The sequence below is a fragment of the Glandiceps talaboti genome, chromosome 17, assembly GCF_964340395.1.
Source record: "Glandiceps talaboti chromosome 17, keGlaTala1.1, whole genome shotgun sequence".
In the NCBI taxonomy this organism is placed as follows: domain Eukaryota; kingdom Metazoa; phylum Hemichordata; class Enteropneusta; family Spengelidae; genus Glandiceps; species Glandiceps talaboti.
The window spans coordinates 14,216,414-14,288,502 of record NC_135565.1 but is presented as its reverse complement, the minus strand read 5'-3'; the positions used below and the strand labels follow the sequence as shown (position 1 = coordinate 14,288,502).

Sequence of the window (72,089 nt, the reverse complement as noted above, 5' to 3'; positions counted from 1 at the left end):
ACATCGTATAGGCTTCATTTGTGGTCGATGTTGTTGTTGTTGTTGTTGTTGTTGTTGTTGTTCTTGTTGTTGTTGTATTTGTTGTTGTTGCTGCTGCTGTTGTTGTTGTTGTTGTTGTTGTTGTTGTTTGTTGTTTGCTGTTTTGTGTGGAGGCTACTCGAGTCGACAACGAAAGGATAATTGAGTTTATATCGTGATCAATAAATTTCCAAGGAAATCGGGTATTATGAGTAAAAACCGAGAAATATTTTAAACAAGTCATTGAAACCATGATTGTTGAGTGGTTAAACTGACTGGCTGGTAATCTGCGTGCCCTTGTAGAGGCGTTACTGCTGGCATTTGTTTCTGAATGGCTAAAATTGCTTTGGAAAGATTTCAACCATCATAGTGCCCCTAGTCAACCAAGCTGTGTAATTGAGGATCTGTTAGGATACAGGTTGCTATGTGAAAGATTTGAACCTATGCGATTACAGAAGTTACAGGAAGTTTAGCACACGTTAGGGGTCGTTGTGCCGAAATAGGTACATTGATAAGTCTTCGTTTGTTTAAGATGTCGTTTTAGATGTATAGCTATAAACAGCGCAATGACACTTATTTGATTTGGGAACTTCACAGACAACGTAGTACATGGTTACTGTTTCAATTTGAACGAGTACGTAAAGTGTACCATATGTTGTCTGATTTTGATAAACGATAGGCATAAATAAAGTAATGTTCTCAACAGAGATGGCGCTGGTACCACTTTTCGCATCCAAACAGATTTCCTGTGAATCGTATGAAAACAAAAGTTGTAGGTGTAAACATTTTTAATTAAACAACTTGAATGATACCCTAACCTTTTAAAAACTATTAATATTCATGTGATTTCACTGAAGGTACTAAACTGAGAAGTCATGAATATTCACTATTCAACAATTATACATCATTTCTGCTGACTCCCATGATGCAATGTGATTCTTGCAAAAATCCCAAAACGAGGCATAAGTTGACATCGTGTTTCTCTGAAATCGCGGGTAATGTGACATGGCGTAAAATTATGAACTGACTCTCCAGAACCAATGTAGTCTATGAAAATGCCCTTATTTCCTGGAGTTGTGCTGCCCTTTATCATCCGAATTATTGTTTGAATTAAATTGCCCTAGTCCACGTACTAGAGTTGATTTGCTATAAGCTTGTAATGTTTTGTACTAGATAATAATTCAGTGGCATTTATTTTAATTATTCATTAACCATCCAACTGGTATTATGTAAGCTAATTAATATTCAGAGCCTGGAGACATACAAAACTGATTAAAATCTGATGTGGTCAATGTGGCACATTTTCTCTATATCATCTGTGTATCATTCGTTAGTCTGGATGCCAACGTGAGGTGTAAATGGTAACGATACTGTATAGGAACTAGACTATGTGAGTGGAGGTGTAAATGGTAACAATACTGTATAGGAACTATACTATGTGAGTGGAGGTGTAAATGGTAACAATACTGTATAGGAACTAGACTATGTGAGTGGAGGTGTAAATGGTAACGATACTGTATAGGAACTAGACTATGTGAGTGAAGGTGTAAATGGTAACAATACTGTATAGGACCTAAACTATGTGAGTGGAAGTGTAAATGGTAATGATACTGTATAGGAACTAGACTATGTGAGTGGAGGTGTAAATGGTAACAATACTGTATAGGAACTATACTATGTGAGTGGAGGTGTAAATGGTAACAATACTGTATAGGAACTATACTATGTGAGTGGAGGTGTAAATGGTAACAATACTGTATAGGAACTATACTATGTGAGTGGAGGTGTAAATGGTAACAATACTGTATAGGAACTATACTATGTGAGTGGAGGTGTAAATGGTAACAATACTGTATAGGAACTATACTATGTGAGTGGAGGTGTAAATGGTAACAATACTGTATAGGAACTATACTATGTGAGTGGAGGTGTAAATGGTAACAATACTGTATAGGAACTATACTATGTGAGTGGAGGTGTAAATGGTAACAATACTGTATAGGAACTAGACTATGTGAGTGGAGGTGTAAATGGTAATGATACTGTATAGGAACTAGACTATGTGAGTGGAGGTGTAAATGGTAACAATATACTATATAGGAACTAGACTAGTGAGTGGAGGTGTAAATGGTAACAATATAGTGTATAGGAACTAGACTATGTGAGTGGAGGTGTAAATGGCAACAATATATTATATAGGGACTAGAGTACTCATTCGTTTATTGTCGTTTATTTTCGATTTTGTTGTTCCGGGAGTGATCATGCATCGTACTCTACAAAGCTTGCTAATCCCCCCCCCCCCCACTGTCTATGGTTAATTACACCGCAGTAACTGTTAATGAACCCAAGAGTGGGCTTGTGCCACGACCAGAGTGGGACGAAGTAAGGGATTTAACAACTCGGCGACTGACATGACTACGATCGTGATATTTTCATATACGGTTGTCAGAATGGTATTACAGCTATTCATTACAATAGCATTAATGACAGCTGTTCACACTTTTAGATAAATATATAAAGAATTCTCTTAAATCTTTCCATTCAATCATATTAATCACAGCTCGCCATGTCACATCATGTCACAAAACACCAAACTCTAGACTTTTAGACTTGAATCACACTAGACTATATAGTAATATGTGGCTTTGTATTTCATCAATAAAATGCAAGATCAGATCTAGGCAAATGGACAGACGGATAATATTTAATTTTAGCATATCTGCCTTTTTGGTGCTCTTAAACCCGTACTAACTCCCCCTGGAATAATTACATGCTCTGATAAAATATAAGCCTGGGAAATCAAAAATATATATATAAGCCGGCATACACATAAACAACCAGACAGACAGACAGACAGACAGACAGACAGACAGACAGACAGACAGACAGACAGACAGACAGACAGACAGACAGACAGACAGACAGACAGACAGACAGACAGACAGACAGACAGACAGACAGACAGACAGGCAGGCAGGCAGGCAGACAATATCTTTGTGCTGTGCTCATTTAAATACGTACTTTACATTACATGCCACATTCCTTTACCCAGGAAAAGTTTCTGTGAAACATTTGTATCAATGCACGATCGTAAGGTCTGTAAAAGTCGCACAACAGTTTGACAACTGTACTATTTACTGTCGGATGTACACGTCCTTTGTTAAGTGGTAGACACTGCTCTACGTGTGGAAAAGACAGACAATTTAAATCCCGTGTTTCATTCACATAGAAATGTTCCTGGCGAAAATAATGTCGAAGTCCAAGGAAACTTTCGATCTTCCTAAGTTCAGGGACCGGATCTCGCGAGAATAGATCGCCGTCCACGAGATGAATACGATCAAGAGAATATACATCGGTCCACCTCAGTAAATGTTTGATATATATTCCTAGATCAATTATTTCATTCAAAATGTCCAAAGTACCGCCTTTCGTTGTAACTGATTTTTCAAAAGTTTCAGCGATGTATTTGTGAAGTCCAAACAATTCTCTCGGACTTTTTTTCTTGCGGTTGTATTCGAGGTAATCGGATACAGCTCGTCTGACCGGGTCACACAGAGAAATGATAAATTTTGTATCATTTCGCATGTCTTCAGCTATGCGTTTGGGAAGATCGTGTGGTCGGAATAAATATGCAGGTGTTTTCTCCATTACGATTTGGTGAGGTGTTGAATAAGGCATTTGTTGTCTGTACCAATCATATCCTTTCTTACGCTGTTTCGAATCAAAGAAATGAACTTCCAAAATAGGTCCCGTAACATCCGGGTGTGTGGTCATAAAATATTGCAAAGCTCCTGTGCCACATTTACGAACTCCTAACATAATTACGTTTGGTAGATGACGTGCACATTTTCGTTTACGGAGAACATCTTGTGCGAGTAATATTTTCGGTATATTGTATGGCACCTGTGGCTCATAACAGGAATCGCTAAATTTTGCCTCAAGATAGGCGTCTTTATCGTAGCTTGCAGACCAGGTAACACTAACAGTGTCATCAGCTTTGGTAGGTTGGTCGTAGATGAATGAATGTGGTAACGGGTAGCGGTCGCTCCATTCAGTATCCTCTTCGTCTGTTAGCGGAAAACTGTCTGCTTCCACGTCCTTACATACGTATTGTGTTTTAAACGAATACTCCGAAATGATGTGGCAGAACAGCAGGCCTGTACAGGCCAAAAGAATCAAGATGAATGATTTCCTTAACAGATGACGGACAGTCTTCAGTAACGTCGTCATCTTTCTGAAGGTAGGAAAGTATATATGAACACGAATATCGATAGCAGAGAATCAAACTGTCCAGTGTGATGAAAGCATCCCTGTAATGAAAATATGGGAGCTGACGGCCAACGCATAAAGAGTGTCAAGCGATGTGACAGTATTTAAAGATGGAATAACAGATGAAAGGCCGGATTAGTGTAACATTTGGTGTAAAAATGTACCCTTGTGTCAATACATAAGGGAGAACCATTTGATTTCGGGGGGGGGGATTTGCGAAAAAAAAATTGTCGGCAGGTGAAAGCGAGAAAAAATAATTTGCCCGTAATGGCTTGAGACAATAAACTGTTACAACAGATAAAAGTAAAAAAAAAATATTGTTGCGATGTGCTACAAAATTGGTAACCGAGAAAAAAAATTTGCATTGCTTCTGCATACGGAAAAAACAATGTGATGCAGGACTGACAATAGAAAAAAATTTGCTGTCACAGTGATGGGTAAAATTGCTGCCATACCCACTTCCTTCCCCCTTCCCCAGAAATCAAATGGTCATCCCCTTAAAGAGGCTGGCTATTGAAGTACATGATACATTCATGACATTTTCAGTTTATAAAATAAATTGAATGACAAGTGTAGCAGCTAATTGGAAATAGATTCTACACTATTTCAAGGAGAGTAATACTCTGCAGTCTGTATAGTATTCCTACAGAAAAGAGTGAAATTAATAAATTAATAAAAATGACACTTATGAGAACTTGCATTCTCCTGCTTCCTTTGCTATGAAGCTTACTGGCCATTTGAAATGGTGACAGTATTTAAAGATGGAATAACAGATGAAAGGCAGGATTAGAGTAACATTTGGTGTAAAAATGTAACCATTGTGTCAATACATAAGGGGGGGGGATTTTGCGAAAAAAATATTGTTGGCAGGTGGAGAGAAAAAAATTATTCGATCCCGTAATGGGTTGAGAAAAAAAATTGTTGCGATGTGCTACAAAATTGGTAACCAAGAAAAAAAATTTGCATTGCTTCTGCATACGGAAAAAATTTACAAAATAAATTGAATGACAAGTGTAGCAGCTAATTGGAAATCAATTCTACACTATTTCAAGGAGAGTAATACTCTGCAGTCTGTAAAGTACAGTATTCCTACAGAAAAGAGTGAAATTAATAAAAATGACTTATGAGAACTTGCATTCTCCTGCTTCCTTTGGTTTGAAGCTTACTGGCCATTTGAAATGAAGACATACATACATACATACATACATATATACATACATACATACATACATACATACAGGTAGGCACACACAAATATATATACATGATACACACACTGACAAACTTGAAATTGAAGAAAACAGGAATAGTTTGCAATTCCAATTTGTATTTTATTGGTGAGAATCAATCTTGGAATATTGATGATACAAATGTTTTAGTAAAATGCATTTGCTTAAAATATACATTTGTTTGATATAATATATCATATTCAAATGAATCTAGGAAATTTACACTGGTAGTTTATTGAATTTTAAATGAACTAACTGAATAACACAGTAGCAGGTAGATATTCAAATCATTTTAGAATCATTTACTGTGAATGAAATTATATAATATAGCTCAAACAAATGGTAGTGTTATATAATATGATATCATCATCATATTTTATGTATGTTGTGGACTCTCTCAAAGTCCGGCCTCGGAGGGAGCATTACATCACTAAAAGGCTGTTTTGTATGTACCGATACCCACTGCATAATTGTACTAGAATAACCTTGTACTGTGGGCCCTCATCAACTACATGGGGGCTAAGCATTTGTTGACATGTTACTGGGATGCTTCATGTCAACAAATTATTAGCCCTATGTAGACAATGAGGGCCCACAGTACAAGGGTATTCTTCTACCATTAAACTGTAAGCAAGATATTGGTATATGCAAAACAGCTAATAGTGATACTCGGAGGACTGGTGAGATAGTCTAACGCATGGTTGTAGGTTACAAACCTATTCATAATAATAATACAATACTGTTACATTAGATAATATTATAAATTAAAAATATTATATAATATTACATATAATACTGACAACCAGAAATATTTGTAATCCAATGGCAACATTTCAATATATGCTGGATATGATGTATTGATTATTTTTGCTTCCCTATTCATTCACAAATTAGTTCCTATAAACACATTCCGTTTTCTTACAATTATTCTGCTACAAACACAGACTCCATCTATATTTTTCCACATGTTTCTTTTCCAAAGTAAGAACATATCAAAAAGTTGTTTTCTAAATTAAAAACTAAAATCATATACCCACGTCTCATCAGCATGGCCATTTTAACCTTGAAATCGTGAATATATCAATATCTTGGGTGATTATGTTATAAAATATATATCACAACATTGCACCATTTGTATTTTCTCAAAACCAAAATAGAATTTTGTAATATTCCATTACTTTTTAAGAACGATAGTTATTTACATGCTAATATCATATCCTTTATCAACTCTTGATATTTTCAACAACAAGTCGAACACAAAAAATCACTGATAATACAACGAGTAACACTGAAGTAAAGCACTTTCTCAGTGCGCTATACTCGTTTATAGCATTCATATCAAGTGTAAAAGTGTATTGTGTTTCAATTGGTTTATTAGCAAGACTAGCACTTTCTAATGTGGTCAATTAGGAAATGAAACAGTATAAGTTTACACTTGACATGGATGCTATAAATGATCCTGGTACATACAGAAAACGATTTACTTTGATGTGTTGTAAATTCATGTCAATTTTTTCAACGAATTCAATATAAAATCTTAATTCCATAAAACCTCAAAGTCATTACACTATCAAATTGCTTTAGGGACACACTGGAAAGGAAGTAATGCTGAAATCTCAAATTTGTCATCTATATGGTTGACTGCATGTACTTATCATATCAGGTCTTCATCAAAGATAGGTGACAAAAGTTTACACCTATCTTGTCATAAGCTGAATTGTTAATAAGATATCATGTGGTCAACGTTACAATGCTGAAACTGATAAATTTTGTTTGTTCCCCTCTATGTCAAAGTACACAAATATCATGTGATCAACCTTACAAATAAACTGATAAATTTTGGGTCCCCCCCCCCCCCCTGTCAAAGTACACAAATATCATGTGATCTTGTACTGAACTCTATGTTTCTCACCATATCACCTTAAAATGATGTGTCAGTGGGTCGGTTAAAAAAAAATGTATAAAATATTGAAGTGTATCTTGGTGATGCTTTAAATTTCTTATAATATTTAACAGGCTGAATGACTTATAAATGACAATCAAACTCGGAAAGACACTTTAAACCATTGGTTCCCACATTTCAGCAATAAGCAATAGTTTTCATTCAGATAAGGTCTAGTAGGGTCATCATCCAATCTGATTAAAATCTGATGTGGTGAAAGCGACTAGATGCCTTCAATTACCTCTATTTCCATTGTTTTGTATCATGTGTCTTGTTCTGGGTGATCGCCCTTTTCGTCAATCACCCACAACAAAACAAACGACACAAAACAATGGAAATAGAGGTAAATAAAGGCATCTACCTGCTTTCACCACATCAGATTTTAATCAGATTGGGTCATCATCAGACAATCGGTGATGTTTTAATTTTTTCCTAATTCTGCTGTAGGGGGCATCAATATTTTTATTTTAATATTTCACCAGATATAGGGTCAGTTGTGTCATGCGAAACATGAGAATTAAGTACAGCCACCCTTATGTAAATTGAAGTGATATCGGATATTGAAGCATGTAGCATGTTATTTATTAAAAATGGTATAGTGTACAACATGGAACATGAACACACATTATTTGACAAATACTAATAGTGCATGGTACGGTTTGTATGCTTTTTTTGTTAGCTTAGTACAGCAGTCATCAATCATACCTGACATGAACTTGTGGGCTGTCACAATATCAAAGTAATCTATTTAACCCCAACATGGTAATTTGAAATGAAGGGAGTAGTCAGTAAATGTCTGACAGCTGGCAATGATACAAACATAAGACATACAGTGGAGGAGAAACTATTGTTTATGGTACAACTGTGCAATTACTGTGCAGTAACCGCATCACAACCATAGACAGTGGAGGGGAATTATGCATGATATACCAGTTGCAATGCACAATTACTGTAAAGTATATATTATAACCCTGTGTCGCAACCAGAGACAGTGGAGGGGAAACCATTATCTGTGGTACTACTGTGCAATTACTGGAAAGTAACCCTGTGTCACAATAATAAAGTGGAGGAGAAACCATACGGTACGACAGCTGCACTGCCCAATTACTGTATAGTAACCCCCTGTGTCATAACCACAGACAGTGGAGGGGAATCCATTGTCTGATGCTACAACTGCAGTCAATTACTGTGTAGTAACCCTGTCTCACAACCACAGACAGTGGAGGGAAATCCATTGTCTATGGTACAACTGCACAGTCAATTACTGTGCAGTAACCCCTTGTCAGCTACTACCCATACCAGCTGTGCACCCAAAGCAATGGTTGTCAATGGCAACTCTTGTATCTAATAGATCATCAGCTGACTCTATATCCCAAACTGACAAGAATGGTGACTTTGAAGCCTTGTGATTGGTTGCTCGTGCTGTAAATACAATAACATTAAGAATCATTGTAAAGAGGCATGCCACAGGTCATGATAATGTTTATTTCTAAGAGACATGAAATTTGACCACCACACCAACTCTTTGGTGGTCTGAGGTTGATAACAGACTAATAAGTATAGCAGTACCATCTAAAAATACTATTTGTTTTAATCGTTATATAAATGCTGTTCAGGTTTTTAGGTTTTTTAATACATTCTTGATGATTTTTATATTTTTATCTTAAAAAATATATCAAAGTAATCTTTTTACAAAAGGAGGGGCTTGACGCCTCATTAGCTCTGTTAGAGATATTTGTCGTGCCCTTAACTATGGAACATCTAGCTTCTGTACAGTCAGACTGTAACATTGGACCCCCATAGTATGACATATCTATTTTGATTTTCTGCTTGGCTTTCTTGTACTTCAGTTTGAAAGTAATAGTAGAATGTAGATATTTGTATTATACTATCCATGCGCCAGGATTAACAAAAAATATAGAATATATACTCTGGTTGTTCTATGTCATGACAATACGTTTCTATGAAAATGCGTGTCTACATCACTGGTTCCACTTTTTTCGAAATATGACTTATGAGTCAAAACATTCAAAATTGCTATTACTTTCCTCGACTTTTCTTTGATATTTCTGGCGCTGGTATAATTATGTTGTTCTCCAATATTTCATTCAGCTGGAAAATGCTCATGAACTAATGGTTGCCACTACTCATCTAGCGACTCATAGTGACAAGGGTCCCTAAGGTCACTCGTATTTTCCTTGGTTGAAGAAGAAGATTGGGTAAAAACATCTAATTAGTTCGAACTGAGGATCGCCTCAGGTAAAGGTATTTGTCAATACCATTACAGTTTACATTCAATTAAATTATTCTTGTCACCCCATAGAAAAGGCCATGTGAATCGTGATATGCTTACCTGGTAATTTCTTAGCACTAATTCCGATATCCATTTGTTGATTAAAATCACAGTCATATATCTGACCTTGCCAACTGACATTAAGTGTGTTATAACACATCAATCCTGGTACAGTACACGGATTAAAATTCCTTACCAATAAATCCATGTAATCCTGTAATTCATTCCTGGTTAAAAATGAAATAACATTCATTATACTGTGCACAAGCCAAGGTATTGTGTTTGAGCAGAAAATATGGATTACATAGTATTATCCTGGTCGTTCTACATCACAACAACCCATGTCTACATCACTGGTTCTGTACTGAGTACTCCAAAAAATATGAGTCAAACGTTCCAAATTGCCATTATTTCCCCTGATTTTTCACAATTATGCTTGAGGAGGTAGGATTATAGTATTCCTCAATATTTTTCTTTGTTCAGCCAATGAAAATACTCATGATGACCTATGGGTTTGTCACTACTCGTCTAGCAACTCGTAGTGACTAGGCCCCTTAGGTCACAAGTATTTTTCTTGGCTGAACGAAGAAATATTTTGGAAACTAATACCTCACCCACAAGCCAGGTTAAACAAGTTTAAACAAAAAACATGGGTACTAAACTCTGGTCATACTAAGTTCCAACAATTTGCATCTGTGACATTGATTTTGTCATGTTTGAAATACAAGTCAAAATGTTCAATCCCAAATCACCATTATTTTTTCCAATGTTCTCATACATTATGGTTCAGGAGGTATAACATTTTTGACTCTTTGTGTATTCATTTATATTCTTTTACAATTTATCTAACACATGAAATACCAATGTAAAACTGAGGCTATACATCCAATTAAAAATAAATAAAAATGCTTCCTTGTACTACAAAAAATGACTGAGAACAATAGCATTAACATATTTTACAGCAGATGGAATAAAGGACTTCTTAAAAACATTCTTTTGAGCTCTAGGCATCATTAGACGGCGACCTGATGGTAAATATTGGAAGTGATCATGTAGTGGGTGCCTCTTATAATGGTTGATCCTTTCCTATGGAGTGCTGAATTATAACAGAACCCATGCAGTGTTAGTGCTAGTGTGGACACTCTGCGATATATGCTTACAGCGTTTTCTGCTGCACTTTCACACCCTATGCTTGTAAACATACAGCCACAGAGACCACTGCAAGCCCTTGTGTAAATACCCCAAGTACACCAAACTTGCACTAGTGTGTCATTGTGTTCTGTCAAATTGTAAACTAACCTTCTGTATAGGAAGTCAGCAAATCTTTTGATAGGCATGTTTGTAATTGTATATAACTTGTTAAACTGAATACCAAATATATCCATCAGTTCTTCTCTGTATTTCTCTTCCAGAGATTCCTGCGGTGGTGGTAAGAAGGCACCTGAAATGAATGGGTGCAATAAGAATAGAGAAGCAAACATATTACAATGCCCAGCATAAACAAGTTCTTTTTGTTTGTTTATATTTAGCATTATACCATGCACGTACCATTTAGAACCAAAAATATGGAATATATACTCTGGTAATTCTACGTCATGACAACGCTCATCTATGTCACAACAACTCGTGTCTATGTCACTGGTTCTGCTGTGTTCAAAATATGAGTCACAGCGTTCAAAATTACCGTTATTTCCCCCAATTTTTCTCACTACTCATCTAGAGACTCATAGTGACAAAGGCCCCTTAGGTCACTCATATTTTCCTTGGCTGAACAAAGAAAAATATTGGGAATAACATCTAATTATCAGGTATATGAACATCTCTTAATTAATTATACAACATCAATATCTGCAGTTTTCTAAAAGAAATTTCACCTACCTAGGGGGTTATAGACAAGGTCAATTTCAAGTCCTGTACCAGGAATTCCATAACCCAGTGAATTCAGGGTAAGTAAAGCTTGTATACTTTTATCAAATACACCTCGGCCTCTTTGTAAATTCACATTCTTAGCACTGCAACAATAAAAGTTAAACAAATTAATCCATGTACTAAATGTATATTTGAGCCTCTTGGCCAAATAATGCACATCCTGTAACTTAGGGGCTCTACACAGTATTAAGTTCCCAAGTCTGCTTCAAAGCAATCTGATACATCAGCACACATCTCAAGCCATCGAAACAAATAATAAAAGAGGGGCATTCAGATTTTATGAAAATATTTCATTCATGCAAACACAACAAAAAGGCTCTAAACAATTTATGTGTTGACAGATTAATAAGGAAATATGGAAGTGGAAAAGAAGGCATCATAAAATTAAATATTGGTTATGGTTTACTGTTTTTTCATATGCGACTAGTCTCGGTTACCCAGACTTTCAATGCTGGGGGTTCTACTAGGAGACCACCCAGACAATAGTCTGGAGAAATGTAATCCCAAATCCCCTGCACCAAATCTCTCTCCCAGAGCATTGCATTCTGGGGAATACTTTGTTCCTAACATTGCAGCTGCAGGCTGAACGATTCAGGTTCCTTCATGATAGACTAGATGTCTCAAACAACTGATACATCCTGATTACAAAAAATGGGCCTTATAAGCCAATTCTTCATGACTTGGAAGAAATTTACAGTGTGACCTCTGGTGCAGACATTTTGGGATAACGTTTCCCAGACTCTCGTCTGAAAGATCTCGTAGTAGAGCCCAAGCGGTGAAAGTCTGAGTAACCAAGACTCATGAGCGATGAATTTTGCATCCCCCCCCCCCCCCACACACACACACACACTATTCCTATAAATTTACCTGTAGCATGGTAATGATGCAATAACTTTGATTTGATTCTCGGCTAGGAATTCAGCTGTGTCTTCTTGTCCTGGTTCCAGTAAGGCAGTCAGATTACAACGATCCAACACTTGTCTTCCCAAGTCTCTCCCAGACTTAGCAAGATATCGGAACTCCTGGCATAGTTCTGGAGCACCTCCTGTATGATATAATTATTATTATTAATTTATTCGTTCTCAAAGGATACATAGTTTACAGCTCATAACAGAATAAATTTTTAAAAATATACACACAAAAGAAAGTTACAGAAAAATTTACAGAAATAATTATAAAGTGATATGTAACTTGCAACACCATTTTTTTAATCTGAATAAATATATAAACTCCTCCATTGAAGTGTGTTGTGTTGTATACATGTTGACTTGTCCTTTCGAAGAGTTGAAACTCGTATACCATTGTTTTATTGATATCAAGTCCATTTTCTATGAGCCTAAAGTCAATTTCAATTTCTAGCTGCAACAAAAGATTGTGTTATCAAGTTTTCATTTTGTTTACTCTAAAATGCTGTTAGATCTACCAGTTGCTAGTGGTGAGTAATTTTGTTTCGATCAATATACCTAGATGCACTTTTATACACTTATTGCCTGGTTATGTAGCCATCTATTACCCTAGCAAGGGCTGTTAGACAGCAACTATTTCCCCGAGGCTAAAGAGTTGTAACAACAGCATGAGGGTTATTATGGCATCTACTGGTTCCCAAATAAGGCCAAGCGGTAAGTTTTTTTTATAACACATCACATTCCCAGGCAAGTACTCTTTCCAGAGTCAAAGCATATCATTGGTAGCACTCCCACACTACTGTAATAGGGAAAACAGAACTTGAATATTGTCCTCTGTATGTAAATTAAGATCACTATAGGTCACTCGTCCATACCACATGCCAGGTCTGAGCCAATCACTGAAGGCTGTATGAAAACATTGTTCCAAAATAATATGTCAGACTTACCAGTCAGATCAAGTGTATGAATCTCTGGACTATTTACCAGCAGTTCAATGCACTTTTCAGCTGTTTGTCTGTTCATCATTTCCTTCCTCTTGGGAGATGATTCCACATGGCAATGGTTGCATGCTTGGTTACAATATAGACCCACATTTAGTTGCAATACATCAGTCTTTTTACGTTTCAGTAAACCCTCAACTGCAACAGAAAATAAAGTTAATATAATTGATGAACAATGAGGTTAAATATAACTAAACTAAATACACAAGTTTTCTCATATATGAAATTGTTCTAGTGAAATGTATTCATGTGACTTAGTGACAGTCCCCCATGAATTAACTATGCTCCCTAGCCTTAAAAAACCTGATAGACCCACATTTAATTGTAACACATCCGTCATTTTATCTTGTAGTATTTTAATCTGGCTTTTTATTTACTTAATTTTACACTCCGTACTCTGTGATTTTGTTCTTATAAAGTTCCCGGAAGAAGGCCATCAGTGTATCCCCGAAATTTATGAAATAAAAGCATATTTTGTCTTTTTGCGAAAGGCTAATGGACTTGTTTACTTTTCAAACATAAACTGAGTCTAACAAGTAACTAATCTATATAGATCTAAGATGACATCAAAGTTACCATGGTTCCCAATCAAAAACCTTACCAAAAACACTAAATTTAGACCAGATTGCTGAGAAGAGATGTATATCACTATTAAAAATATACTCTACCTGATATGTTATCCTCTTTCAACTTTGTTTTCACAAAATCCCTGAAGTTAGGGACTCCTAAGTTATGTAAGGCCCTCTGTCTTTTCTTTCTTTCTTCTCTGGTTAGTTTAGCTTGGCCTAGTTTCTTTAAATTTTCAGCCGTGATCTTAAAATCTTCATTCTCTTCCATATGCTGCAAGGTTTCTGGAATCAATGAGCCCTACAGAGAAAAAAATGTTTTAAAAATAGGAAAAGAACAAATAGACTAAATAAAATATCGGGACTCGGATGGTGATTCTGCATGACATTGTCCTGTTCACAACCAAGTTTCAACTTACATGTAGTTCATCCAACGACCCATTGTTACTAACCAAGTGATTTATGTCAAGGCGATGAATAGTAATGAAGGTTTCTCTATACAAAAATGTTTCACTTGAATAGCAATACACATGCATTTCCCATTCAAGAATGTTTAAGTTAATACAGATTGAAGTTTTACAAACATATATTTCCCTTGTATATTTCTTTCATTTGAGTGATAATCACTATGTACACGAAAAGTCCAATTTTCCCACCTTTACCCTACCTGTGACCCACCTAACTACCATCTGTCAAGGGGTAGTGATGAAGTGACACTTTTGACTGCCTACAACCCCAAGGGGAGAGATTACCGGATGTAAATTAAGTCAAATGTGTCACTTCATCTCATACTCGCCACATTTACACATTCTCTGCTAACGATTTACCCCGGTGGAAAGACAGTCAAATATGACTTTTCATATAGTGAATATGTTTGTGTACCCCACACAAATGAAGCTCTTGTGCCGTGTACAGCACAAATAGGACGTTAGCATGTGAACATAAGATTAACAGCAAGTAAATAATAACATCTAATGTTAAAATAAAATGATGAATATAAATATGAATCATCAATAACACTATTGAAAATCACAAATACAAATTTATTTTTGACATAACATAAAAATACATGTAAGCACATGAATAGACCTTGGTGAATAGTAATATGAAATTTACGAATACAATCATTGATTTTTAGCATAAAATAATTGTTGTTGTTTACCATACTTTATTCACTGATAATACAGTTGTGTAATTTAGTTAAAATGGAATTAGGAAGGCGTTTATTTATTTATTTATTTATTTTTTATTTATTTTTTTATTTATTTATTTTTTTTTTATTTTTTTTTTTGAATTATTTCATTCAAATGGAATTAGGAAGGCCTTGTACTCCTAAGATTCCTGCGGATGAAAGATTCTGTTAATTTTGTCAAAATATGGTAGAAGATGAATTTCATCATTTAATTATTTGTTCTCATTACATAAATGAGAGAAAGAAACTTTTTTCTTCTTTTTCATTAAGTAATTACAATTTTCATTCCTTAGATAACAAAAGTAAATTTTTACATATTTTGTCTGCAGATGATAAACTTTCTCTTGGAAACTTTCTTGTTAATTTAAAAAATATAGCAGTTGGCTAAATGATTGTATTTTATTTACTTATTTTTGTATGCTTTACCATGCTCGCTAAAGCATGATGTTACGCAATAAAGATTGATTGATTGATTGATTGTTATAATCAGATTGGATAATGGTCACGTGATTCAAACCTGTTCTGTAGATACAGTCTCAGACAACTGGACTTTACAGTGGTCTGAGATACTGAAACGTCATTTCCGCCCATTATTAGGTAACTGTTCTGTCCATGGAAAGTACCGTTCTGGTTACCCACTCTTCCATGACGTGCTTGCTTCGACCTCCCACATAAATTTGACACGTTTTGCTAATTTTACAGTCTCACCTTCAGCCTCCCTTTGAGATTTTTGAGTCCCTGCCATGTAGGTGGTGGTTTCTCGGGACGTCTCAACTTATGTTCATGAATATTGACATCGGTGTTGAAGTCCGGAAGATCAACGTTGGATTTCGAGTCAGGAAGTCCGGGACCACTAGACGACAGCCAAGCGGGCGAAAACACATTTGACGAACGGCCTTTATGATGCGATAGAGAACGAGTAACTGAGTTCAACGGTGAACGCAAAACATACATGTCGTATCAACAATTAGGCCGTCCGTTATTATGCATACCTAAATCTCAAAAAAATTAGTCTACTACAGCCTATTGTTTGCTTTGCCTGCTATAGCCCTCAACGGCGAGTCTTCTAAGATGGTCCTAGTCTCAGTCTCGTTATCAACCTCTTGCCGTTGAGGGCTTCACCCTGGGTAAAAAGAAGGTACACAGTACATGCACAAATTTGATCGATAGAGGGCCATGCATGTCGTAAGAAAGCATGCACTTTTCTTTAAATTTGAAGTCGTTTGTTTATTTTCATTCATTCATACGCACATATTTCATGTGTTTATTTAGCCTGATTTTTACAGATTTACAATTGTCGGAAAAAATTAATGACACACGTCTATATTTTATATTGTCGTTATTCACATTTCGCGATATCCAGAGGACAATTTCTATAACTTGAAGGAATGTCATGAAACAGATACCGGCTATCGGCTCGAATGTGTGTTAGTCCGCGAAAAATACTTGGCATGACGTCAAACTAACATTGATTTCGTGGGATTATATATAAATATTTGTCTTTATTACATTTGAAATAAAACATATCCATCAGGAAATGATGTAAATGATGGTAAGACATATTGACCTCTTTAACTATGGGTGATTTTATAGAACAAAAACTGAACGCCATCGATGACAGAGTGGGATTTTACGGGTAAACACAGGGTACCGTCATGTGACAACCACCCCCCTGAGTGAGTAGCGCGTACAAACCCCTCCGCATACAGAGTTATACATGGCATTGTATGGAGAGACGCGCAATGCATCTTGGAACCGGCAACAGGTCTATATCAAAAATTTACAGGCTCCTGTCAATACACCACTGTTTGTTTGTTTTGTATACAGACCGTCACGTATTCAGACTTTGAGATAACGCCAAGGACAAACACAGCTGACGTGAAATACGATATTAGAATATGAAAACCTGCTTCCACACTGAATACATACGTCGATCTTGACTTCATCTTGATCTTGACTGTGGAAAAGAACAACTTTGTAATACTCTGTATATGATATGTATGTATTATTTTTGCATGTGTCGAGTCTTCTAAGTTGATCTACGTATACTCGCTCCATTGTTTATAACGGATGGTGGTCACGTGATTTAACCTGTTCTGTAAAAAATATTATCTCCGCCTCAGCGTTTCACATGATATAACTTCTGTCCATGGTCATGGACAGAAGTATTAAATACCGTACCCCCATGGCCCAGGACCGTACCGCTAAATAGCTTTCCCTACCCGCGCCCCTCCGGCCTCCATCATTCCAAATTACACGTGCTTCGCCCTCTCATATAAATTTGACTCGTTGTGGTAATTTTTACAGTCTCACCTTCACCCTCCCTTTGAGATCTTTTAGTCCCAGCCATGTAGGAACAGTGGGTGGTGGTTTCTCTGGACGTTTCAACTTATGTTCATGAATTCTGACATCGGTGTTGTAGTCCGGCAGGTCAACGTTGGATTTCGAGTCAGGAAGTCCGGAACCACTAGACGACAGCCAAACGGACGATAACACATTTGATGAACGGCCTTGATGATGTAATAGAAAACGAGTAACTGAGTTCAACGGTGAACGCAAAACATACATGTTGTATCAACAATTACGGATCAACAATCTGCTAGTCATACCCATATCTCAAAACTTTGGTCGCAATATATATGACATAGCCCTCAACGGCGACTCTGATGAGAAGGTACAAGTAACCCAGCCTCTTGCCGTTGAGGACTTCACCCTCCTGCGTAATAACAAGGTACCTACACAAAATTGATCGATAGATGGCCATGCAAGTCGCAAGAAAATATGTACATTTCTTTAAATTTAAAATCGTTTGTTTATTGCATTCCTACGCACATATATGAATTGTTTGTTTAGCCTGCAGCTGATTTTTAAAGATTTGCAATTGTCGGAATAAATGAATGATATGTACACGTCCATATTTTTACTGTTGATATTCATGTGATATAGTTAGAAACAAGGATTATCAAGCTGAATATAATGTTATGCATACGACTTGGTTTCTTTATTTACCTCCTCTATTTCTTTCGTTGAGTGTCGTTTCGATTTTGTTGTTCTGGGAGTTGAGGGCGATCACTAACGGAACAACAAAATAAAAAACAAACGAGACAAAACAAAAACGACATATTTGCAAACAAAGAAACCGTGCCGTGTTTACCCGGCGACGATAGATTATAATAAGATTGAGGGACTATAAAATCACTACTTAATTACTCAAGGCTCTACGAATTCTAACTCCAATTTTTAGAACCCTATTGTAACCGTATCTATATGTTGAAGAGGGCATCACTGCATGAAATAAAAGATATTACGTTGTAAATGAGTCTTTAACAGTGATACCATAAGTTTGTTTTCTTTTTGTTTGACAGCGATTGGAGAGACTGATTATCGACTCGAAATTTAAACATTCTCTGTATTATGAATACATATGGCCTCTCTATATGTACTGTAATTCCAATAGAAGTCACCTTTAGCTGGAAACGATAGCTGATATATAGCTACTCTGATGGGAACAAAACAATGTTTTCTTGATTCTGTTAGAGATAAGGAGTCTAAATTTGGATCCACTTTACACATTTTTTAAACTTGTTTGGTCTTAAATGGGTCCTGGAAGGAGCCACATTAACTTCTCAACTAGTTAGGAATTTCTCCCAGCTAACACGCTTGTTGACATTTTCATATTGGTGCATCTGAATATGTATTTTGGTCTAAAATGGTATCTTCTAAAAGCTTGAATAGTCTATAATGGGTTATTGGTTTTGGTCAAAATAGGTCTAGAATGAGGAGTGGGGTTGGCAGCAGACCCCAACCAGACCTGGCCAGTTGTAACTCCACCCCATCCACCTCCGCTTTCACTGTTGTCCTGATACTACACCAATCACAATTGCATACATATTGTTTACATTGAGTCAAACTAATAGTACATCCTCGTATACAGTCTGGCCATGGAATTGCGCTGCACAATAATACTTCAAAACGCCGTGTTAGGTTTTTATATAGCAAGCTATATTCGTTCCGTTAACTTGGTTGTTAATAATACTGCTAGTACCTATCTATATATTCCGAAATAAAATTATCGTTTTTGTTATCAAATTAGGTGAATGGATGCAAATAAAAAATACATATGTTGATAAAATGATAAAGATAACATGACATGCTAGTACGTTATATCGTCGCCCTTACTGTATCAAACTTTACACCGAAAACAGTCTCTGTCTCAGCTGTAAGAGGTCTGTATATATACATACGTGTACACTTTATGATCGCAGCTTCTTTAAGGTATCAAAATGACTCATTGCATTTATTCGATAATATTAATCTTATCTGTGATTGCTACAGAAGTGTCTTCAGCCAAAGTGGAAGTTCTTCAACCAATCAAAGAAGGTGACGAAATCGCTATTATAGTTATACCCGGTGCTAATATTGACGGCTTGGCTTACAGAGAGCTGTCGACATCGCTGCAAGAAACAACTCCCCATAAATTATGGGTTTCACTCACTTATGATTATCTATTTAACTTACCAAATCCTATTGAAGTAGAAAATGCAATCAATATGGCGATAGATGACATGATATCGGCTGGTATGCAAACGTCTGACATTTATCTGGCGGGACATTCCCTAGGAGGTAAGTGTTGTCGGTATTCTTGCATGTAGAGACGGACTTTCTAGTATCCATCAAATATCGATTGTGTATTGAAATCCAAGGCAATAGTCTTATACTAGGATTTCTTCCTCCAAATTATAATATAAATAATTTTCCCCCTTCGACCTTTAAAATCCCATCTTTGCTGCTGGTGGTGACGTCAACAACTCTCAGGTCATATCCGTAATCATACCATCTTTGCCATGTCAATTGTCATTAAAAAACACAACCAATATACTCTATGTTTATGTAGAGGTCTTGGGTGAGAAACATTTCAAAATTAGACTAGGAATATCCAAGTAAACACCCCACTGCTGTATACTGTCCTTATAAATATTTCCCACCTGTCATCATGTTTGTGAGATATGGTTAACGTTGAATTGTATTCTATATAGGTGTGATATTGTTGGACTATGCAATCGACAAACAATTTTCCGGGATTATGTTATGGGCGGCTAGCATATATGGTAACTACAGCCTTGAGACGTATCCCTTGCCATTACTGCATATATGGGGCGATTTAGATGGGTTGTATATCATCACATATTACGTTGAAATCGCCAGGTGTGTCAACAGTTCCAATTCTCATATTGGTCTTTATGTAGAAACAAGATAACGACGCATTCCTACTCTATATCACTGTGCACACGTGCACGTCTTAGCATTCTGCAAAACGACACTTTATTCTTTAACATCTCTAAGGCTATGATCTAAAATCCCACTATCTCAGATGTTCCCGTTTTATGCCAATTTCCTAACGATATCCACAAAATAATCTACTACAATATCACTTATGAAAACTGAGGTTAATAATATTGTTATTGGTTGTAAATTCGGCAGCATATGACCTTTGAATCTTTGAATGTAAGCGGAATGATACCCAAGTGTTACTCTACCTAACCGAAGACCTCTCGGTATTCGTATACACCATTTATGTCAGCAAGGTGAATTCTATATGATATTCGTCCAATCAAAATTATTGAAATAAAATAGGTACTGCGAGTTCTGACAGCAAACGGTGGTCACTCAGATATCAGATAATATCAACACCTAAGGTTACACGGTTAGACCAGCTCGTTATCAAATACTGGTATAGGTAAATTGTGAGCTAACGACGACGACCATAAATGTAAAATGTCGTGCATGGAAATACGCTATCATGATAGTTATGTCATAACTTTTAAACTCATTTTATTGGTCTATACCATTAACTACATATTGTTCTCTCTCCAGGGAGTTGGGTGAGTTATCCTTAAATGATGATTCCATTAAGTTAGATAAACCTGTAGTCATATTGGAAGGAGTTAATCATGGTCAGTTTGCATCGAGACCTGACAGCATTCTAGAAGGAGATCTTATACCAGAAGAGTCTGAAGAAACAGCACATCAAATGATATCAGACGTATGTAGTCAGTTTATGATAGTATCGTCTGGTACACCATCAGAACTTCAACAAGATGCAGAGGAGATTCTTGTACAGAATGTAGATAGAACTGGACTGAAAATGAATCCTTTAATCAAAGCACAGGACTATGAATCAAATGGAGAGATATGTCAATGGACAATGACTGCACAGGTAATACTTCATGTTAATTATTGTACTTGTACGTTGTCGAGTATTTGATGAACACACACCATTCACATTCTCATTGAAAAAAACATTAACACTACTGATCACTAATCGTTCCGTCCAGCTCTAGCGCAGAATTTTTTATGACCAAACATAGAAGTGTTTTCTTCTTGACGTCTGCGAACGCTGTGTCACGTTCTTGACAACTGGCTAAATACACTATTCTTAGAAACCCAGTTAATTGTTTGTCTTCGTGAAGCAAAATCCCAACATTTTATATGAAAAATTCCAGTTCTTTTTTTCAACACTGCAAACATATAGTTCAAATTAAGATAAAGATGTGTGGACATAAGGGCCCTGAAATAGTACTCGTTCCCTAGGGTCATTACAAAATATCTCGTGCCAGTTATATGCAAATTGAGGTCACAATGGAAAACTAGTTAATACCACGTGATTGAAGCTAGGCCAATCATAAGCATGGAAATACGTAACAATGTATTTTGAAACCGGTGCACAACACGGTCTCGCCTTATCAAATGTTATAATAATATATAAATTGTAATTTATTATATTTCAGGAGATGATAGCAGGCGTGCCAAATAATGCTTCAGAAAGATTCTTCATAGACAACACTCTTACCTTTGACCTGGAAGAGCTAGGTGATACAAAACCTACAATCAGTGAAGATTTAGATGGTAATGTGTATGTGATGACGGTATCTATGATTGAAAGACCAAACGGCACTGACCAAACTCTGTATAGAGGAGCATTTCAGATTTATAGCAAACACAAGCGACAAGACGCTATCAAGGAATACTTGGATGGTGAATATCAGGAAGAATCCACTTGTCAGGATATCAACCAGGTTTGATTTGATCATTCTAAAAGAAATCATAGTATACAGACTAGAGCTCCAGTGGTTGCAAAATTTGGATATATTGGTTATTTTCGCCAGTTGAATAATACTGTAACACCAATTTGTTTACATGAAATAGTGATTGATATCATTCTTATTAGCTAAATTACCTCTCTGCTTGTAGTACTCATCTGTTGATGACACAGTGTATCACCCTCCCGATTGTGTACACAACGTTGGTGTGTTCAGATGTAACAAATTCTGAATTTAATAATATGTTATGCGGCAATTGTAGAATTATGTAATGTTCTTTGATAGGGTTCTGCATCATTTGCTTCATCATAATCGTTGTTGTTGTTGTTGTTGTCGTCGTCGTCGTCGTCATCATCATCATCATCATCATCACCACCATTATCATCACCATCATCATCATCATCATCATCACCATTATCATCTCATCATCATCATCATCATCATCATCATCATCATCATCATCATCAACATCAAGAACAACACCAAAGCTGACGTCAACAACGAAAACGTAATCGACGACGACGACGACGACAACGACGACAACAACAACAACAACAACAACAACAACAACAACAACAACAACGTCACCATCGTGGTTGAAATTACATTGATTGTAATATCTGTACTAGAACTATATTACGAATGGAATAAATGCAAAATGAATACTTTTTATGTTCATATCTGTCTATGAAATGTATCCATTCATTCATTCATTCATTCATTCATTCATTCATTCCGATCATATTTCATAGGCAGAATTAAATGTTATTTTTTTTATGTAACAATAAGACGGACACAACTAAATGTAAGTTTTAACATACGTCCCTTAGTGTCATAATTCTCAACTCAAAAAGTATGTATAAGTGACTTGACTGATTTATTCCAGGCGTCTCTTGATTGGGCGTTAAGTCAAAGTGATGGCATAGCTATAGGAAGGTACAATGACTATGGACAGATAATGTTATTTGGTGAAGATGAACAGGCATTGACAGGAGCAGGTTGGATAAGTTCACCTTTGAAATATGAACTGACTGAAGAGGAAACAATACTGGTAGGCAGAATAAGTTGACGGTTTAGTACACTATTACAACTCGGATACACAAGAAAACATGTCCTTAAAATCCAGTGCTCTGTCGACAACTGCAACTGCCCATCATAGATGAAAAGAAAAGATTTCGCTTTGGTGTCAAAGTTTCAGGAAACGTGGTGTTCCATCATGTATGGCATATTAGAATTCATGTCAAATACAAAGTAATGATGAATATATGACATTAAAATAATATCCCTACGTATTACTACGATATGTGACGTTACACTCGTTAAAACAAGTCCTGATATCAACATAATGTATATCCATTTGATAGAATGTTTTACCACTTTCTTTACAGGTTACATCTACTGCTTTGATAACAGCCCTTGACGCCCCAGCATCGATTGATGGCATGTACTATTGTAAGCTGTTCTCACCCTTTAGAGCGATAGAGTGGGTATACGTTGATAGTCTCAGATACTACAACAGTGTTCAGCCCTAATCAACCTACTTGACAGCGTCAATAGAACGATTTCACATTTCCTTCGAATAATTTTATCGTGTACAATGTGTTTGTTGAAAAATAAAGGACAAATTAACATTTTGGTTCTATTAAATAATACTTCTACATGTACAGAGAGGGAGAGAGGGAAGTATGGGGGGGAGGAAGGATTGGGGTAATGGAGTCCTAGTAAAGCAAGCCGTTATTGTCTTTATTTGAAAAACATTGTCTTGATATTACGTTGTGGAATTTTTGACGACGACATGAGGGCCAACTAAGGCTCTGATTTGGTTGACACCGAACGTTCAGATGGTTAATTACGTATATGGTATGATGCCCATTATGGGATAAATCAACATTTATATTCCTAATTCCGAATTGGACACCTTCTTTAGATGGTACCTTCTCAAGGGGACAAAGACTGGAGGAACTGTTATCAGCCCTTCCAGTGAACTGTTTATAACGTAGAATTGCATGTCGCAGCAAGTATACACGTGATATGCAACACGTCATAATCATGGTTATTGATATTGGCACTGCGCATGCTCAGCTACATACCATAATAGATAATACTATCAATCTAGGTGAATTGATATAAACTGAACAAGTACAAATGCAAGGATCACACCAAACATAAATTCATTTGTTGGAGATAACACATCTCTACAGTGTTAGATTGATATATAAATAAAGCAGTATCAATTGTATACAGGCAATCATCGCGAGTATCATCTCTTAAAAGTCTATGTTTGTGATCTTTAAACACGAAACATGACTCATCACTGCATGTACTCAGTACTCTTAATTGTATTTGCGATTCCTGTATACGTGTCTTCAGCCAAAGTGGAAGTTCTTCAACCAATCAAAGAAGGTGACGAAATCGCTCTTATAGTTGTACCCGGTGCTAATATTGACGGCTTAGGTTATAGAGAGCTGTCGACATCGCTGCAAGAAACGACTCCCCATAAATTATGGGTTTCACTCACTTATGATTATCTATTTAACTTACCAAATCCTGTTGAAGTAGAAAATGCAATCAATATGGCGATAGATGACATGATATCGGCTGGTATGCAAACGTCTGATATTTACCTGGCAGGACATTCTGTAGGAGGTAAGTGTTGTCTGCATTGATATGCCAGTCATTTATTACGGAATATTTTACCTTTACAAATCATATTGATAAATTGATGATGCCCGTTTAACTGTGGACTAGTTGCTGTATTGTAAACGTACTAATAGTGGATACATATCTAATACAAGCGAGTGATGACTATAAGTGACGCAGAGTTTCTAATAATCACTCCATTTTTTCTGGACCAGTGTACTGTATCTTTGTCCTACGTACAGGGAGCTAACAAGTTACCGGACTGTGTCACTGCATACAATATGCATATCAGAATTAAAAACGTTCAGTACAATGGAGTAATTATTCAACCTTTTTTTTAAATTTTAGATTATACTATGTATTCTTGGTCAACCAAATTTGGAGTGTTTCTGTATGACTTTACCAACTGTTAAAATCAAACGTATGTATGTATGTATGTATGTATGTATGTATGTATGTATGTATGTATGCATGCGCGTGAGAGTATGTGTGTGTGTGTTTGTGTGTGTGTGTCGCGGTATGCATACCTGTCTGTCTTTATAACCTGTCTTTTAGAATTTAAAACTGGTAATAGTTCACATGCCACCTGTGACGATAGTGATATGAAGAACAATGGTTTCCTCCTTATATATAGGCCACCCTTATCAATGTACCAATTCGACATATGTATACATGCACCATTTTTCATGACTTGACCAATGTCGGCTTTCAAGTTTGTCTCGGAGAGTATTTTGATGGTTATGTTAAACCTATTTTTGGATTAACAGCAACTTACAGCAAACAAACAAGACGTATATGCTACAAGTTGGATTATTAATTTCCCATTGTGTGTTTATGTGATTGGTTTATGTTATAGGTGTGTTAGTGTTGGACTACGCAATCGATAAAGGATTTTCTGGTATAATGTTATGGGCAGCTTACATATATGGTAACCATAGCCTTGGGATGTATCCCTTGCCATTACTGCATATATGGGGTGATTTGGATGGGCAGTCAACTATCACAGACTTTGTTGAGGTCGCCAGGTGTGTCTGTAGTCCTAATTCACACATTGATCTAAACATACACAGATATGAAACAACTTGATGATATGAGATTGCATATATACGTGTCAAATTGTTACCCACCCGTTTGAAGTTGCCCTTCACCTTCCCTTTTTTATACAACCACAGAGAAACCAATGAGAAACTGTATGTTGTTCACTAAGGTAGCAATGTTACATTTTCTTGTTACAGTTTGTCTATTATGAAATAATTATAAACCATGTATATGTGCTGCAACTATATGCAGACACGTGACCGCCAATGATTTGATGTGTGCCTCTGATGTCTGCATGGTGGCACATTTAATTTATTTTATTTAGACAAATATGAAAATGTCGCAAACAGTACTGTATTCATTCAATCTTGCTATCTTGAACTGTAGCAAGTGCAGGTTTTTTTTGGTTGCTGTGTTGTTGTATTAAATCGGTAACTGGTGATTTCAAACGAACTCTGTGTTGACAACAGAGATTCTTTTACAGCTACATAAGTCGTCCATCATTTTTATTTTATTCCATCATGAAGTTATGCAAATTGTATTAAAGGGGAACACAACTCCAGGAAACAAAGGCATTATCATGAACTTTGGGTGCAGGAGAATCATGTCAAGGTTTTGCATCTCCTACACACTATAACGAGAAATTTGAGAAAGAAACCTCGATTTGAAGTTGCCCCACATTTGGATATTCATGATGTTTTCACTGACGATAATAGGCTTTTATGGATCATGAATATTCATTGTTCAACCATTGCATAAACATTTCTTCTGGCTATCATGATTTAATGTCACAGTGGCCCACAGCAAATTTAAAGTTCAAGGTTAAGTACGCCGAATTCCGATGCGCATAGGCATTCACTCAATAAACCCCCTAAGATCGCCATATGTGAGACAACTTCAATTTGATATCTATGAAACTGCATGTAATGTAGGTTAGGTAGGTTAGGTAAAACCATGGCGTGACTTTCCAGAAGCCAGAGTTCTTTATTTGCTGGAGTGGCATCCCCTTTACGAAATGCGAAACATGATTTTTTTTTTACAATATACTGTAGATATCGAAGATAAGCGATAGTCACGCTGATCAGATGATATCTTCATATAAAGTCACTAGCTACATCTCTTTGTTCCTGGTTACTATAAAATGGCAAATTCTAATTCTGTCCCCTCATGAAAATATAATATGCGCCAACAAGGCTTAGCTTAACGTTTTATGATGGTAAATTGTGTCTTTACAACCCCTTTGTCGAAGCTACTAAATATTTCTATGATTCTCTCTGACAGGGAGTTGGGTGAGTTATCCCTAAATGATGATTCCATTAAGTTAGATAAACCTGTAGTCATATTGGAAGGAGTTAATCATGGTCAGTTTGCATCGAGACCTGACAGCATTCTAGAAGGAGATCTTATACCAGAAGTGTCTGAAGAAACAGCTCATCAAATGATATCAGACGTATGTAGTCAGTTTATGATAGTATCGTCTGGTACACCATCAGAACTTCAACAAGATGCAGAGGAGATTCTTGTACAGAATGTAGATAGAACTGGACTGAAAATGAATCCTTTAGTCAAAGCACAGGACTATGAATCAAATGGAGAGATATGTCAATGGACAATTACAGCACAGGTAATACTTCATGTTAATTATTGTACTTGTACGTTGTCGAGTATTTGATGAACACACACCATTCACATTCTCATTGAAAAAACATTAACACTACTGACCACTAATCGTTCCGTCCAGCTCTAGCGCAGAATCTTTTCACGACCAATCATAGAAGTGTTTTCTTCTTGACGTCTGCGAACGCTGTGTCACGTTCTTGACAACTGGCTAAATACGCTATTTTTAGAAACCCAGTTAATTGTTTGTCCTCGTGAAGCAAAACCCCAACATTTTATATGAAAAAATTAAGTTCTTTTTTTCAACACTGCAAACATAGTTCAAATTACGATAGAGATGTGTGGACATAAGGGTCCTATAATAGTACTAATTCACTAGAGTCATTACAAAACATCTCTTGCCAGTTGTCTGCAAATTGAGGTCACATTGGAAAACTAGTTAATACCACGTAATTGAATCTAGGCCAATCACAAGCATGGAAATACGTAAAAATGTATTCTAAAACCGGTCCACAACACGGTCTCGCCTTATCAAATGTTATAATAGTATATAAATTGTAATTCATTATATTTCAGGAGATGATAGCAGGCGTGCCAAATAATGCTTCAGAAAAATTCTTCATAGACAACACTCTGACATTTGACCTGGAAGAGCTAGGTGATGCAAAACCTACAATCAGTGAAGATTTAGATGGTAATGTGTATGTGATGACGGTATCTATGATTGAAAGACCAAACGGTACCGATCAGAGGCTGTATAGGGGAGCATTTCAGATTTATAGCAAACACAAGCGACAAGACGCTATCAAGGAATACTTGAATGGGGAATATCAGGAAGAATCCACTTGTCAGGATATCAATCAGGTCTAATTGTAATTCTAGTATTCATTTTGTCATCATCATCATCATCATCATCATCATCATCATCACCATCATCATCATCATGAGCATCATCATCATCATCATCATCATCATCCTCACCACCACCACCACCACCACCACCACCATCATCATCATCATCATCATCATCATCATCATCATATGGGAAGCCGGCTGGGACCATCGTCATCGATACAAACTTACACAGAAAATGTATTTTTTTTAAAGTCATCGTCATCAAAGCCCTTTGGTCTAGCTATGCAAGCAATGTCATCGTCATCATTGCTTTGATGGCGATAACTTTAAAAGGCAAATTTCTGTGTAATTTTGCATTGATGACGATGTGCCAACCGGCTTTCCATATTATCATCATAATCATAATGATCATCACATTAGATAAAGTCATGCTTATTTGAGTGCTTGATTCTTTGCTGTCAGTTTGTTGATATTTTTATATATCTTTGTCACATTTGAAATAAGATCTGCATCTGTCATGTGTTTGTCTGTCTGTGAAAAATCAACGACGGATATGATTGTGTAGGTGTTTGTTCTCTTTTATTACGGCCACCAATGCAGCTACATATGTATATAGACTGAAGGCAACTGATACCGAGCTTTTTTATTGCAGGCGTCTCTTGATTGGGCGTTAAGCCAAAGTGATGGCATAGCTATAGGAAGGTACAATGACTATGGACAGATAATGTTATTTGGTGGAGATGAACAGGCATTGACAGGAGCAGGTTGGATAAGTTCACCTTTAAAATACGAACTGACTGAAGATGAAACAATGTTGGTAAGTAGAACATTGACAGGGTATTTAGTAAGATCCAAGATTGTATACTTTCTAATATGTCTGTTGAAACCGATATGTGTGTCAGCAAGTGTCCAATGACCCGGCATCAGTAGAAACGATTATTGCCGGATTCAGAGGCAATTTCATTTATAATTTTGAGCTTGTAGTGTTAGAACTTATCATAGACGACTTTAAACTGATGATAACTGATGATAACGATGATAACGTTGATGATGATGATGATAATGACGATGATGATGATGGCACACATTTAGAAACCGTATTCTATAATGAATATATCGCCACATCGGCCCTATACCATAACTCCCTCAACTCACCGAGGAGCATGCAACCAATGCAGCTAATTTTTTAAAAATTGATAACTTGATAAAATCCTTCACAAATTAACCTTTGTCCTACTAGGTCCCCACTTTTACAGCTGGGTGATAGGGCACAATCGTGGATCAAATCTTGAACGAGGGCTTTTAGCAATTCAAAAACATATTTAACTTGAAGATCCAAGATATAAAAAATACAGGGTATGCAGCACAGTCAAAGATGGTATTACTTTAAATCAGCCACTTTCAGATTTCAAGATGACCACTCTTACTGTTCGACCATCATGTCTTCACAGTAACATGTTCTAATACCCTTTCTACAGGTTACATCTACTGCTTTGATAACAGCCCTCGACGCCCCAGCATCGCTTGATGGCATGTACTATTGTAAGCTGTTCTCACCGTTTAGAGCGATAGAGTGGGTATACGTTGATAGTCTCAGATACTACAACAGTGTTCAACCCTAATCAACGTACTTGGCGCTCTCTCGTTATATTCCCTTCGAAGTAATTTGGCTTGTAGATTGTTTTTGTTTGAAATACATTTGTTGGAAATAATGTGTTCATTTTTGCAACTTGTACTATTCATAGATATTGTTTTCGCAATATAAACAGCATAATATAGTTTAATTTAGGCAATTTGGTTCGAATGTCTGATATTTTGTGGCATGATTGGCCGTAATTGGTCGACACAGGGAGAGAGAGAGAGAGAGAGAGAGAGAGAGAGAGAGAGAGAGAGAGAGAGAGAGAGAGAGAGAGAGAGAGAGAGAGAGAGAGAGAGATCAACATTGGCAATCATGTTGAGAGTTAATTTTACGAAAGCAAACAAACAAACAAACAAACAACAGTGGTACCTAATGCAATGCTAATTACAATATATACTTACTGTTTTATAGCCATATTGTTGAATTCCTAACACTAGTGAACATTAGTAGACATATTGCTAAGTTCATATTTATCATGGCTATCAATTTTGATGAGTTTTATTTGTTTATTAGTTTTGATGGTTGTCTGTTTGTTAGTTTGTTTGTCTGTTTATTTTTCGTAACGACTGTTTTACAATCAATACTCCACTTGTGTTGCCCTTAGGCAAAAATTGGAAGATCCATTATAGCAATAGACATACTAGATAGTTTATAAGTATAACTCGTTCTATTCTTCAATATGAAGAGATAATTAATGATCATAACTTGAAGCTTTGCATTTCAAAATACAGACATTAAGTGCTATGGACACAACATGGTATGTATAGACACATCAAATCTCCACACATTACTGGGACAAGCCATTAAAGAAGCAAGTCCACTTGTTATCAAAGAGTACCAATATTTACACATGTGATGATGGGCTCTTACATAACACAAGTAAACAGTGTAGTTCACAGCGTAAGATCATTTCTAAGGAGTGGGTCCCTTATCTCCGTCTTATATCAGTTGTTATCAATTTATTAGGCTATTATAAGTAACACTACAAACAGCTTTAGAGATGCAAACAACTTTTATGACACCCGTTTTCGTCAGGCAAGCCCGCGGGTTTGTTGCACTTGGACCGTTAATGGCTTGTGAATGTCATGATCTCATCGGAGTCTAGGGCATACATACTAGATTCCAATTTCTTTTATGCGTTGTACGCATGAGCACATAAATTTGAGTGACCCCCCCCCCCGCTACCTGGCTTGAATTTTTTCCGTGACCTCCCCCCCCCCTTCTTGACATAATTTGTTTTCATAATCCCCCCCTCACCATCATAACTCATTAACTGTTAATGGTGCTACAAACATTATACAAATATTGAGTTTGAGTGTTCCATTGAAACACCACATGCACATACACTCACACACATGTATACATATGCATACATACATACATACATACATACATACATACATACATACATACATACGATATCAAACTTTTTATTTTGAATTTAAATTTCCTTTATAAAGTTATGGATGTAGCATATTTCAAGAGGAAGGGGTAACAATTGAGCTTATTCCCAAAGTACCACGATAGGTAAAATTTGAATTAAGTGGTATTAGTTGAATCAAAGTTTGAGGGAAACTCCCTCCGAACCCAAATTTTTGAATTTCAAGGACTATAAAAAGAATGCTTTCTGGTGCTATTTTAACGTGTAAAATTTTGAGTAGCCCCCCCCCCCCCCCCCCCCCTTTCAATCCCCAGTTTTTGCCCCGGGAGTTTTTGGGTGACCCGCCAAAATTCCTCCGACCCCCCCCCCCCCGGTCGTAAATATTGACGTCTCCCATATCAAATTTGACATTCGATGTCCTTCCATTAATTTACGAGCTCCAAAAGTTTCACTTCTCAAGCACGTGGCATCGATACATCGTGTGCACGTGTCGACTTGTCACTGATGACCTCAGAGGTCACGTTTTGGTCATGTGATTTAACGTTACCAGTGTGGTCAGCTGACATGCAGTCACTGTTATTCTACCGTCCGCGATGGCCGTGAATGAACAATACTTGTCTTGTTGTCCAGTCTTCAGCTTCCGGGTGTAACTGAAAATAGATTTATTGAGAACCAGAAGTACCTTGATTGGTTTACGATTGATTTTTTGTTCACTGAAGACCCAGTACATCTTATCCTCTGTGATCGTAGTCCACAGTGTCCTAGTAATGGATAGCGTAAACATCGAGTCAGCTCCGTTGAGCGACAGCTACCCAGGAACAACAGGTAAGAAAGATCGCACGTACAATGTCCCGCATGTACAATGCATTACGCCTACGGAAATCTGAGCAAACGGATCGACCCTGATTTTGAAGAGCTGAAGAAATGACATTGGCTAGACATTTTTTCACTATGCTAATATTCGGCAAAGACTTTTGTTTGATCGGATCACTCGCCTGTTGCTCACACTACATACTAGAATTTTTTTTATTGTCAAATAAAAAAGTATCGAAAAGTTTCTCTTTTCACAATCTTTCAATGTCTCTGTGAAAGCATGGAAGGATACAATGTACGTACATAGTGAAAGCTAACTATCTACGTTTTCAAGGGCTATAATTTAGGCCCGGGTATAAAGGAAGTGTAAGTAACCTACGATTAGTTCGACTACACTGTTTGAAACGTCGCATTGCAAGCTCCCCACTGGAGTCAAGGCCTTGATTGCACCTCAAACTAGTACGTGTTGGTTCAATAAATGGACGTGTTACACCTAATCACTATACTAGTAACATCCATGGTTCAATGGTTGTCTGAGTGAACCACAAGCACATGGCACAGACTCAGCAGAGTATGCTTCATTTGTATAAAATCCGTTGGCGCCGATAACTCGCCCATCTCACTAATACATCCACATGATCTCACTCAGACACCCATACCTCAACATTAATGCCGACCATGGAAGTATAACCCACGTGGGTGTTATACTTCCATGTGCTGACCAAAGCTTTGACCATTGATCTTGATTTACCATAGATATATACATGTATATATACCATGTCATGGCTTTATACTTTTTGAAAAGTGTCACACATTTTTGCCAATTATGAATTCATTCCAAACATTTTTACTTGACATTGTGTTCTGCAATTTCTATGAAACTATAATATAGTTGGCAAGGATTTGATATGACAGTTTTGATAAGCCTGTGTGCCCACTAGAAATGAAAATGAAAGTAAGGAGTCGAGTTGTGAGAAATTGGATGTTAAATCATGTAACATACCTGTCATGTCAATATTATTGTAATAATATAATTTCAGTATAATTGTACATTGTTAAATCCAGCGTTTAATGCACTATATATTTTTTCGCCAACACAAAAGCTAAATGCATGCAAAAGTCCACTACATTTTAGTCTAAAATTAAAATATCAGCAAGCATATAATTTTTAAATTTCACATATTGTAAATGATTGTGTATAGGGTCAAAATGCAATTATGATCCACATATAATACGTACTTAGAGTGCGGCATTATATTGTATTATACTTCTTCCTTTATAAGGATGTGATGGCACCAAAAAGAGGTGTTAGTTTGTTCAGATTTATACTAACTTTTGTTTAATTTACTGTACATAGTACAATATATGCATTTTCTGAAAATGTTTTATTCAAAGTTATGTAACTATTATGTTAACAAAATGTACATGTAAGTTAATTCTCTCTCTCTTTCTCTCTCTCTCTCTCTCTCTCTCTCTCTCTCTCTCTCTCTCTCTCTCTCTCTCTCTCTCTCTCTCTCTCTCTTTCTCCGTACAGTTCCTAGGCAACAAGGAGATCCTGAACAAACACTTCCAAGGCAACAAGGAGATCCTGATAGCATCTCTATTAATAGTGATAATGTAACAAATGTATCCCGTCAACAACAACACCACCACCGACAAGATGGTCCATATAATTGGAGAGAGAGAGACGATATGGTGGATGGCTTTGTTGTGGTTGGACCATTACCAGAAAATGAAATTGAAGCCCAAAGAGTACACCAGAACTACATGGTAAGGATGCCGATGTTAATATTTATTCATGAAAGTGATATTTCATTCAATATTATCCCCTCCAGGTAGGGCAAGTACAAGTGTGAAAGGAGCTATGCATGTTCTGTGAGTGGAAAGACAAACCAAGCATAAGGAAGAACTACAATTATTAGACTCTAATTTGCATCCAAGACAGCTACTATTATCTATTCCTTCCAGGGGGTCAGACCCAACTAGCCCTACCTATTTTCTGACTCCTGTTATCTGAATTCATTCTTTTCCCTTTTGATATAATTGTGATGTTGATTAATTTATTTATTGGGGATAATAAATCAATTTCAATTTCAATATTTTCAAGCTGAGTGAAGATAACTATTTGGGATTAATATAATTATATCCATGCAAAACTATGGAAAATCAGGAAAATTAATGGCTGTCATAATTATAATAAGAATATACATCTTTGTTTAGACTCAATAGCATGATAGGTAAATGTCTTTTTGGAGATAGACTACTCAAGTTATTATTATTCCAAGTAGAGACCTAAATCTATACCAGTTCCTAGTTACATTTTTGTATACAGCTGGGTTAACTGGAGCACAGTCATGGTTCAAATCTTGCCTAAGGACTCTAGCCATTCAGAAACAAACGTCAGAACCTTCACTAAGTAAATCTTGTAGGTACAAATATTTGTTGATTAAAAGAAATTTTATTCATCACTGTAGTTATTAGAAATTGTACCAGATGGCTTAATGTGTCATGGTGAATAAATTACCATCATGTGGTATTTACTAATACTATAAGGACTCAGTGTCCACCTGTCTGTCATATGTCTACTAGTAATACACAATGTGGTTTCTCTTTCAGTTTGGTTACAAGAAGTGGAAGAGTCATGTGACCAGCAGACCATTGTCAGAAAGGTCAGATGTTGTCAAAGAACTTTATGCCGAGCCAAAGAGTGTGAAACCGTCAGTTTGTAAGTATAAATATGAAATGTTATCAAAAAATAATTTAATTTATCAATGAACAAAAAGTGTCAAATTGTGTCTGTAAGTATATAAGAAATATCACATCAAAATATAATTAAATGTATTATCAAACAAAAGTGACAAATTGTGTCTGCAAGTGTAAATATGAAATATCACATCAAAATATAAATTAGTGTATTGGCCAACAAAAAGTGTCAAATTGTGTGTGTAAACTTGTGTAAATATGAAATATTATATCAAAACATATTTTAGTGAATTGGTGAACCAAAAAGTGTCAAACCATTTTTTTGGAAGTATAAATGCAAACAAGTCATATCTAATCACAATTTATGGAAGTAATAAACCAGAAAATCTGACACCATTGTCAGTTATTAGAGATATAATCTACATTATGACTTAATTTAGTGTCACGGTGATAATAATTAATCAAAAAATGTCAAACTGTCTGTAAGTATAAATATGAAATGTCAAAACATAATATAGTATATTGCCAAACAAAAAGTGGCAAACCATTGGTGTGTTCAAAGTATAAATTTGAAATATTTGTTGGTTATGCCATTTTGTAGTGTCACCATACATTTATATATTAAATAGGGAAGTAACACACACATGATATGTATTGAAATGGAAATGACAACCAGGATTACTTTTATCTACCCAGTTTATTTACAAATCACTTCCTGTATATACTTTTTAACTTTTTGCAATTTATTGAGTTACAGATATGAACTTTGTCTGTTATTTCACGTTTATTCTGTTAGGAAAACATACATGTACTTGTGACTAAAGTTGCTTTATTGATTAAAAAATCCAAAGTAAATATCAATATGGCCACTTTAATATACCCAAAAGTATCAAGATGTCCGAGTGCAAATGAAATACCACTGTAACCAGTGTACCAGGATTTGCTATTTTTGTAACATTGTAAAATACATTGGTTCTAGTGTACTTTTTGTTCTGTTCCTGATGCTGCATGCCCAGCTGTGATAAATTGATAACATTGTACATATAAGGGGTTGAGATCAATACTTCAATGTAGAATAAATAACTAAATTAGTTAGGCCTCACACCCCAACCCACCCCATCCCCCTTCCCCCTCTCCAACTACATCAGCCAAAATTGAAAATGTTTCAGACAGCACAATCAATTTCAAATCAGTATATTAGTAGTATGTAGTGCTATGAATATAAAGAAATATGTATTTTAAAAAAATCGTTCTTTTGTTGACACTACTTTACTTTATTGCCATGCATTTTACTATAGCAAAAATTCTTCCATTTCTCAATTTCACAACATTTTTTATAAATATTTGTATTTAGGGGTACAAAACAAATCCATTAAAAGTAAAATCAATTTTTAAGGATGAGAACTGAATTGACTCAACCCCCCCCCCCCCCCCCCAACCATAGAAGAATTTAGTTTTTTATCTTACATTGAACTACATGTATTGATCTCATCCCTAACATTCATTGATTCTAATGTACCTTAATTCCTGTTTATTCCACAGCATCCACAATAACACTTGGTAATCTTATCTACTGTTTGATGTTTGGATGGTGGCTGGCGTTGGTCTATCTTGTCATAGCATTTATTATGTTACTCACCATCATTGGCAGACCACATGGTAAGTCATCTATCACCATATCACACTGTCAACATCTTGCTATTGTAAAGTGTATGAGCAGTACCTTATTGGTATCATTGTGGTTGTATCAAACAGAGTGAGCGAACTCTTAACATGAAGCAGGATATAATATCTAGCTAACATTGGAAAGGGAGTGAGCGAACTCTTAACATAAAATCATGATATGATATCTAGCTAACATTGGAAAGAAAGTCTTTGGCTGTATTGTATGGGAAAAGAGAAGTTACATTTTGAATCAAGTGAATAGTTTTGTTTAAGTCATTTCCATGTGTTTCACTCAAGGTAAGGCCAAAATGTGACATTGTGCATGTCATTATTTTCCATTTTTCATGAAATCAATTAAATTCTGGGATTGGAATATCATTTAGCCCAGGGAGTTAGCTACCTGGCTTCAAAATGTCATTTGCCAGAACAACACTGAACTAGTACATGTATGTTGGGTTAGCTAAGCCTCTAGCCTCTAAACATAACATAACATAGCTGCATTGTGCATGCTATTATTGTCATAATATAAACCAAACTTCCTGTACATAATGGAAGATATAGGATGAAAGTGAATAGCACAGAAAGTGTCGACAACACCAGTTTCGTTTTGTGTCATTTTCCAGCTTTAGAACTTTACTATAAAATTTTTACCAGAATCTACAATATTAGTCTAGTCCCTACATTTGTATACTCACTACAAGAAAGAGATCGTAGAGAACAGTTATGCATATACATAGTAAATAGACTACATGTACTGCATGTACACCAATGTATAACTTATAAAAATGACTGCAATTATGTATTTACAAGGAATTGTATAACCATTGAGTGAAAATATTAAAAAATACGTACAGCAGCAGAGTTAAGCAGGAAGTAGTAAAACAAACAACAGAATATAAATGTAGTACACCCCTGACGATGTTAATGAGAGAGATGTCGACAAAAATTTTGGATTTGCTTCCAAGAAATATTTTGACTCTGTGAGTAGAAATTTCTTTACTAAGTAGGAACCCAGAGTCCATGAACTTTCATTCTCACAGAATATAAATTTGTAATGTACTATTTATAAGGAATTTTATAATGATTGAGTAAAAATAGAAACTGTAGGAAAATAAGAATAGAAAAAATAACCACAACAACAAAAGAAGTAAAAAAGAACAATAGAAAACCAAAGCACACCAACAAAAGAAGTAGAACATAAAAACAATAATGGAAAATAAACTACTATAGGCTATCAATCTACCAGTAGACATCACTTTATTTACAATGGTATGTATTGGTGCTGTGCCTTTCCTATAGTCAATGACTCTTTGACCTTTGACCTGTTTTGCAACAAATTTTGTTCTTTGACATGGTTTATTATTCATTCAAATAATCCTTATTTATTGAGTGATGTCACAGTTTCTGTTTCAAAAATGATTGTATTTATTTATTTATTGTTTGTTTGTTTGTTTGATTGATTGATTGATAATTTAATGTTGTATGACTGTTGAATAGAAAAGTGGTATCAAAGTTTGTTATACAATTTGAAATATGATGTCAATTTGAAATATGGAGTTTAATGACAATAAGCCATGCTATATGGATAACATGGTGTATAGTAAATACATAGACAAAATGGAACAGCAGAAACATGTGTGCTGTAGCTTAAGTGAAAATTTATACTCACAGTCAAAACAAATTTTGAGGCAAATCCCAAATTTTCGCATTCAAAAGTTGTTTGCCTCTGTGATGAGAATTTATAATAAATTATTGTTCGATACAATGAACCCAGATTTACTTAGTGAAGGTTCTCCAAAGATTATTGGATGTATCTAGAAGATTTATTTTACTTAGTGAAGGTTCTCCATAGACTATTGGAAGTATCGACAAGATTTACTTAGTGAAGGTTCATTCATTCTCATATTACAAAACTCATGAAAAGATCAATCTCAATGTGCATGTATGAAGGGCAAAGCAAGGTAAAGTTTACCGTCTGAATTGACAAAATAATTCATGAAAACCAGCTTTCACATACCGAAAATGATTGGAAATAAATGTTACACATAAAACCATAGTGGAGGGTCTATGATAAAACATGACTGTCATTAGAAGTCATTGTAGGACCTTGACAAACGTTTTAGGAGACTCAAAATGTGTTCTTGATGCTGTATTAAGATAAAGGTATATTGTTGCTGTCACACAAGACGTCCATTCATGTCTGTATTGTTATCAGCTAGTCAAATAGAACCCATAAAACAACATCGGTTTCAACACCAAACTATGCTACTCATTCAGGTGTTAGTCTGGCACTCCTTGTGGTCCACTGGTCATAACTGACTTCATTCAATTCCATGAATGAATCGATTGTTTAGTTGACATGGGTCTGTTGTTGTATCAGGTCATGACTTGTCTGTGAGGGCCATATCAAATTGACTTAGTTTTTTTAAAGAGAAGGGTCATTGTCCACTGCTATGGCTGTATACTGAATATTATAGTTCAAGGACACGTAACAATATAATGCAATCTTTCACATTAATCTACTTCATGTACCAGTTCTGTTAAGGCTGGACATTGTAAAACCTCAAAGTTCCTTTGGTTAAAAAATGACTTTTAAATTTTGTCATTTATTTAAACATATAAATAGTTTTAAAACTTGACTTAGATTCATGTACTAGGTGGGTATAGTATGTCTTCAATCTCAAATCATCTATGAGTTGAAAGAACTTGACTAATAAATACTGCTAGAATTGTCATTCATTCAAATTTCAAATCTTCAAATCTATAATTAGTTTCACAACTTGACTTTGATTCTCTACTTGCTGGAATGTAAATGTTTTAAATCTAACATCTTGATTTAAATAGAATTGACCATGGGATTCTGTAAAAACTAAATATCACTATTTGTTCAACTTCAAACAACAATCTTTTAGAAATAAAATTATGTACAACTACAAGTTAATATGTTAAAATATAATTCCCTTCCAATTAAACAAAATGTATGAAGAGGTTATTTCCAGACTACTGCAATAATTGTAATTTGTAATTGTGTGATTACTTTCTAATGGGGTTAAATTTGGTGGTGGTGGTGGTGGTGGTGGTGGTGGTGGTGGTGGTGGTGGTGGTGGTGGTGGTGATATGGGGGTGGGGGTGATATGGGGGTGGGGGTGGAAGGGGGGGGGGGGTTAAATTTTACATTGCAACCTGTAAATGAAAACGACCCATCATTAAACATAAAATATTAATTCAAATCCACTAAAATACAGTGAATTGGATGCAGATAAAATTTACAGTAGGCAACTTATACTAATGTGCAAATCTAGGACTGTCAAGTATTTGAACCCATGTGACCCTCACAGACTGTTTACATTCTAAAGGTCACAATGTTACTGAATAGACTAGTGTATGCAAAATTAGAAGTATATTAGTATAACCTATCAAAATCTGAAATGTGATTTGTAAATTTCAATTTTCTTCAGTAATGTGAAAGGTTAATTGAGGTTACATATTTAGATATGAGTTTATTCATTCAATAGTTTAAGTCACTGGCCCATATATACAGGAAATTTGTGAGAGGTACATGTAAGAAAGGAGACACAACACAAAAACTAGCATATATTAAACATGGACTTACAGTTCTATCTCTTAAAGCTGCATGACTGCAACTTAGACAGTTTTTGAAACTCTTTTATGAGATATATTGACTTTACTCATAATATTGTACATCCTGTACAGTATTGAAACTCAGGTGGATAAGCAAATCTATGTAGTGGTATACATAGTATGGTGCAATATATCCAATCAAATTAATATCTAGGTCCAAACCCAAAAATTGAACACCCAAATGAGTTACAAATTACACATATTATTATACTACTTATAGATAAAATAGACCGTCCACTAATTGACATATACAATGTCTAATTATTCATATTTTAACAATTTTCAGTGAATGTATTGTTGGTTGTGTGACCAAATTGAAAAAATAGTATTTTCCAGTTACAGCTACCGGTAGTACAGTTTCAAAGGTATATTAGCTGCAATGGGGACTATTTTTGGGGGTATTTTCTTTCATTTAAAAATACGTTAAAACTAATCTGTAAATGGTCCAATCCCTCTAATTAGAAGATTGACCTGTCTACTAGTCGTCAATATTACTCCAAAATGACATACAGGAGCTGTAAAACATTCGGCCGATTTACTTCTTTTCAAACCGCCCACCATATAAATATATGCAACAAATTTGGCTAGATTCTGAATTGTGTTGGCAAAAGTACAAAATATCAGAGTTGGAAATCCTAAAGTGACTTGTTACGATAATGGCACAATAAATAAATTTACATAATTATATTTTATTACAAATATATCATGATTGTTATTTACTGATGATCATTTGCTCTTAACTACCAATAACCAAGTGTTTATGTGTATCAAATTTCTTTCTTTCAGCAAGATTTTGTCTCAGGTTTGCAGGTTACTTTTTCTGGCCATTTGGAAAATTTGTCCAAGAGGTAAGTTTTTAACATAATAGTAGCAGTGTGACATGAAAACTGAGTTTTTATAACATACAAGATGGGGTAGGGACTACAACTACTGGAGAAAATAGGAAAGAAAACACACACACACACACACACACACACACACACACACACATTAGGTCACAAGCTTAACTCGAACTGGGCTTAATTACCATTTGGTAAAATCAAAATACAACACTTTGTGTCACTGCTTGTACTAAAACTATTAGTAACTTAATTGATAGCTTGTTGTGGCATATGATTAACAACTCAACTGAAATTGTAAATCAAAATTACAAAGATAGAAAGTTGTTATTTTTTTTTAAAGTAAATTTACCATCTTTCTGTCACACAGAATACAGAGTATACCAGTGTGTTGACATTTACACCCAGTAATTCAGGGTCCAGCAATACCAGTACAGCAAATTCTGTACAAGATGAAAATACCCCACTAGTTATCTCGGAGACAGACACACCCACTGGAAGGAGATATGTTAAAAAGAAAAACAATGAATATTGGGTAAGTACAAACAACAGAAATGAAAGCTGGATGGTCTCAATAAAACTCAACTCAAAGGGTTTCCAAAAGTTCTATCTTTCTCCTGTTAACAGAGTATCATCAGGTCAGAAGATACATGTATGTTCCAATGTTTTTGTTAAGGTACTTAATTGAGTGGTATTAAGTTTAAGTAAAATCTACCCCTCAAGTCAGTTCCCCTGGTTTTTAGGAAACTCTAAATTTTACCAAATTTGCCATTCTCTGTTATTAGAGTCCTAAAATATTCAAAGTCTATGTACCTAAGTTTGCCAGGTATTTGAGTGGAGTTCCCTCCGAATTAGGTATTTTGTATGGTAAATATGCCACTTTTACCAGATTAATACCCCATCTGTTACCAGGTTTCTCAACCTTTCAGCAAACTAAAACACTTGTATCCTAAATATACATTTATTGTATTAATTAATAACACTGTACATATGAATAGAGGAACCTTCTTCTATATTAGCTTAGTTTCAAATGAAATGTTTTTGGTAAGGTTGGGAACCTGTATAACAGAAAAAGGGTGAAATATGGTAAAAGAGGCATAATTTCCTAATACATGCATTATACCATACCGTAATACTGGTGGGGACCCTGGTAAAATGACAGGGAAACTCAGGTAGATTTTACCTACTTACCACTCAACATACTGATGAAGCTTAATATGAAATCATGTACTTAACTTTATGTGATGTTGCCATTTTATTTTTAGCCTTTCAGTTTTTGTATTTTTATAATATTTTGTGTTTTCTATAAGTTTATTTGTAAATTTATTCACAAATCTATTATGTATTATCTTTGTTTTACAGAGGCGTGTAGAGACCTACGTATGGTTAATATTTGGTGTACCAATCTTAGTTATAGTACATGCTATTATATTCTTTTTTACATGGATGCTGGTCATCTTTATTCCTATTTCAAAGGTAACGTCAGTTCATTTCAAACTAATATATAATCTGTAATTCTCTAATGGGCATAAGCTGAGTTTATAACTTGGGCTCTTTACATTAAGCATGATCCCCCAATGACAAGTCTGAGGTAACTGAGACTAGACATTGTAATGAAAACTGTGGAAATTATGGATACAATACATGCATAGGTTCAATTTTAGCTCCATGATTATGACATTATTTTTATATATGTAAACAAAAATGTGAATGTGTTATATACTTCATTAAATTCATTTTTTTTTCTGTATTGTTTACTCTACAGGTTAATAGCATAGCAATTAAAAAGTTGTTATTTCTTCCACCTGAGAGTGTAAGGATTGACAACAGTAGTATGGTAAGTTGACAACAATACATGTGTTCAATGATTTGGTATTAGATTACATTAGATTATATATTAAATTTATTTTGGTGAATCAACAAAATTGATAGAAGAGACACAAACTGGAAACTGATATAAATTGGCAAGTTTTTGGGTTAGTTTGACTGTTTCTGCTTCGTCTTCTATATTCTATACTGTATACACACCAACAAGTATTATTAACACAGAGACATAATACTGGCAGTGTCCTTTTCTCACTGCCCTGCGATTTTCAAGGCATGGCCATTGTAGTTTCCTTAGCATATCAGATACACTGGCTCCCCTTGTGAAGTTTCCAGTGACAAACCAAGTTGCCTTGCATTGATTTTTTTCAACTTAACATTTGCCAACTTTGATGAATTGGTCCCAAATACTCGGGTAATATTTGAGATGTGGTCATACCAGGGACATATAAACTACACACTTTATGTTGTAGGTTGTTCTGTATTGATAAACTATTTTTTAAAAAAAGCTAAGGAATTTAAAGGATCTATCTGACTGCAAAACCTGACTACAGTGTCATGTTTATTTTCTAATTTGATATGTGATATTAAGTTCACTTCTGCTGGCAACCAGTAGATTAATATCAATTTGGTATCAAAAGATTTGATATTATCAGACTCGTTGTTATATCTTCATTGATCAGTCACTAATTCTTTTCTTGTTTCTGTACAGAACAGAGACAGTCTGTGAATGAGGTGATACTATATACTTTAGTACCGAGCAATTCTTTTCTTGCTTACCCACAGAATGGAACCAGTTCATACCCTTGATGTGTTACTATGTACTTACTAAGCAATTCTTTTCTTGTTTATTTACAGAACGGAGACAGTTCCTATTCTGAGGTGGTACTGTGTACTTACCAAGCTGTTAATTTTTATTACTATAAATACACAGTAGATGGCATGAATGTTATACTAGTTAGTATCCTTTTGTATATACCAATATAAACTCACATAATTATTTTATGGTCAGTCCATATAAAGCGATAGGTTGCAATTTAGGTTTAAGTGAATTGGTTGTAATTTAGGTGTTGCAATTTAAGCAAATTGGCTGCAATTTAGAGTTGTGGGATATATGTGGTAGAATAGAAGATGGGTGATCTGTTGACAAGTTACAGGCTACACGTTACATGATTGATGATACTGCCCCCTAGTGGTCAACTGTAACTAGTGAACTGCAAAACATTAGCTAGGATTGATAGTACTGCTACCTAGTGGCCATCAAATATAGCTATTGAAAAGTCATTCTGTGGAGGATGATCTATCCTGACTGATCATATTGCCATGGCTGTAACTAAGGATTCATATTTATGATCGTCGGCATCATACTGCCACCTAGTGGTCAACTGTTATAATAGTTGATAATAGTGACTGTTCAGTTGAGACATTGACCACTAACTGGTAATACAATGATAATCTTCAAAGAATTCACCACTAGGTGATGATGTAATCAACTTATTATGAACATTTTGTAATTTTCCTTGACCAAGTTACTTTTCAAGATATGCTTCCATTTGTTGTGGTTGCTTTACTTTATGGATACATTGACCAAGATGACAGTATAACTGCTTCCAATGTGGTAAGTCTAATAACATACTCAAAATTATTCAAATGTTATATAACCATTTATGTGTGATTAGTACCCCAAAGTTGGAACTATTACAGTGGGCTCTGTCAAACTGTCTGCCTCTGTGATCTTAATATGTTCATTTTCTGATGTACAATCCACATTCAGACAACCCAGGCACAAAGGTGACATATCATATGAGGACATATGCAGGTCACTTTGCTTTGAGGCATATGCAAATTTCACCAGATGGCGGCCATATTTGTTCCTACGGTAGTATTAAAAATCATACTGCATAACTTAAGAAATGGTAATGCATAGAAACTCCATTCAAGTGTCTACCCCATATTGTCAGGTACAAGCTTTCTTTTAAGACCTTGACCTTTGATATAGTCAATTTCATGTGTTATTTTCACAGAGAGTCAGACAGAAATAAACTATTTGAGAGGGGACTGTGTGTTCTATTATAAACTTCTTTCATCTCTTGTGATATTTTATCAGTTGTAATGTTATAGATACATGTAGACCACCGCATAAAGCATTGATGTCGAGTTTCTGTTATTTTGATTTATAGAAATTTATCTTATCTCTGCTTGCCATCATACCCCTTGCCTACTACATTGGCATGGCGATAGCCAGGTAAGTGTAACTCATCCAACAACAAACATGCATAATTTATATAATTTTTTCAAATTTTTTAAAATTGAAAATATCATTGCGAAAGGTAACATAAAAAAAATCATGCAACCATCTGATAATGTGAACATTGCCACACTAAATAACTGTAAAAATGGTTTTATTGTTCAACCATTATTTGCATCTCAGTTTACACTTTCAAGGCAATTATCATATCATGTATCACATATTGTATTGCATCATGTATCATATCGTATTACATTCAACGTCCTTTAATACACAAGCTGTCATTGGTCAGAATCGAATCACAAGACCTTCTTTAAGGACACTGTGACCCGTGTGGTGATATTGCCTGCATGTGTAGAGACTATTGCCCGGCACTATTGTCCACTGAAGTTATTCCGATTATTGCAAATCTATTCCGTGCATGTGTTCCAGTGTTGTGTGCTCAAGATGACCAAATCACTATACATGTACAGTGAAACACACAAGCTTATTTGTTGTAAAAATCTGAATAAATTTACATATAAAGGAGCTGTGGGGACACTAGAGCTCCTACAAATAATGCCATGTCTGCATTCTATAGCTATCTGCAGCATGAAAACTTTTCATGCAGTACCACTTTCAACATGAATTTAATCAGTTCATCTGGTATATTTTAGTATTGCAGCACAGAGTACATTTGCTGTTGGTGCCATATTGAATGCAACCTTTGGTTCTATAGTAGAATTAACACTGTACATCACGGCATTGTTACATGGTAAAAAGACTGACAATCATCATTGCTACTCTGAACTAGTTAAATCTGCACTTACAGGAACTATATTGGCAACAGTCTTATTTATACCAGTAAGTATATTATAGTCTATTTCACTGGTTGGATTGGTGGGTGGGTGTTTGGGTGGGTTGGTGGATGGATGGATGATTGTGTAGATGGATGGATTGATGGATGGATATCGTATGTAGATGGGTGGGTGAGTGAGTGGATGGATGGATGGTTAGATGGATGGATGGTTGGATAGAGGGATGTATGCCAGGTGGTTTATTTTGAAATTATAACTTGTTAACCTTACAGGGTCTGTGTAAGATCATTTGTGGATCATGGAAAGACATTTTATAAATAAAGTACACTTTCTTAACCTTACAGGGTCTGTGAAAGATCATTTGTGGATCATGAGAAGGCATTTTACCATAAAAGTATATCTTATTAACCTTATAGGGTATGTGTATGATTGTTGGTGGGCTCAAACACCATGAACAAAGATTTAATTGGAGGTCAGCTGGCGTCAGCTCAGCGTTATTGTTTGTTTGTGTCGCTGGTGCCTTTGCTCCAACCATGTTTTCCAAGGCCTATGGAATTCTTGTATGCAGTGTAAGTAGTACATAATTACATTTATTTATCTATTCATCATTCCTATACGGAGTACTATTTTAGTGCACATCACTGTACTCCCAATGAACCCTGTTGCAAGATGTACAAACAAACACATGTCCACCACAGGGGGAAAAATGTGCACACAGACGTGCTTTGTGAGTTTGTCATCTTAACTTGTGCTCATGATGTCAAACTTGGCCTTCCTGTGGCTATGTGTGTTTCATTGTATAATTCATAACTTGTAACATATCTGAGGACTAATAAGAGTTTCAATTGAAATATTTGAAAGAATATGTATTTTTCAAAATTGACATTTTTAAAAAAAATCAAAATTGCAAAATTATTGTTGTGTTCTTTAATTTGACAACTTTTGATTTGTGTCCATATGCCAGATATACTAGACATTGTCTTCAATAATGACTTTTCTTTTCTTTTCTATTCTAGGGATGTAGTCTTACTAATATGACACAAGCGGATTATATTACACCTAATGATACATTTACATGTGCCCACTGTATATCACAACCGGTAAGTTATACAATCACAAGAAAGAGTTGTATGTGAAATACTGCCCTCTATGGTCACACTTGTAGATATTTCTGGGTTGTATCCACTACAAGTTGAAGTGATAAGACTAACTACTACACAAACACTTGATGACCTTGGCAGATTTTCTGGAAAATATAGATTCCAAAATGATTCCGTGAATTGGTCAAAACAATGACAATAATCATAGTAACAGTGGCAATGATCATAGTAACCATAACAACAACAGTGAACACAGCAATAGTGAAGAAGCAACAGTATGGTATACTACCAATGTCCATAGCAACTTGAACAATACATAGGGACTATGACAACAGTGACAGTGACCATAGCAACTGCAAACTGATAGTTTTATTAAGAATCAAAACATGGCCTTAGTGTATTCAAATGTAGTCAAAAAGTGTGCCAAATTAAATGCTACTTTTAATGTTATTTTTATCTTTCACTCAACAACTCAACTCTGAATAGTTAAATAATAATTCTTTTCTTCTCTGTCTATTTGTTGTAGTTTGATCCCTCCACTGACATGTTTAAGGATCACATTGAACCATTAATTTATACGTGTACAGCATTATTACCACTGGCCTACATAGTAGGTTTACTATTTACACTTAAAACTCATAAACACATCCATAGAATTCCTGTAGAAACCGTCAAACAAGATGGAGAAGAGGTAGCAGTAAAAAGTAAGTAAACTACTGTACCCTTGAATGACAGTATCTTCTAGTGGGTCAAATTGATACTAATGTGAGTCACTACATTATAAAGGGTAAGCACTAGGCAAGCTGGGGGGTATAAAGGGCCCCCTAACTTCATGGGGATAATTGTCAAATTTTGAGTGGGTGCAGTGTTTTCTGCTGCACTTTCACTCACTATGCTCTTAATAGTAAAGCCGCAGAGAACACTGAAAGCACAAGTGCAAATATCCAGATTATGTGACACTTGTATTCACACGTCATGAGGTTCTGTCATATTATGTTATTTGTAAATTAAAAAGTTATCCTTATATATGTATCATTTCTTACAGCTCAAGGTCATGATCATGGTACGGCACATTGGTCAAGATTAAAGAGTTTCATTATTCTCCTTGTTTCCACTATTTTGATGTCTTTATGTGCAGAACTTGTTACAGAAAATATCTCACCAATTCTAGAAAAATCTCACGTGTCTGAAGTAAGACAGTACTCTTTGAATCAATGGCGTGTGTGTCTGTGTGTGTGTGTGTGTCTGTGTGTGTGTGTGTGTCTGTGTGTGTCTGCATGTGTGTGTGTGCATGTGACTGAGTTATAGAGTGGGTAGTTGGGTAACAGGATGAATGAGGGAGGGTCGGTGGGTGGGTGAGTGAGGGATCATTAGTTTATAGGTGTGTGTGTATGTATGTACATGTATGTATGTATGTATTTGTTTATTCAGTTATTTATTTATTACCAATGCATCCATAGATTGATTTTCATGCATTTAAATAACATAAATGAAAATACACAGCATAGAGATAGAATGTGACTCAAAACACATTTAAACGATTGACAGATTACATTGTTTTGATTTCACTCTTGAGGATAAAGTTCTCACGATATGTTTAGACTCTTTCACCTGCTACATCATTACTCTAAATGTCGGTATTTTCGTCCTAAAATATTACTATGTGTTTGTTTGTTTGTTGACAGTATTTCATTGGAGTAACTTTACTAGCTCTAGTGCCAGATATTCCTGAAATTGTAAACGGAATACAGTTTGCCTTACAGAACAACATGACATTAAGGTATGTTGACATGTTTATCGTTTTTATTTGAAATTGTTGTAAACATATAGTTACAAAGTCTAATAATATGTAGATTTGGTAAACAATCCAACCTGTGCATGCTCAGATACAAAGGACTTAATTATAAGTGTGACAATTGTTTGTTTCTTAATGTGTTTGTTTGTTTGTTTGTTATTACAGTATAGAGGTCGGTTGTTCCATTGTTGTACAAGTGTGTCTACTGTTTGAGTGTTAATTTGTTTGTTTATTTGTTTGTTTGTTTGTTATTACAGTATAGAGGTTGCTTGTTCCATTACTGTACAAGTGTGTCCACTGTTTGAGTGTTAATTGTTTGTTTGCTAATTTGTTTGTTTGTTTGTTATTACAGTATAGAGGTTGGATGTTCCATTGCTGTACAAGTGTGTCTCCTACAGATGCCAGTCCTTGTCATAGTCAATGCAATTTATGTAAGTCAGAAATATTTTATTTAGATCAGTGAATGGGTTATATAGAGTGGGTAGTTGGGTATGTGGCTATATGTACTGTAAAGCAATATTATCCCTTAATTTGACACATATGTATGTGTACTATGGTCTTGCAAGTATGGCTAGAGAGAACACAGTAAAATATATACCCCAAGTATGCTACACTTGTACTCACTCTCCACAGGGTTTTGTTATTATTAAAATAATGTTTGTCCAAAAAAGCAAATTTATTTATATTCAAATCATTCTGTACTGTATTCATGCAATTTCACCTACAAGGAATGGTCCTGCACACAATTGTATAACATTTGCATTCAGGTATGCAATAATGTTTGCAGTATTATATTGCATGGCAGTGCAAAGATCACCAGTATACATTTGTACATGCAAGTAGTCACTGAACAGGTAGATATGTGATAATATAACAGAATGCCATGGCCTCACAATGTTGGTGGGGCATGGCCTCACAATGTATAGTGTGGCATGGCCTCACAATCATGGTACGGTGGAACATGGCCTCACAATCAAGGTATGGTGGGGCATTGCCTCACAGTGTATGGTGGGGCATGACCTCACAATGTATGGTGGGGCATTGCCTCACAATGTATGGTGGGGCATGGCCTCACAATGTATGGTGGGGCATGACCTCACAATCACAGTATAGTGGGACATGGCCTCACAATCATGGTATGGTGGGGCATGGCCTTACAATCATGGTATGGTAGGGCATGGCCTCACAGTGTATGGTGGGGCATGACCTCACAATGTATGGTGCAGCATGGCATCACAATCATGGTATGGTGGGGCATGGCCTCACAATCATGGTATAGTTGGACATGGCCTCACAATGTATGGTGGAGCATGACCTCACAATGTATGGTGGGGCATGGCTTCACAATGTAATGTGGGGCATGGCTTCACTATGTATGGTGGGGCATGGCTTCACAATGTAATGTGGGGCATGGCCTCACAATGTATGGTGGGACATGGCCTCACAATCATGGTATGGTAGGGCACAGCCTCACAATTCAAACAGTTTATACATCCTATATTTATTGTTATAATTTCAGGATATCGACTTTGTGTTGATATTTAATGATCTACACCTGTGGTCAGTTATATTGAGTGTTGTCCTGGTCAACTATATGTTTATGGATGGCAAGTGTGATTACTTTCAAGGCAAGTACATGTCTTTGATTTAACTGTTCTTTATCTTTACTCATCATTGATATATTTATCATGTATCAGCACTCCTGAAGGAGGTTATGACTTAGGCAAACCAGTAACAATTCATTTATTGAAATTGTAATGTACTTTGTCATCTCTGTCATCTCTCTGTAAAAACATGAATGACACAACTCTAGCTAAATGTGTGCACACAGAACGTAAACATTTTAGACAATTTTGTTCCTGTGAAATTCAAGATTGACAGCATTATTACTCACTGCTACATTTCTTTTTTTTCCCCACTGTGACCTATTAGTGTGAGTGCATTTTTTTTAAAGAAATAAGTTTTGAGTGTATAATTTTCAAACAAAATTAATAGTTTGATTCTGCTCCCTATAGAAGCAGTTTGTGAGATGGCAAAGCAAAAACAGATCGATGTAAACAGGCAAGGTTTTTGAAACAGTGAAGCAAAAACAAATGTTCAGAATTTTTGGCATCTCACCAATTATGTTTGTTCTTTTTGTTTCCACAGGGTCAACCCTTGTGATTGTATACCTGATATTAATAGCAATGTACTTCTTTGCACCAAATCCACCTGGTTGTCCATAAAAACCCCAATACAGATAACAGCCAATGAAATTATACTATTCATCAAGATCACTTTGGGTCACCTGGTTAGCCAATTTAATAAGCCTATCAGTGACCTTCTTTTCAGCTAATTCCTAAAAGTGCAAACTATATATTGAAAGAACATTCTCCGCTATAGAATTCAAGTAGTCTACAGTCAACACTGTTGTTGGATAAGAAGTACTATGATCTACGTAGCTACATAGCAGACAATGAGCATGAAAGAGGTGATTTTTGGAACTGTGAAAACAGTTCTAGGTAAGGTAGTAATATGTAGTCACTTCAAAAACTGGATTCCAATATGGTAACTTGACTGTTACTAGTATTTAGTACTATTACGTAACCATAGGTTACTTGATTTTGCTTGAGATCATAATTTTCTGTTACGCTGCAGAAGTAAAAAAAAAAGTCATATACACTGAAGTTTTGAATTTGAGTTGATTGTAAAGCCTGTTTCATATTAGTGTTCAATGGCTTTGTTTGTACAACCGTGCATGCAGAAACCAATAAGAACTGCACATTCTACACTTTAAGATAACAATTTCTTGCTACATTGTTACAAAATAAAGTAAACCATTTTAATGTACTGCAACAAGATGCATACGCTTGGGCAGCAACATTTTTGGTGTCTGTAGTGTAGCACATCAGTTTATCTCATTTAGACAAAATTATTGGTTTTCGCATGATTGCATCAAACAGAGTCAGTGAACACTAACCTGCAATGTGCTGTAAATATATCATAATATGAATTGATTTGTACTATTTTTATTGTGACAATCAGCTAAAATCTAAATTTTTACTAAACTTTATTTATCAATAGAACAAATAAGTTGCTAGTATTCAATGCAATGTAGTCTGCAATGGACTCCAAGTCTTGGTACCTATAATAGTATTTTATCTTATGCTAGGGGGTCAAAATAGAACAAGCAGGTTTAGTTATTCTGACGCACACCTACATTAACACATGCATAGTGTGTGGAGTGAAAGTTGACAAAGGAATCAAATGATTGTTATATTTTTGACTTGCCTAGGTGGTCAAATTGTTTCAGATAACAAGAATTGAATTCCAGTTTCCATTGAAGGCCCCTGTCTGATAAGAATTAAAAAATATGGGTGACAAGAAATTTGCTGAGCAGAGAGTAGTAGATACCAGTACCAGAAGATAGATTAATGCAAGAACATGGGATTGAATCATGTACCTTTAACAGTACTTTAGGTAGACCTTTTTGTGTAACACAACCTCTTAAGGTCAAAGGTCATTTATGCGCATATAGATATTTATAAATGAACTTTTCATGGCAGCACATGCTATTTACAATATTACCAATTTTGTACTTTGTCATGCAAAGCCAAATTGTTGTTTGTTTTCAGACTTTTCTAACCCCAGTAGACAAGAAGAGAAATTTTATGTGTAGTCTCGAACTTATACTTTTCAAAAAAAACGTAAACTTTTGTGAGTATGTGAACTAATAGAAAAGTGCTGCAGTATTTAGTTATTCTGGAAATAATGTACACTTTTTACTCTGTGTATTGTTAATATGATACTTAACAACTCATTATTGTATCTCTTCACCCATAAATGTTCTCTCTAATGTCTATACTTCAACTCACTTGATGTGTGAAGCTTTTCTGTTGGGGGGGGGGGGGGGGGTAGGCTTGTAAAAATAAGACCTCAGATCTGTGCTCAGAAGGTTGTTGTACAAAAGTGGATGATGACACAATTCCTCTGGTGCACAGCTCTAGCAAGCCTTTGACAGTTCATGCCTTTTGTTTTAAAGTTAGTAGAATTGCCCAAGTGTTTGATGTATGTATGTGTGTGTGTGTGTGTGTGTGTGTGTGGTGGGGGGGGGGGAATATGTGAATTTAACTTTTAACAATATTGCAAAAAGCTAGGAAATCTAGGACTAAAATATTTTACAAAAACAAAGCTATAAGCAAAAAACTAGTATTTTACATATCTTTGCCAATCTGTAAGGAAAGATGTGGGTGGTTATGTAATGTATATACAGCAGAGTACATAAACAACAAAAACAGTAGATATAAAATGCAGTAAAGAAAGCATACAGAGGCATTTCCTTTGATTAGATTTTAGTCAGACTGAAGTGAATGGCATCGTATACTGTAAACCTGGATATTTTCACTAAAGTCTTATTTTTGTTTTTATTGCTGGAAAACAAAAACACAAAAATAAGTAGTGACTAAAATGCCTTCTTGTATGTGAACACAATGGACCAGTCTGGTAATTAGTAAAAATAAGTAGTAACTAAAATGCCTTCTTGTATGTCTGGTAATTAGTAAAAAGTTTGAGACCTCGAATGTTTTCCCTCTATTTTAACTGAGAATGGATTGGAGTTTCTTGAATAAAGTAACAACAGAAGTTAAAGAGTTTATTTTTGAGTTGCATTTCACATTGAAAAAACAGTTTTTATAACAGTGCCTAAATTAGAGCTTCTCAAAGTACTAAGTTGTACACTGCCTCTCTGATGTAATAATGGTGACTCTAACATTATTAATTACCCTCTTTGATCATTCAAGATAACTATGTGCTTTCAACCAATATTAAAGGACTTACATCTTTTGTTTTAAGGACTTAAAAACAAAAATGATTTTCAAGACTTTGGCAAAGTTGAGATGAAAAGTATCCATTTAAAAAGAAAATCATGTTTTAACAACTGTCATTGTAAACAAATGATTTATTAATATTAGTGTGATTTTAATCTTTAGGCTCAGATGTGGGTTTTGCGGACCATCGCTGTATGGCGGAAGGGTCCGACAATAAGCCATACTGCCAAGGTCCATAAAATCCATATCCCGGCAGACCATAAAGTTTTTATCATATACCCTATCTAGTGGTACAGAAACATTTGAATCACATAACCAATATAAATTGTTTGTGAAACATTATTTTATGCACAAAAATGTGGTTTTTTTAAAATGTATTGAGAAAAATCAAACCAAATTACCATATTTGGGCAAAATGTGCCACGGTGTGATGTTGAAAATTACTATACGAAAAGTCCAATTTATCCACCTTTACGCAACCTTCACCCTACCTGTGACCCACCTAACCACCATCTCTGTCCAGGGGTAGTACGAGACGCAGTCCCAATTTTGACTCTACAGCCCCAGGGAAGAGATCACTGGGGGTAAATTAAGTCAAAGGTGTCACTTTGTCTCATACTCACCACATTTACCCATCCTCTGATCAAGATTTACCCCGGTGGAAAGACATGGTCAAATATGACTTCATATAATGACTGCACAGGTTCATTGTGAGTACTCACCATTAAATTGCATTGGAAGAGATGCTGAAAATATGATATACTAATGATTGTTTTGAAATTTTGTGTACATTTCACAAATATTTTGATGTCTAATTTGTTATACTTTTATTGCAAGGACGTTATGCAAAGTTTTGTTGTATGTGCATATGCATAGAACTGAGGAATCAAGACACTGTCCTACAGGGGGAACCTGGATGTTTGTAAAATATTGTTATTACAGTACCAAAGTTATCAATTTTGAACTGATAATCTTGACATATTTTGATAATGGCAGATTTTGATAATATTCGTTATTGTGAAATGTTATTTTGAAATATGTCCTTACTTACTGTCTATGTTCTTTTTATGAATTTAATAAATAGTGCTATTTTGCCATGACGACGGATCTGGCATTATGTTGGTTATTTATCAATGTATGTAATACATACATACATACATGCATGCATACATACATGTATACATACATACATACATAGATTTGTATCTGCCACTTCTTTAAAGAAATAAAAGAAAAGAAAATTTTCAAAAAGAAAAAAAAAGAAACGTAGCATTGAGTAATAATGCTGTCAATCTTGAATTTCGCAGGAACAAAATTGTCTAAAATGTTTACTTTCTGTGTGCACAGTTAGCTAGAGTTGTGTCATTCATGTTTTTACACCACTATACCAAAATAACAAGTAATCCGCAAATATTTGAAATAGAGTAGAACAGCAATATTCCCTAACTTTGACGAGAAAAAACAAAAGTGTAGTTAATGATGTGCCACTTGTGGCGCTCTCCATTAGTAGTAGCAAAATGACTTTACTTTAGCAGGTTTTCTTCATGGCTGAATTAATGGTCAAATCTTTCGAAATCAAATCCAATTAGTTTGAAAATCCAATCTGCGTGCTGTTGACGACGACCTTTTCTTTCATTCGTTCTCGCACACTCAATTTGTTCTTATTCTAGAGTTAGGGAGTCTAACTAAAAACCACTCAGGCTGCTTTAGATATACCAATATTGTTAGTAGTAACTGTTGCCACTTCCGCGTTGGTTAATCGCCTGTTGAGAGACAAGTTTCACACGTGTTGTGGGTGTTTATATATTGCCTTGTTGCATTTTCGTTGGAGCTGTGCATTTTTAATAGACAATGTTACGATAAGAACCAAAGGTTTCCACTTCCACTCTCTCAGTAAAGGTATGTAATGACCCGTCATCGACACATGATTGCTACCTGCCACCTCAGACTATAGACAACCAAATTGTTATTTTCCTGAGGTCTACGTAGTCAGTCACTTGTTACTATGTTACCTAGTTTGTAATAGGTAATCAGCTGTTATAGAGTATTCATAAAAGATCGTCCTCTTTAAAAACTGAATATCTTTAATATTGAATAAATTGCAACATATAAACACGCTAACTTTATAAGTACTATTTTACATCTCTCTCTCTCTCTCTCTCTCTCTCTCTCTCTCTCTCTCTCTCTCTCTCTCTCTCTCTCTCTCTCTCTCTCTCTCTCTCTCTCTCTCTCTCTCTCTCTCTCTCTCTCTCTCTCATTTCATAGAGGTATTCGAATCCAAGATGGCATGTGCATCAGCTCCTCAATGTTCAAGTTATAAGTACGACTTCTACATCACAAGTTGCCAAGGTAACATCAATTGGATAAAATCAACATGTTATCACCTCGAGTCACCTTCCAGTGGTCTCAAAGGGGTATTTGAAGAACGAAACAAAATAGGTGGTATATCAAAAATTGAATTAACACAATACTTTATTAACTACAGTAAGAAAGTTATCATTGGTTTTGATAAGCCAAACCAACGAGAGAAATTCAAGTCTTTAGATACTCTTGAGGACATCTTTGGCAAAAATGATCCAAATGAACCTTATAGGTTAATTCCAGTTAAATTACATGAAGACAGTACAGTACCGGAATTTCTTCGGCAATGCCATGTATTGGAGGGATGGAGAGAAAACTTCTTGGATCAGCTTGAGGAAAGTGTTAGATTCGTTGGCAAACTCTGTAGACGGACGAAAGGACAAGCTACTATTTGTAGAGAGAGAAGAGAAGCACATAGTGCTGGGACCAGGCCCAAAGATGTCTGTATGAATCAGAAAACAGCTAGAGAAAGTAAAAGTGGTAAGTATCTATTCAGTGTGGAGAGGGGTGCTGGGCATTAAAATAGAGATTTACAAAAACAAAAGCACCTGGTCCTTAATCACATGAGGGCGCTATCGCAAGTTAATAATATGCAAATGAATGTTACATTTTCGACTGGCCACTTTGTCACACTTCGCCATTATGCAGATTAACCATGGTTTTCTTATCTGCTTGTTACAGTTATTTGGAAACATCATAAAACAATAAAGAATTAGTCTATATTTTAATCACTAACCAAACATATTAAGTTTTTCTTTTAATTATGTTGTTGATACAATATAATTTTATACTGAGATCCTGTCAATAAATAATATTCTTGCGAATCATGCAATTCAAACCTAAACATTTCAAGAGGACTGAGCCACTCTCCATCAGAAATGGAAACCAACTGATGAAGAGATTGCTCATTCCATTTGAAAGGTTTAGGCTAAGAGTGTCTTGGGGGAGGGGGTATTCTCATAAAGAATTAATATTCCAAAATAGGTCAGCTGTAAAATATGTGTAACCTAAGTGTTCATCACAACAAGACCCCTTAGGTCACTCATATTTTTCTTTGCAGAACAAAGAAAAATGTTGAGAAAAATATCTAATTGTATTCTGACTTCTCATTGTAATCTTGTTTTGTTTTCTTCCTGATTTAGTTGGCATGACAACAAAACAACAGGATGTACTTAGACGTCATATGGCAGCCTTTGCAAGAGATCTGCCAGCTAGGAAAGTTTTAGACCACTTGTCAGATGTAAGATATTTGTAATGTCATTCCACAATGATTTATATACCATTTATAATTAGTATATACTGGTGAATAGTTCCAAAACTTAACGATTGTCATATCCCAGCTCACCAAATTTAAGACTATTTCACATGTAAGGATCACGAGAGGCAACCCAGATTTGACACAGTGAGGGCTGTAATTCACCAGTCATGGCCACTTATCTTATGACAATGCATGAAGCTGTTAACAAAATATGTGTAAAAACTGAGTCAAAGTATGCTGAATATCCCACAATTCTCTCTGAGTTTTGTATGCTAAAATATTGGGTTTTCAATGTGAACCAAGTTTTGAACTTTTTAAACAGTAGAATTGTTATATATGGGTTTCTGAATACTTGGTTTTCATAATTGGCTCTGATAGCAGTGAATTTTGGTGGAATGAGAAAGCAATTTTTTGAGCTCAGTCAGATTTCTAATCGTGTTAAAGTGGCCAAATGGATGCGAATTTGGTATTTATTTTGTATTTTTATTTGATAAAACAGCTTCACTATGTTTTTCTACTTAAAAAATAATGTGAAATAACATATACCAAGTCTATGTTCACAACTCAATAAACTGCAAAACATGAAACAATGTGTAAAATGTTTGTTACTGTACGTACAATAACAAACTTTTTACACTTTTTGTACCTTTTTGCAATGTATTGAGTTATGAACATGGACTTGGTATATTTTATTTCACATTATTTTTTCAAGTAGAAAACATAGTGAAGCTGTTTTATCAAATACAAATCCAAAATAAATACCAAATTCTCATTAATATGGCCACTTTAAGTATTACAACTGCAGTTATTGAATACTAGTATTGTATAGCTCAAGAATATTTATGAATTAAAAAGATTTATTTATTTATATATGTATTTATGAATATTTTATTAATATTTATGAATTAAAATTTTGCATAAAAATGTCCTAAACAACTCAATATTACACATGCTATGAATAAAATACTTTTCAACATCAAGTAATCATCAACTTAGGTAGTCATTCTGTGTTAAGAATTTCACACTTATTTTTCTTTTGTTCTAGCTATTCAATATCCATACTAGAGTCATAACAGGTGCAACTAATTTCCTTCGTTCTATTATAAATATTCAGGGATGTGGTGTATTATTTAACACAAAGTCATTTTAAATTAACCTCATCCAATTATATATAATTTTCATACAAGTTATCGGTGATTATACTAATCTTGTGCTATCTGATCATATACTTCTCAGGAACTGTTTTCTTACTTATTTGTTATATTTTCAGGTATTTACATTAGAAGATGAGTCAAAAATAATGAATTCAAGTCTTCCAGACTACGACAAGAGAAGAAAATTGATTGACATCTTGATGACTAAAGGTCCAGGTGCCTTTGATAAGTTTGTAAATGTACTAAAGAAAGTCTGTTCTCATCTCGCAAAACCACTGATACCAGGTGAATTAATTGTTCTAATTGCTATATGGTTTTCTTGTTTCACACCTTGCTCTGAAAGACCTCTGGAAGAGGTTTCTGAACAATTATAATTTGTGTGTAGTCTCTCTCTCTCTCTCTCTCTCTCTCTCTCTCTCTCTCTCTCTCTCTCTCTCTCTCTCTCTCTGTCTGTCTCTCTCTCTCTCTCTCTCTCTCTCTCTCTCTCTCTCTCTCTCTCTCTCTCTCTCTCTCTCTCTCTCTCTCTCTCTCTCTCTCTCTCTCTCTCTCTCTCTCTCTCTCTCTCTCTCTCACACTTCTGTGTTGTTGTTGTCATAATGCAAACAGAATATTATAAGACCAATAATGAAATAACAGTATGGAAAGATTGGTCTTCTTGATGAGGTTACTATTACACACAATGCAAAAAAAATAATAACATGTAAAGTTGATGTCACTTATATACTTATTTTTTTTATAGAAATGAAAAGTGACAAGGATGTCACATCTGCAATGAAGAATATGAAACTGAAGTAACAAAATGTTCTGGCAACAACTGATGGAAACTGTTTGCTCACTGGTAACACTGGCCAATAGAAACTAAGTTGATTTATTATATGTTAACACTGACCAATCAAAACTATTAAAGTAGATTCCATACATGGTAACACTGGCCAATAAAAACTAAGGTGATTTCTTATATGTTAACACTACTGGCCAATAGAAACTAAGTAGATGCCATATATGGTAACACTGGCCAATAGAAACTAAGTACATTCCATATATGGTAACACTACTGGCCAATAGAAACTAATTGATCCTATTATACAGCTGTCCAATCAGTCATTCAAGATGTACTTGCTTGTGATGAAAACAGTCTGGGACTGAAATCATCTCTTAAATGTCACAAAGCTATATATTCTTAACTTTTTTAAATCTAAACTTTAACTTCATATTATCTAAATTGGGGCAACCATGAACAGTCTATTGTTTACAGACACTTTTGTTTTTATGATAAAATGTAATACTGTTCATGTAATCCCCATCCATTTACTGTTACTCATAAAATGTCACAACAAATGAACTTTTTTATAATTAAATTTTGTTGCCATCATTACTGTTGTGTCAATATGAATGTACAGCTTACTATAAATAGAATACTTAGATCTGAAACTTATGTGAGATATCTTAGCCTCTTTGTACTTACATGTATTGGCCATATGGATGACAAATGGGGTATTTATTTTGTATGTTTAATACATAAACCACCTCTGTCTTTCTGATTGAAAAGATAATGTGACACAAAATATAGAGTCCAGGGCCAGTACCAGTGGCCAGTTCTGATAGGGGTGTGTGGCCAGTGCTGGACACCCAAGGCCACATTTTAGACCATTACAGGTTTTTAAAAGATTAAAGTTTAGACCTAAATACATTTTCCTTAGAAAGTAACGTTTTTGGACAATAAATGGCAGCTATAATTTGGTAATAGGACCACACTTTAGTCAAAGCAAAACTGAAAATACTAGAAATGCCAATTGGACCCCGTTTTAGACTCTTCAGCTTGAAAAAACACCCCATTTTAGACCAAAGGACTAGAAAATACACCCAAAAGGGCGACACATATACGTATATTCAAATAAGGGGAGTAGCCCCTGGATATAGAGTCCGGGTTTGTAACTCAATAAAGTGCAAAAATTAAAAAAAAAGAACTTATAAAGTTTATTAGTGTATGCACAATATCAAATTGTTTACTCGTTTTGTAACTTTTTGCAATTTTAATCTAGTCAGTCAGACTTGATCTAGATGAAAAATTTATAATTATTTATACAATCCTTTTATCTGTTATTCCACATCAACTTCATTCCTGGATTATGAGTACATTCAGAAACTGAACAATTATATTACATGGGCAGCTATTTGTATATCTTCTTCATGTTAACTTTATCAGACATTGTTAATATTTTCAAACATTTCAAGATTGTATATGAAAATTGCAACATCAAATGAATACCATGATTTTTAACAAAAAGGAGATTTCTCATTATTTTGATAATACCTATGAACAATTGCAATATCAATGTCAGGAAATATCTTCCTTTCAAGGTCAAGTCACATTCATAATCAATACTATTTTATAGATTAAATATAAACACACAATTGATTTATTTGTAGTTGTGTTCTTTATTCTGCTTTGTCAACATGTAAAAGATATCAACTTCAGCAGGCCATTGCAGACTGTAAACAGGAAATTGAGAATACAGCACCCTCGCTCAAATTGGGGGTATCATAACCTGGTGCATTTGCTTCAATGAAGTGAGCCAAGAGAAGACATGGGAAAGATAACTGATACAAAAACAAAATGTGTCGCTGATACATAAAGGTTGATGCCGATGCTTGTACCATTTTGTTTATATCTGTGGAAAGTTAGTTAGTAGTAGGTACGCATCCGCCATGTCTGACAGCTCGTAATCCTCTGAATGGTGTGCCACCTATTCCGGTAAGCAGCTGTAGTGTACAGGAGTGAAAGTGGTTGTCCCACCAGGTTCTTGACCCTGTCTATCCATCTGCTCCTTGGGTGTCGTGGTCTTCTGGAGCCTTTGATTTTGCCCTGAAGGATAACCTTCTCTAGGCAATTGCCTTGTCGTCTGGCAATGTTAGTCGCTGTTAAATAAACTTTCAGTTAGTAAATTTAATACTAACAGTTGCACTTGATTGTTATAACTTTTAGTGTTATAATTAGTAAACAAGGTTATGGAATCCAGAATCCTGTGGTGCATGGTGTTTATACTTTGACAAGTTACTGACACTAATTATCTTTGCATGAACATTGTCTCTTTCCTGATTGCTAAGAGCAAGCAAACGCATCGGTGATATTTTGAGAGTTGTACTAGTCTCATAGAGACTAACCAATGGGCTGTATATTCGGGTCCACTTGTTGATAGAATATTTTGGTAAATACACAAATCTAATGAAACATCGCAGTATCAAATACATGTACAAAACTTCTACAATTTCTAAAGTCTACAAAATTTAAACAACATGATCTTCACAGTTATAATAAACATTTCTCATAATTTCTATCGTTGGGATAAATGGCATCAAATACGATAAATTTTCAAATAAACAGAAGTAAATGACTAAACTACAGTGTAATATACAAGTTGCTGATTGGTAACCACCCAAACATTGCCATCTTGCATTCTCTGATTAATCAGTTTCTTTACCAATGTTGGCCATCTGATTTATCGCTTTCTTTACTGATGTCAGCCATCTTGGATTTTCTGATTTACCCGGGGTATCACTTTTTTTTTACCAATGTCGGCCATCTTGGATTTTCTGATTAATCACTTTCTTTACCAGTGTCGGCCATCTTGGATTTTCTGATTAATCACTTTCTTTACCAATGTCGGCCATCTTGGATTTTCTGATTTATCGCTAACTTTACCAATGTCGGCCATCTTGGATTCTCTAACAAGGCTTACAATTTTGTCAAAAATGAGAAAGTGTGAATTCTCTTGAAAATCTGTAATCTATATATAGATACATTTATAGATTCTTAAATATTTTATCATCTGCACAATAAAGATGACTCAAAAACTAAAGCTGTCTAACATGTTCACATTTCAACATAATTATGAAGCTTCAAAATTATTATCTTCATAAAGGACATCCTTACTTAATTCTCTGTTTCTCTCATTGTAACACCATAAAAATGATGGGTTGGTCATTAAAAAAGAAAAGAGTACTTAAAAAGTAACTGTATGTTTACATGTTGGTGATACTTTCACTTCATAATCATACTTTAACTGTCTGAATGACTTAGAAATGACAATTAAAGTCAGAAGGAAACTTTGAACCATTTGCTTTAATAAACTTTTATTAACTTTAGCTAAGATATGTGCTTGTGGGTTTGCCATCATTCAATCAGTGACGTGATTTTTCCAATTCTGCCATAGAGGGCGTCATTTTTATTATTATTCACCAGATTGAAGAAATATATGGTCACTCAAGTCATGAGAAACAGAATTAAGTACAGCCAACCTAATAAGACATCTCAAGAAATAAACAGACTATCTTATGACCTAATAAGACATTTCAAGAAATAAACAGCCTATCTTATGTTCGCATAATATAATGTTTTTCATGTCTTCATGATAATATACACAACAATGACACTACAGAGCTTTTAAGAGTAAATCATGTTCTGATGTAGATGTTAGCATTGAGCTGTTGACTTCCCATCATTTACCAACTTGTTTATTTTGTCTGAAATCAAAAGGCATTTTTTTAAAATTATTTCAATGCTGAATTTGGAAAAGTGGCAGATGTATGTAGAGTTTTCATTTAAAGCAACAGCAATGTTGTAAACAGTAATATTGCATACAAGTAGGAATAATAGCACTGTTTACAAATAAAATCAAGAAACCTGATACAAAATATCTTACTAACAATGCTACATTTTCTCATCTGGGTCAACATAAATTTTACCACCAGACTGAGATATTTGTCAAAACAAGACAATAAATGGAGCAATGACTGCGTTATTGACATTTTCCTTGAGCTCAGTAGATGATAAAATTTAGCAGTATAAGGTTTTATATTGTTGCTAAAGTTGACTGTTCATACTCACCTGGCATTACTTAATAGTATAAGGTTCTGTACTGCTGTTAAAGTTGATTGATCATTTTGTCCTGTAATTAGGTGTCTGTCAACTACCACATGTACAGCATCTGCTTCACTTGCTGTCAATTAAACATTGTGAAATGATTAGATGTACTGTATATCAAGTTGACATAAACAACATATGTCCACTAGTTATAAGGCCAACAGAAAAAAGAATTGTTTCTGGTCAGCAAGCGCATCACTTAAATACCCCTCCCTACTTCAGTGAAGACAACGGCAGAGTCAATCATAAGCAAGCAAATGACATCTGCCCTACATAAACACTTGCTATAAAGTACTAAATAATATGAAAAGTAACTGCCATAAATAGTAGCTTGAGTGACACTGACAAGTTTGTTGAGAATTAAAAAAAAAGGATTGTCGCACCATTTTTAGACACACTGTCCTGACCAGAAACAATTTTTTGGGGGGGGCCCAAGATATGATAAATATCTGGTTCACTGACAGTCATTTAAGCATAATTTGAGAAAATGTATGTCAACTGCAATCAATTGAACATAAAATGTATATGATCATATATAATTAGTATATTTTATACAATGCTCAGACTACAAATGTGAGTTTTGATTCCGTTGCGCCAAATTTCGGTGTCAACATAAATCACAGACCAAAATCATGCAATATTAGCATAGCCTCCATTTGTTCCAATCATTTGTACCTGGCCTAACTGAACCCACCTCAAGGTTGACAATGTTAACTTTTGTTTAGTTACGTTGAGTTAAGATTAGAAACGCCTCACCAGTGTGCCCTCTAAGTCAATTTGACATGCCACTGACGCACACAATTTCTAGTGATGCACCAAAATTTGGTGTTCCCCTATCTCTTACTATGTGATGACTCACAAGAAATGCCAGTCTTTCTCATTTTGACTCTTGGCTTTGGCTATCATTAGTGGGCACACTGCGCCTCAAAGTTAATAACTTGTCCAGTGTGAACCTCCCTAATAGATACATGTACATGTCAAGTACTTAAACAAAATAAATTATCTAATTTTCAGCTACAATTGATTTTGACTAAGACAGTACTTCAGGGTATTCTCTATCTACTTACCACTGTATGTTGCACCAGAGTCTTTCACATAATCTTCTAATACAATAGGCACTGATGACAATTCTGGTCCTCTAGCTAATTCATAAACTGACGGCTGGCAAAAGAAAATAAAACATATCTATGAAGTTTCTACGATGAGTTCTACGCAAATTATAAATCATATGTTTATTTCATTTGTTTGTAGAGTATGCTATTTTTGAGAAATATCAAATTGTGTTTCACATACATACGTACGTACATACATACATACATACATACATACATACATACATACATAATTACATACATACATACATACATACATACATACATACATACATACATACATACATACATACATAATTACATACATACATACATACATACATGTACATACATACATACATCCATACATACATACATCCATACATACATACATACATACATACATACATACATACAAGGAATTTGTCTTTCTTCTCCGTTCTCCCTTTGAAGTTTTGTGTGTCTGTCACATATTTTCTACACACCTTTGATATTTATTTAACTACTTATTTTGTCGTTTTCTTATACGATATATCAATGCCTCTGAGAGGGCAAGATTTTAAATAAAGTTACTGCAAATAAATTTATTGATTTCTATGACTGATATTATAACAAAAGACAATATGTAATCTTACATTTCAAATATCCCTCTCTGATTTACTAGCATTGTGTCTGAATGGTGTTAAGACATTGCAAGAACAGAATCTGATCCATCCAAGACAATGCACAAATATCCATTATCGGAGAAAATCTAATATTAGACTCTAATATTACCTGTAGACGTCGCTTGTCGCACGGACCCCCAGAGTTAGTTTTTATCAGATAATATTGGAAAAAATCAAACTTGTAAAATAGAATGACAGGAATGAAAGAGTAACTTACTGCTGTCATGCAATAGGAAGCAAAACCCCAAGGCTGTCCATTATCTCTTTTAACACAGCATAAAGCACCAACACCAAAGCCTACAGCACAAATTGGTTCTATAGGTAGGAAAGTAGACTAAGGTGAAAATATGAACTTATTAAAGTGACACCAAATCTACAACACAAATTGGTTCTATGGGTAGGAAAGTAAGACTATGGTGAAAATGTGAACTTATTAAAGTCACACCAAATCTACAATACAAATTGGTTCTGTGAGTAGGAAAGGAAGAATATAGTGAAAACATGTATTTATCACAGTTACATCAAACAACAACAAATAGTTCTATGGGTGGGCAAGGAACAAAACATGCATCATATATGTACTGGGACACTTATCATACCAACCTTACAACACAAATTGATTTTGTGGGTAGGAAAGACACAGTTACAGTGGCGTGATAGAAGACAATATATTTACAACACTGAACAGTCACACCAACCTTACAGCACAAATTGGAATTCACTTCTAAAAATCTGTGTGATTCTATGAGTAAAAATTTTCATTTGACAAAAACATTTCAATATCTATACTTACTTTTTTCAGATATAAAATGTTCCAAGATTTGTTTAAGTACTGGACTATGAGCTAAGTCATATAAAGCCCCTGGACAGCTAGGTATTAATAATGCTGAGTATCTGGATGCTAGATAAAAGCCAGAAGAGTAGAAGCCATGATAAGTAATTGGGTTGCAGTAATTTCCAGTATTATGCCCTTTAAACTTTATCCCATCGGTGACTTTATCCCAAAAATATCAAAGGAGCTAAACAACTGATGTGCTATATCAGCGACATGTATATGTACAGTATTCTCATGTAAATCTTCACTTATATATATTCCACAGCAATAACAACTTAGCAGTGTAAACTATTTGTAACATCAATTGCACTGGATTGCCTTCTTTCCATATGTGTACAGTAATTTCATTTTTTTACATATGTACCCGTGATTACTTGCACTGATGTACATGCATACTAGTGGAATTTACACTGCAGTGCAATGCTGAAAACATTACATACATGTATGCAAATGATATGTAAATGATGGCATGATCATTCCTTGTACATGAAAGCATGTGATTACACAACAGAAAATTTTGAAAATTTACCATTTCCGATAAATATATGCAATAACAACAGAACACCCATAGTGTGTGAGTGAGTGTCAGTTACATATGTGTACTCAGGTATATTAGCACTCATGCTTGTAGTGTTTTCTACTGCACTTTCACTCACTAGCTCCTGAAAGTACAGCCACAGAGAACACCATAAACAGTCATGCAAATATACTAAGCACACCACATATGCACTGATGTAGCATGAGATTCTGTCAAAGTATCACATTCTAATAAAATCTGTCCAAATTATACACTGAGAGAGAGTAGTAACTTATATATAACATCAATAATAATACAACATACGTTATTACTGTGTACAAGCTAGTCCACTGGTCATTCGGTACATGGCATATAAAACAATAGGGAACTTGCAATCCAATTTGAGCATGCTCAGACGCAAAGGATTATGGGATTATCTGTGGTTATCGTAATACCTAATCTGGAGCTACTGATAAAATTAACCTCCCACAAAGATCAGGGTGACTATGAAGTGATCATTCCTGGTTATAAACAATGTAACAATATTGTTTACAATGCTAATTGATTAGTATTTATTATCACATTTCCCATGATGCAACATTCAACATGGCGGGTTTGCAAGTTCCCTATTACAATTTAGTTATATAGTTAGTTACAAGTGCTGTAAGTTATATACAATACATTTGTGCTGTTCCACTTACCATCAATTGCACTCAAACTAACAGGATTTGAGAATGGTTTAGTTCTGAAGTCATTCAGCCACCTTCTACTGTTGTCATCCTGACTGACGTATTCTATTGGTTTACCCTGTCATAGGAGAACATTACAATTTAAATAATTACCATAAAATTACTATAATCTCTGTCTTGGCAGTGTTTTTGTTGAGGGCAGTAACTAAGTTGTAAGCAGATATTAAAATTTAACTGAGTTCCACAGTCATTTCACAGGCTCACTACCAGTATTTTTGTTAAGGGTGGTAAGCAGATAAAATCTGCCACCAAGTCATTTTACCATTGCTCCCTGTCAGTGTTTTTGTTCAAGGCAGCAAGCAGGTAAATCAACTTAGTTCCCAAGTCATTTTATTGGGCTCCTTACCAAACTTATAGAACTTTTATATAGTAATTATAGAAACTACCGGTATGTCAGTTTTGCTGTATTTTCCCCATCTGTTAGCAGGGTTCAGATACTTTAAATGTCATGTCCTTTTTGGCATGTTTTTCCCACAAACCTTTTCACAAAATACCCAAAAATGGCAGAAATAAGGGTCCAGTTTACTGTCAAGCATCAAGTTCACATAAAAAAGTTGAGTAAGTTACCATGTACCGAGGAGCTATTTTGTCATTTAAAGTCATATTTACATTGATAGCATTAGATCAATACAACTGTACTGAAGGCAGAAATAAATCTATGAAAATGAAAGTTCATGGACTCTGGGTACATACAATAGCTCACTGCAGTACACTCCTGGCAATGCTGACGTGATGTCAGCAAAAATTTGGGATTATCTTCCAAGAAATGTTTTGACTCTGTGAGTAGATTAAATAAGAAATAAATCTGACTGGATTTTCCTTTAAAATGGAGAAAGTGGTCTATTTCTATGTTTCTAAGGTTTGGGACTCCAGGTACAGATGGGAGAAATATGGTATGAAAACTTATACACCATACCATGTACAATATACCATTTTGCCACTTTGAGTTTTTTGGAGGAACCTTGTAAAATTTTTATCAACTAAGCAATAGATAGACAAAGAGTTCAAGAGGGTTATATGCCAATAAACGAGGGGGGGGGGGCAATAAACAAGGGGGTATAGACCCGAGTTTTTGGCACATAACCTTACCGAACCAGTTGTCTATCTTACTTATACTACGGCGTGATTGGCTCAAACAGATCTTTTTCAAAATTTTGTGTAATTTGTTGCATGCAAATTGAGTGCTGAGCGTAATATAGGTCACACCACTACGAAAGAGTGGGTAATGGTCCCATATAACCAACCGAAATCGAGGCCTCTGATTGGCCAAGTCAGTCTAGCCATAGTATAAACCATCTTTAACCATACCAATACTGGTAATTGGGAACACTTGGAAACTGGTAAAATGCCTACAAAATGCTGGAATGATATACTAGTACTCACGTTTGGAGTTGTGATCTGGACACTGAATGCTGAATGTGTTAATGTAAATGCATGTATAAAAGACTGTGCTGACACACCTGCAATGGAACATATGATGATACATTATATACTTGGAACAACAGATGTGGCTTGTTTTTGTTATTTTGTTGTTGTTGTTGTTATTGTTGTTGTTGTTGTTGTTGTTGTTGTTGTTGTCGTCGTTGTCGTTGATGTTGTTGTTGTTGTTGTTGTTTTGTGTGTGTGTTTTTTTTGGGGGGAGGGGGTATTTATCACTTGTGGGAAGATACACATTACCATTACGATACCAATGGAAATATTTCCAAATGTATTGTCCATACATAACATGGTATTTCAGTAAGGTCTTGTGTGAATATTCAGAAATGGAATCAAAACATTACACAATTCAATTTATGTAGTTGTATTATTTTCTATGAATAATCAATGTAAATTTATGTAATATAAATAAGTGGAAGTCAATGATCTGTATCGAGATTCTGGCATTTTGTGTACACTTACCGTGTAAAATATACAATAATTGGAAACATGTACATTCTAAAATGAGGGTTTCCTTACACTATAATGAATATTGTTCAACTTCAAGCAAAAAAAATACCGGTAGCTTGAAGGGGGCGTGTACATTGTAATAGGTACTGTACAATGTCACATTGAAATTTGAATGTGCAGTGCAGTGTACAATTTCACAACGTTCGCATTGACTTTCCATACCGACAAATGTTTTTGTTTTCTGACGTGAATAGAGTTCTCACCCAAGTTTATCTATTTGTTGGTTACCACAACCAACTAATGATCGATTTCAAACTCTGATAAGACGTATTTCTCACCTTCTTGGGCCGACGAGGCGACAATCAAACATGAAGCCTTGGGCGCAGACATCTTGGAATAGAGTGTTATGGGAAGTAAGCCTCGCTTTGAACATGTTCAATACTAAGTTGGCCTTTTTGTGACGTCACTTTTTTGGAAATTGTGCATTGCAGGTAACACAGGCACTCGAATCAATCTATATGTTTATATATTTTAACAATTTTAAATGTATAGTAAACATCTACTGTACATTTAAAAAAAAAAAACATACAGATTGATTCGAGTGCCTGTGGCATGTAGCACGATGTGGATGAGCCTTCACACGATTGGTGCGATCTAAACCCATAATAGGCAAATCTGAAGAAGAAGAAAAATACCACACGCCGTACAAAAATAACGCTTGCCTGGGAGTGGTGGAAGCCCGGGCGCAGGGTACGATGGGATGGTGTTATTGATACCGTGTATTGTTAGCGCTGAAGTGAGTCACGCAGAACATAGGGACACGTAACATTTGGGCGTACAGAATTGTTATCCTTTCTACACAGACTCAAAATATAATAACGTTTTATCTGAAAAAGTATATTAGATTGAAAAGTATTCAAGTTATGATAAATCAATAGGTAGTATTAAGTGTGTGATACATTTCTGGTAGCAAGATTCGAGTAATGTTTTCCTACACCGGGAAAACAACAATATAAGAAACAACGTGTCCCTGTGAATTATATTGGTGGGGTAACGTGCTCTAAGGTGGTGGGGTGGTGGTGGTGGTGGTGGTGGTGGTGGTGGTGGTGGTGGTGGTGGTGGTGGTTAGGTGGAGGTTTAGGGAATGCTGGTTGATATGGGGGAATTTTCTGATGAAGACGATTCAAGGGATCGATTTCGAATTCTGTCGATAATTGGGGCGTGTAATATTTCTTAGATTGTTGTTTTCCAGGTCTACAGACTAAATATAACAACATTTTGACTATATATTCCTACCTGTAAGGAGAAAAGATTTAATATTTCTACTAGTATAGTATAGATATTGATACATTTGTAGCAGCAGAATTCGTACGATATTTTCCCAAGAAAACGGCAATCTAAGCAATAATACGTGCCCCTGTGACCGTCGTGATGCTGAAATTTGGAAAAACCAAACACGCGACTCTTTGTCATTCATGAAGAGAAGCTGTATTATAAATATCGAAAGGCAAATCAGTACTCTTATTTGTTTGTATGTGGGGGTCACAAGACGACCTACATTTACAATGGGAAAATCCCATTACTAATGGGATTCGGATCGTTTGTAAACATAAGACCTCATAGTTATTGTCACGTGATTACGATACGTTTGACAAACCAGGAACATTTTACGACCAGACGTGTTGGAAAGCCACGTCAACTTATATCATATCTCATTAACGACTTAGTCGTGTATATGAAACAATCTCCTCGCAACGTAACGTTCACGTTACATAGCCAATACTGTCTGTTGAAGTGAACAGAATGAGTCACTCTCTTCTCGCGGCTAAGCAAGACTAGACTAGAGCTTGACGTGTTAATCTACAAAACGTTAGGACTGTACAATTTTTTAGGTAAGTTTCTTTTGGTTTCACTTTTGTACACCTCCCACACACGTACGCACAGACAGACAGACAGACAGACAGACAGACAGACAGACAGACAGACAGACAGACAGACAAAGCTGTAGTCACACACACACACACAGACATACAGGCAGGCAGGCAGGCAAAGAGAATGAGCAGAAAGAGATATTAAGGCATACACAAACACATTCGCATGTCAGTCGCCGCCTCGTCACTGAATATGGGCTTCGTGCACTTATAATTATTGCGACAAGGCCGCAAGTAATTGTCAAATGTACTTGCTAAACGAAAGCTCCTGGGGTTTGATTTGGCTTAAATCACGATCAAAATATTTCGTCGTCTCCCACCCCTCCCCCTTCAGATCATCAACATTTTCATGGTCCCTAATTGCACCCCCAAATTTCTCCCCAACCCTCCCCCGGCCCCTACCGTAAATTCTGATCGTTCCTAGCTAATATCAAAAAAAAACCGAAGGTCTAGCAGCTATACTGGTTGTTGTTTTAAGCACATTTGATATCAAATTAAAATTTCAAGACAGAGCTTTCATACTTAAGCGGTATTCGCCTGGACCTACAAGCGGTTGTATTAACCATTTGTTGGAGCATACTGCTGGTTCGTTTTACTTCGTAATCACAAAGTCCTCGTTTGCCATTAATTCCCACTGTTTTTTAGTCATCTTTTATACAATGAATTATTTCAAACTGCAGTCTATGTAGCAATTCAAGTAAAAGTGAAATTCAAAATCTATGATTCCTAGTAACTATAGTGTGTGAACGCCTATCCTTCCAGGTTCAATGATCGCGATTCTACTTTCACTTTCGATCCTACAGCTGTGAGCTGCATACCTCGTCACGCTCTGTTATGTTCATAGCGTTCATGTTAAGTATACCTATTTTACC

General features: G+C 35.4%; 3 protein-coding genes across 3 annotated transcripts; 1 reads left to right on the top strand and 2 right to left on the bottom strand.

Moving 5' to 3' along the window:
- Positions 1-11,621: 11,621 nt before the first annotated feature.
- On the bottom strand, positions 11,622-16,347 carry LOC144448095 (uncharacterized). The gene is made up of 5 exons (XM_078138249.1): positions 16,053-16,347; positions 14,255-14,453; positions 13,533-13,724; positions 12,548-12,725; positions 11,622-11,763 (listed from the first exon to the last, which is right to left on the bottom strand). The coding sequence occupies exons 1-5, from the start codon at positions 16,296-16,298 to the stop codon at positions 11,622-11,624; spliced, it is 957 nt and encodes a 318-aa protein (XP_077994375.1). The 5' UTR covers positions 16,299-16,347.
- Positions 16,348-32,204: 15,857 nt separating this feature from the next.
- On the top strand, positions 32,205-52,896 carry LOC144448402 (uncharacterized). Its single transcript, XM_078138633.1, has 20 exons — positions 32,205-32,439; positions 33,962-34,197; positions 35,044-35,152; positions 36,673-36,789; positions 41,224-41,285; positions 41,647-41,811; positions 42,639-42,752; positions 43,042-43,113; positions 43,959-44,061; positions 44,642-44,718; positions 45,281-45,345; positions 46,005-46,191; positions 46,562-46,714; positions 47,162-47,245; positions 47,772-47,949; positions 48,291-48,436; positions 48,931-49,025; positions 49,393-49,471; positions 50,560-50,668; positions 51,189-52,896. Exons 1-20 carry the CDS (start codon positions 32,382-32,384, stop codon positions 51,263-51,265), a joined length of 2,286 nt encoding a protein of 761 aa, XP_077994759.1. The 5' UTR covers positions 32,205-32,381; the 3' UTR covers positions 51,266-52,896.
- Positions 52,897-61,057: 8,161 nt separating this feature from the next.
- LOC144448312 (glutamine amidotransferase-like class 1 domain-containing protein 1) lies at positions 61,058-69,745 on the bottom strand. Its single transcript, XM_078138500.1, has 8 exons — positions 69,625-69,745; positions 68,783-68,859; positions 67,352-67,457; positions 66,092-66,199; positions 65,516-65,613; positions 64,610-64,703; positions 63,507-63,618; positions 61,058-63,142 (listed from the first exon to the last, which is right to left on the bottom strand). The coding sequence occupies exons 1-8, from the start codon at positions 69,674-69,676 to the stop codon at positions 63,118-63,120; spliced, it is 672 nt and encodes a 223-aa protein (XP_077994626.1). The 5' UTR covers positions 69,677-69,745; the 3' UTR covers positions 61,058-63,117.
- Between the last annotated feature and the right edge of the window lie 2,344 nt (positions 69,746-72,089).

What these genes read in the sequence shown, in the direction of transcription:
- LOC144448095 (XM_078138249.1), bottom strand. Translation starts at nt 16,298, where the DNA reads ATGTATGTTTTGCGTTCACCGTTGAACTCAGTTACTCGTTCTCTATCG. An exon ending in GAAAGAGGATAACATATCAG is followed by an intron (nt 13,725 to 14,254) that starts GTAGAGTATATT and finishes TTTCTGTTGCAG; the next exon opens with TTGAGGGTTTACTGAAACGT. An exon ending in TCATACACTTGATCTGACTG is followed by an intron (nt 12,726 to 13,532) that starts GTAAGTCTGACA and finishes TATATCATACAG; the next exon opens with GAGGTGCTCCAGAACTATGC.
- LOC144448402 (XM_078138633.1), top strand. Translation starts at nt 32,382, where the DNA reads ATGGATAGCGTAAACATCGAGTCAGCTCCGTTGAGCGACAGCTACCCA. An exon ending in GAGTGTGAAACCGTCAGTTT is followed by an intron (nt 35,153 to 36,672) that starts GTAAGTATAAAT and finishes TTTATTCCACAG; the next exon opens with CATCCACAATAACACTTGGT. An exon ending in CCCACTGTATATCACAACCG is followed by an intron (nt 47,246 to 47,771) that starts GTAAGTTATACA and finishes TATTTGTTGTAG; the next exon opens with TTTGATCCCTCCACTGACAT.
- LOC144448312 (XM_078138500.1), bottom strand. Translation starts at nt 69,676, where the DNA reads ATGTCTGCGCCCAAGGCTTCATGTTTGATTGTCGCCTCGTCGGCCCAA. An exon ending in TCCAGATCACAACTCCAAAC is followed by an intron (nt 67,458 to 68,782) that starts GTGAGTACTAGT and finishes CTCCTATGACAG; the next exon opens with GGTAAACCAATAGAATACGT. An exon ending in CTTCCTATTGCATGACAGCA is followed by an intron (nt 64,704 to 65,515) that starts GTAAGTTACTCT and finishes TTCTTTTGCCAG; the next exon opens with CCGTCAGTTTATGAATTAGC.